The sequence below is a fragment of the Strigops habroptila genome, chromosome 3, assembly GCF_004027225.2.
Source record: "Strigops habroptila isolate Jane chromosome 3, bStrHab1.2.pri, whole genome shotgun sequence".
NCBI lineage: Eukaryota > Metazoa > Chordata > Aves > Psittaciformes > Psittacidae > Strigops > Strigops habroptila.
This window is the reverse complement of record NC_044279.2, coordinates 14,800,236-14,861,183: the sequence shown is the minus strand read 5'-3', so window position 1 is coordinate 14,861,183 and position 60,948 is coordinate 14,800,236. Positions and strand designations below refer to the sequence as shown.

Sequence of the window (60,948 nt, the reverse complement as noted above, 5' to 3'; positions counted from 1 at the left end):
TGATAAAAATCATCAGCCTAAGTTTAGTGCAGGACTAAACTGCTTTCCTCTGGATGCAGATCTCTTGTAGAGAGATCTTTTTTCTGCAAATGGAGGCCATTTCCCTTGAAGCTGTGGTTAGCATTTATTTCCCCTTGCTGGAGTTAAATTTCGCAGTAGATCTACTTTTAAAAACTAGAAACTTCCTAAAATCTTCAGATTTTTCTTTATAGAACAAACCAAGAATGAATAAATTGCTCTTAGAAAGTGGTAATATTCTATTCACATTTTACAATTATAATAATTGCAATTCTAACATTCTAGACTATTAAAATTGAGATATCTGACATCATATGGAGTTATTACTATGGAACTAAACCAATTTCTCTCAGTGGGACTTCAAATATGATTTCTTACTGAGCTTACCAAGTAACTGAATAAAAAATATTTGCATGTATTTTGTGCTAAGCTGCCTATTCATGAATGATAATCAAATGAATAGAACATGTCAATTTATTTCAGATCTATAAAATACACATCTAAAAATATAATTTTACAGACAATATTCAGTTTATATCTTAGTATGGTCTTGAGCCTATCTCGCACAGAATAATAATGTAACAGAACAACAGCATATTCTACATTTTAACTTTTTAGATTTCCTTAGCTAGAGCCTGCCACATACATCAAAAATAGTTGTGCACAGTAACCGACCAAACATCTACATTTCAAGAATAGATTGGCTGCATCTCATAACTGAGACACCAATTACAGTACGTTTATTAAAACTCCTTCAAGAATAGAGTCAGTAGTAACAGTGGTAGCAGTAGTTAAAATCTGAACAGTTCTGCAACATGATCAAAGCAAATGATAACAGAAGTAAAAAATTCAGTTAATCATTTATATGTAATGTACAACCCATGTAACACTACAATGAAAGAGGAAATTACACAGGCACAAGTGCAAAAAAGCAATATTGTAAGCCATCTTCTCTCTTTGGTAAAAATCAATTAGCAGGAAGTATACAATAATAATTCAAGTCAAAGACTAATTCATGCTGTATGTTTTTTTCCTGTCCTACCACAGGCAGACTTGATGATTTGCAGGCATCCTACAGTAGAGAAGTTAAAATTTTGCTTAACACTGCCCATTTTTCCTCTTTTCAGTTTAAATATTGAAATTAAAGATAAGCATTTTTTTTTCTTTCATAAATAGCTTTTTCAGTAGTAGAGTCTCTTAAGGAATTTAAAAATAAATAGCAAAATATACACAATTTCAAAGATTACATTTAATTCCTTCTAGGTATATCCTGAAAATATATCACCAAAGAATAAATAACTTTGGGTTTCTCAAATATTTGGTAAAATGTCAATTACTCTTACATAAGGAGTTTTCTCAGGAATAAGGAAGTACCAATGTGTTTTCTACAAAGCTTTTACTACACAGGTGGAATTTTAGTAACTTTACAGTAAGAATAGAATCTGTAATATAATATGGATATTCCTCATCAAAAAATACGGTAAAAAAACTTTCAAAATGAAACCTTCAAAATTCCAGGTTCAAACCTGAGAAATTTCCAGGTAACTCTGAAGTTCTCCTGGCAGGACAGTCAAGCTCAGTTGTCTATGTCAGGACACTACAATAAGAGTAAGGTTATTTTCTCTAGTGGTAGAGCCAAAGCTGTTTCTACTGACAATACATTAAAAATCCAAAAAGGACAAAGTGTTAAGGAAGGGACAGAAGAGAAGGGTGTGGGTGAAGAACACTTGAGTGTAAGCCATCCTGAGAAAGAAGTGAATTGCCTACAGGGATTTCAATAGAGCTATAGATATGAAATAAATTCTTCTGCTTTTGAAGGGCTTGACTCTCCTGAACAATTAGCATCATTGGGGATTTCTATTTGAATTTGCAGGTTACCATCTTACTCAAGCTCCTCCTTCATATTTACTTGAAATTTTTGCTAAAGAAAACAAGAAAAATGCAGGCCACATCAGCAAAGCATCTAGGGAAAAGAATCCAGCAACATGAAGTGTCATTGGACATTAAAAAACAAAGAAAATCTTAACTGCAGGAAGATCTTCTGGAGGGGCAGAGCAAAAGTTCTTGCCTTTTTAGAAGATCCATTTAAGCTGCCAGCAAAGTAAAGGCAATTTTGACTGCTCATTTATTCTGAATTCATAAATAACACGTAGCTTCACTAACCTCCTATTCACACCCACACTTAATTTACATAAAACGTTAAGCAGAATGCTTTTCTACTCCTTGTTTGATTCCAAGCACAAGATGTAAAAACCAGTTAAATTGCACAGTCCAGCCCTTATCTCTGCAAACCTCTATCTGATCAAGAAAATGCTTTTTGGCATCTTCTTCGCTTTTTCCTACTGTCAGTGCATCCCGGATATATTCAATATCCTCTTTACTGGTTAACTGGGGCATTCCAGTCATTAGCATCATGGAGAACAGGATGATCAGCAGGTTTGTGTGGTGTCGAAGAGCTAAATAAGCCTTTACACATACGTCCTACAAGAGAGAGGAATTTTTTGTTAACTGATGAGGTGACTGAGAAGGGTGGCGTAGGAATTTCACAGGACTCTCATTCACCAACACTATTCAATCACTCGAGTACATCAGAGAGAGGAGACCCAACAGCGCTGTTCACCTGAGCAGAAACACGAAGTCAGCTTTTGCATCTGTTACTCGGTATTACTTCGTTCATCACCACACCGTGGGGAAACAAGTATTGTTTTGGAGTACAAACTAAAGCTCTTTTTAATAATACTATATTAATTACTGAAGCATAAAACCTTACCTTCACCAAAATTTCAAATTAATTTTCCTAATCTTTTTCTGTGGCCACTAAAAGAGACAGAGATAATTCACTGTCTTCCTTTCCAATTAGTATGTTCCCATTTAAAGACCATGGCTGGCAAGTGATACTGAATAAAGCAGCACCTCCAGGGGACTGTTCTTCATTTTATACATATATCTATTAACTTTATAGAGATGATGGCTTATTTAATGGAGAAGATTTCTCAGGCTTGGTGTTCTGAGACATTTTTCGAGCTGACGGCTCTAGTTTTCAGGCACACCATCTTGCTGTAGGACTTCCATGTTTCCATACTGTCATGCTGGATTCCAGAAATTTATTTTTCACAGCTTTTCCACTTTCATATATAAGTAATATGTGCTTAACAACATAACCTTTAGAAGAACGAAATTTCTGCAGTGTGGAAAAATGAGCTATGCTTTTTGAAAGAAATTTAATACTAAGTGACTAATACATAAAATGAAATTATTATTTCTTATATTAAATTGATTACTCATTTAGTTTTAGAAATAACATCTTAAGGAAGACAATGCAATGAAGAAATCAATCATATATTAGAAAGGTAAATTGGGCCTGCAATGCAGTAATGTAAAAAGATGAAAAATATTTCCGAAAAGGTCAAAATCAAAGCTGAAGCATGGTATTTCTTACCCAATTAAATATTCAATTTAACCTTTCCACAAATGTATATGAATTTATTAAAGAATTCTTAAGAAACTCAAATATTTTCATATGAAGTTCCAGCAAATCTCATCAGCTCTCTAGAGCACTGTTTAATTTTTGACAAGGTATATGGGATCTTTTCTTCCTTAGAAACAGTAAGAAGTGCACAAATAACCTTAACATTTACCACTGTTCGCATCAGTAACACCAGGACAACCAACCAGAGAGGTTAGGAAGCTAATAAGGAAGGAAAATGCTATGTCAAAGATCTGTCTGTAGGGTTTCTTTTTCCTGTTGCCTGGGCCCTTAAATCTTTCACTTTTCCAAATAAATTCTGTCCTGAAATAAGATCATACTTATGAACTTTAATGTTAGTTTAGCTCTAGCAAAGCAGAAGATAAATCGCAATGGACAAAGCATAATTCACAACAGAAAACACCATCATCTTATCACAGGGATTAGTTTCTCTCTATGCCACCAGGGGAAAAAATAAAAAAGAAAAAATAAATTCTGCCTATGTATTATCAACTTCAAACAGGGAAATCTTGTCACAAGAGTTAGTGTGTGTTTTGTTCCCCATGAAAGAGATGAAAGCTCTTTATAGTTATATCAAAGAAGGTTTTACATTTCGGTATGGATGATGCATCTCACTACTGCAGGTGTCTGAGACAGAAAACAATTATGCAGTCAAGAACCTGGCATCGCTGCATTGCAAAGGCAGTCCCTTACAGGCATTCAAAAGACGAAAAAAATTATGTATCTGCCTGTTACAGTTATTTATTCAGACAGGAGCTGAATGGAGTTTTGAATTAACATCTTCCAAGGAAACTGATTTTTACACTTCCAAGAGAGGCAAAGAGAACCAAAAATAACACATATGTATGTGTCAAGATGTTTACCATGGGATTAAGAAGAAAGCTGCTAACTAATCTAAAGCCATAGACAAAATGACAGGAGCTGAGGAGAAACCAAAATCCTGTTGTCTAACAGACAATAAAGAACAATTATTTTGAGAGCTTGAAGCTGTCCTAAGTATAGGTATCCTAAAGGTCGGGCATTTTCATAATATAAAGTGTCCAAGTTCTGTTATACAGGGCATCTCTTCCCTGTACAGCATACAAAAAGTGTTTTTTAACGATGAATTGGACACCCTTCTGCTTTCTGTCACCTTTATCTGACAATCAAATACATCAGATTTTGTAAACAAAAAGTATAGAGGAATTTTATTAGTACTGAAAATAAAGATCTCTGTATCAAGTCAGCAGAGTAATGAAAAAATAATGAATCAGACAAATTGAATATAATGAATAAAAAATGCATTCAAAATCTAATGCAAAAATTATCAAAGACAATTTTAGGCAAACTAATAATAAGTAGGTGGACAAAGCTCAAAAGACCATGAAGATCTTTCTACAAGTAAAAAGTGGAAAGCTGCATGCACAAAGGATTTAAGAGAGCCGCATTGGTTTCAACCAAAGGCTGGAAAGGAAATACCACCATGTATGACACTTACAGCAAGAGAAATCTGGACAGTACTAAGGCAACTGGAAAATTCATAGATGGAACAGAAAAATACTTGTCTTCTCAGATCAAGTCATGCTTAAGTACATCTTTGCAATTAGGATGAAAGACCATCAAATACTGCTTTCTACTAAACATTTCTGCAATGTCATTAATAACCTTGGGCCTCTAGTTTTCATTAAACCATCACAACGAATGCAAACAAAAAGGGAAGCAACATTTGGATCAAGAGCTAATGGGAATGAGCTTTATTGCTAGTTCCAGAAAAGTTGCCAAGCCACTGAGAGCTTTAGAAGTTCACTAATAACTATACTCTGGACAAGTTTATTTGTTTAATTAACTTGCTCTGACACCTGCAGTATGAGCTATGGCTAGCACATCTATATGGACTGTATCCAATAGGTGACAGAGAAATAAAATTTTTAAGAGTAGATATTTTAAATTATTAAAACCACCAAATCCTGTAAAAAACCAAACCATTCCTTTAAAGTACAACTTATTTTAGTGCAGTTGAAGTACAAATCAATGAGAGATAGTCTTAAAAATTAATGAAGGATAAATGCGAGACTTTCCCATTAATACATGAAAGAACCAGCAGACACAGTGAATGAATCCCGCAGTATTAGGAAACATGATGAAACCAGCCAGTTGAAAAGTGAAGCTATAATTTTGTTTACTTTTGTACTCTGACCATATAATTAAAGCATATATTTTTTTACAGAAAAATATGAGATGCAGATCTTGCTCTTTATTACTATTTTAATCTCCTTTCATCTGGTTAATGGCAGTAGCAGATACGACATTGGCACTATCACAGCATTCCTAGACCATCTGCACTGGTGGGATGGTAGCAGTATTTAGAAATTTGTACCAGAATAACAGAATGTGTATTTGGTCAAACCCAGGACTGTATGATGAAGGTATGGCTTATTGAAGAGAGACTAAGACCAAAATCCCCTTCTATTGCTTTTGGTGTTTGGGTTGCTGAAGTAAAGGTCAGATGTTCTCTAGAAAGCTGGAAGATCCATATATATGAACACAACTTTACCTCACTGCAGACACTAACAGGTTGATAGTCTTCCAATTCTCCATTAGCACACTTCACATTTTAAACTATTTCCTGCTTCCAGAACAGAGGTCCTCTATGAAACGACCTACCCCAGCGTGGCGTTTCAGCCCCACGCTTGCACATGGCTTACAGCTGTGGCAACAGCATCTTTCCTGCTTGCAGCACAGCTCACAAGCTTTTCTGAGAGCCTGGGCTCAGTATTCCCACAGCAAAACCCACCCTGCTCTTAAATCTTTTGAGCTACAAGCCCCTTCAAAACACCTGCACTGTGATAAAGCCAGTCCTTGTGCAAAACGAAGACTCAAAAGTCACACCTCAATCTTTAGTTATTTTCAGAAGTCTGGGCTCAAGGATGACAATCGCATCGTTATTTGCTGTACAGTCGTGTATATGTTCAAAGGGGCATATTCACTATCCAGCTATAAGAACCTTTTTTAGGTACTCAGGTTAGAAAACCGGACTCCTCACCGGGAGAGAGAGATTGGTTTATCGACAGGGAATCCAGAACACCTAAGTTTGGCTTTCGCTTTGACTCACACTCTGAAGGAGACTTTTTAATTTGATATTATAGGGAACCTGCTTTCTAAATCAGGCACTTATTTAAAGTGCTTAAAGATGAGCACAGGATTAACACCCCAGACATCCATTTTCTTCTGCTCAGCCACTCTCAGCCATTTCATTAAACACACTAAACAGCATTTTGCTTTCCTCAGGTCCTACACAAGCTTGAAAAATCACAACTTTTTTTTGAGGGGCTCAATGGCAAATAGAAGCTGCAACAGAATAGATTTTTAACACCGTTATTTTCTTTCGGAGTGTTAAGTCCATTCACTTCACAGAACCAGAATCTGACACAGCTTAGGGTCACTGCAGATTTCTGTTCAGATGCAGTAGTGTTTTGCTCCAGAATGCAAGGGCAGAATCAGGAGGGAATAACACCAGCAAAGCCAGCTGAGGAACACCTCGCATTGCTCGTACTGCACAGCAGCCTCTGCTCAGTGCTATGAGTCTCTAATTGCACAAATACTGAAGCCTTCTACAAAGACAATCAAGACAAGAAACAAAGAAAGGACTGCCTATCTGGTCTACTGCTAACTGAAGCTTTCCAGTGTGGCTTTGTGGATGTTTGAATTCTAGTACCCATAATCCTGCAGATAATTTTTGCTCTTCTTTGTTGATAAAATATCCCAGAATTTTATTATGATTCGGTAAATTTTATCAACGTAATACCCAGGAAATACCTTTGAAAACTAAGGCATTAATATTCATTTCAGAGGGTAAAAAAAACATTGCATAAATGATTTGCAGCTAGACATTCACTATTTACCTGAAATTTATGGAAATGGAGACTTGTCTTCTTTCCAGAAGTCCCCATGACAAACAGAAAATCTGGAGTCAGCACAAAGGGAACTCTTTCCTTATTAATTCCAAGGAAGCTTTTGTAATTCCCAAGAATATGGCCAAAATCAATATGGAAAAGGTTACCTTCGTAAAGAGAAGTCACAGTTAGGCTCAAATACAATAAACTGCCAAGAACACTTCAGCCAGTTTCAGAGTCCTGTCAACCTACCAAATCTACTCTCTGCAGGCCTCTCAGACTGACATTCTTATAGCTTTTATCTTTCAAGACAGCTCCCGTTAAAGACTAAGGCAAACCTGATCCTGACCACAACAGAATAACCATTCTTTCTCTCTCTCCATTTCTAATGACCTGCCCTTCATTTTCTGCCAATAGGCTCTAACATTGTCATGTCATGATGTTACGTCACTTCATGTTATGTTATGTCATATAATGTCATTATAGAATCATAGAATCATAGAATAGTAAGGGTTGGAAAGGACCTTAAGATCATCTAGTTCCAACCCCCCTGCCATGGGCAGGGACACCTTGCCCTAAACCATGTGGCCCAAGGCTCTGTCCAGCCTGGCCTTGAACACTGCCAGGGATGGAGCATCCACAACCTCCCTGGGCAACCCATTCCAGTGCTTCACCACCCTCACTGTAAAGAACTTCTTCCTTATATCTAATCTAAACTTCCCCTGTTTAAGTTTGAACCCATTACCCCTTGTCATACCACTACAGTCCCTAAGGAAGAGTCCCTCCCCAGCATCCTTATAGACCCCCTTCAGATACTGGAAGGCTGCTATGAGGTCTCCACGCAGCCTTCCCTTCTCCAGGCTGAACAGCCCCAACTCTCTCAGCCTGTCTTCATACGGGAGGTGCTCCAGCTCTCTTGTCATCCTTGTGGCCCTCCTCTGGACTCGCTCCAACAGCTCCATGTCCTTTTTATGTTGAGGACACCAGAACTGCACGCAGCACTGTTGTATTATATTTATTATATTACATATAATGTTGATAAGGAAGCATTTCTTTGTCTTCTTTTCCTCATGGACTTCTGAGGAACTTTTTTACTGTAGTCTTCAATTAGCTCATTTCTGCCTTCAGGGTAGTACTTCTCTCTAACCTTCAACTGGTAAAACTTTAACTATAATATGTTTAATATTAAATATACAGCCTTCTAACTAAGCCCAAAAGTATTTTCTGTCTCTTAGCATTATGTAAAGACTAATTATGAAACAAGTGGTTCATGAAACTGGAAGAAAACTCCTGCATATGTATGGCTTGTTCAGGGATCTATTCTGTAAAATTCAGGATGAAAATGTGCAGCTACCAAAAGAATTCTCCAAGGTTGCAATATGAAAAAGCTGTGGTTCTTTCAGGAGGATTGCAACAGCCCCACAGACTTCAGTAGCAAAACCAATACAGTCCACATACACTTATTTTCTAGGGTTTTTTACAAAGGTATATAAAGCAATTATGTTCCTCGAAGTGAAAATAGTCCAGTAGCATCTGAATTCTGACACAGATACAGTTCTACTGACCACCATCAGAACCACACCAACACTTCAGACAGGTGAACAGCTGTCTACTTTTTAGATTTTTTTGGCTTTTAGGTCTTAGATCTAGATGCTAAAAAAAAAAATTAGTTTTACATTCCTTGGGACTTAGTTTGTAACAAACTCACCCTTGGAGAAGAATGGTGTTATTAATGATAAGTATCTAGAGCCTACATGAAGGCCAGAACTGGTGATGATACATTTCAATGTCAAAGGAGGACCTGAACTTGCAAGCAATGCTGACAGAACCGGATTGTGTCTCTTCATTCATTGTTAAATGCATTATTTATTAAAATTAAAGATAAATCAAGTGAAGTATAAACAGTCCCCTTTTCTTCCATGGCATTCTCAAAAAATAACTCACCTGTTTCTGTAATCATAATGTTGTCATTGTGCCTGTCTCCTATTCCAAGTACAAAGGTTGCCACACAGTATCCAGCACAAGAATAAACAAATCTTTCCACAGCTGCCTGAAACTAAACATAAATCTTAGAGATGTTAAATGCTTCAATGCTAGAAACTAAATTCAGTCATTCTCAAAGTCATATGCCTTTCTTTCAACACGTACCTATCAACTGTCTTATAAAACACCTCGCTGCACAGCAGAGATTAAGATCACAGCCCTGCATGGCACTCGCTGTACTGTGTGATCAGGCTCTATCCCTTAGCACAAATAAAATAAGCATATAGTTGCCCATGCTTTCTGAGAAAATAAGCTGGCAGAAAGCTCTAGTAGGTCAGTGGACCTACCAGAGCAAAGGAGTTGTGAGTACTCAAACCTGTATTTAAATCCTCTAAAACCACACTGCCTTCCAGCATTCTTGGATGTCCTTTCAATCTGCACCTCATGTATCACTTCTAAATACCACTGACAAAGAAGTCATTTCTAAAGCATCTTGTTTCGCAGGAGCTCAGCTGCCAGCTGGATGCTAAAGGCTCTTTCACAGACACCCGTGGCTCGGTACAGGGAAAATGAATGGATTTTTCAAACTCATGTCAAGTAACACAAACACAACTGTATGGGCTCTGTGCTCCTAAATTAGTATGGTGCATTTGAAAATCCTACTTGAAAATTCAGAGAACTCACCTTCTCTTCAATCATGCATCTTTCCTTGAGCCACTGGTTTAGTATTTCATCCTTAAATGCACCAGTGTTGCCAACTGTACTCTGTTGAATTTTGGCAATTGTTGTAGCGTCTTTCACAATTTCAATCATTCCTAGAGAAAACAAGGACGAAGTTAGAAGTTATTAAATTTATACCAAAGTGTATTAAATTAAATTTTAAACTGCATTTTTAAAACCAACTGCAGAACTTCATAGGTTGTGAGCAGAAATTTATTTTACAAGCAACAGTGGTTCTTGTTCATTTCCAGATGAAACCAGTCAGAGCTTGTATCTAGCCTGGCATCCTGAACTCCTTCATGAGAACACAAAACCTTTTGAAATGGAAAGAATCACATGATGAGTGGGGACCCTCTGCATAAGGATTTTCCCAAGGAGAGGAACTATCTCCTTTCCTGATCCCTTGGAGAAACCCTGGTACCATTCACATTCCCACCTGCTTCTCTCCAACTTCACAAGTTTGAGGAGCTGGAGAGAAGCTGCTGCGCTGCAGCAGCCAAGAGATGCAAATGCTGTCAGAGCTGTGGCAGAGGAACGAAACTGGCCTTCCTGCAGTAAATCCAATTTAAACTTCAATAAGTGTGCATATGCACAGAAAGGTTCAGAAATACCAATACACAGTGAGGTTCAGTAGTGGGATTGCTGGTGGAAAGCTCTGGCTGTTGGGCCCCAGGGGTTGGTCCCTAAACTGAACAGATCCTCACAAAAGCAAACCAGTACATCACAGTAGTATGGTGCAGAAACAAGGACTTGTACTGTTCATACTAACATGGCACGCAATGAAGGGGGAGCTAGAGAGAAAAGCAGAAACAGAGACTGCGACACAACTCTGCACTGTAGCCAAGACTAGCAAACGCAGTCTGCCCTCACACCAGGCATACCTGTAGGGAGGAATGTCAGATTTTAGTTGAACTCATTTGGTAACTGGAAATATTATATTTTCTTCCTCTGATTCATGTTCAACATTGTCTTCTAGGTAAAAGAAGCTCAAGCTCAAAGATAGGCAAGCAAACAAATCCCTTTCTTCCCAAAGTGATTCAAAGCAGTTTCTGATTCGGTTTCTGGTTTACTCTCTCTGAAACGGATTTATTTCTGTGTAAGTCACAGTCCTATCCTTTTGTAATTCCTGAATTATGTGCAAAGTTTTCAGTAGCAGAGTAACAACACAGTAGTTTCTTCCTGCCCCTGCCTTCCACACATGGCTCAATCCATGGCTAAATACCCTCTGGAGGTATTTCTTCTGTCTTGACAGTGGCCTGGATTTGATTGTAATAAAACTATTGTGGAAATACGACCTCCAAAACCCGACACCAACAAGAATAAATTTAAAAGCTCTGCATTTATTTCAGTCTGTGCTTGTTAAGCTGCTGTTTTCCTCCTGGGAGTGAGCTCCAGATCCCATTCCAGCTGTTCAAAAGGCTTCCCCTGCCTGTGCTCACAAATCTCCCTCTACCGGCCAACAGCTCCTTGATTCCATGGGAGTGGAGCTGTTGCAGGAGCCATCTTCTGCTTCCTCTTGCATTTAAAACTTCTCCCAGCTTAGCTATGCTGATTAGCAGTGTGAAAAGTCCTCAGATTTTAAAGCAGTTGCTAATGAAAACCCTTTACTGATCATTCTCTGCTGCACTGTCGTAAGAGTGGTATAAAATCTACACAGAATGTTGTGCAGCTTGTTCTGCCCAAGTAAGTATTTTGAAGATACCATGGTAAAAGAGTTATCTGCTGGAATAGTATAGATCTACTGGCAAATCCTTCTAAGTACGGACATGCCTCTCTGTAGGTATGGTTAGTCCTAGGGAAGAATTCAGTAACTGGGATCTCAGCCAGGCTGTATTCAGCTGGGAGGAAGTGCAGCAGTAAATGCACTGTGCTATGTGTTTCTGGGGATCTGCAGTACTAAAGCAGGTGACTCTTATATTAAGTGCCAGCTTGAACTTCTTACATTTGGCAGTGATGCAGCATAGTAAGTAGTGATAATGGCTTCACAGAGCCAGGAACATATGGCCATGTCAAAGGGAGAGAGAAAAGGGTATGGCCTTTTCCCAGTGATACATAGAAGAAAAAGCTCCTCCTGCAGAGGTCTGTTTGGCAGCAGCTGAGGAAAGGACGGATGTTTCCAAAACTGCAAACTGCATTGAATGCAGATGCCTTCAACAGACTGAGGAAGCGAAGCCCTACAGAGGAGGGGATGCCAGCCCCAGGTTGGAGACTCCTGGGTGGTTCCCTGAGCTCAGTACAGAATATGGGACTGTCCTTGTGCTGATACACAGAAACTTCCCAAGGTTCCATGGAAATACTAAGAGGGAGGGAAGAAGAAGCTTCGAAGAAGACTGCATATGAATACTGTGAAAGAACATTTTCAAGCCACTACTCTTTGGTTTGCTTCCAAACAAGCATAAGCTCTACATCAGTGTCCATTTCCAAGGAAATAAACCATTATTTCCTTGAGATAAAAGAATGAGGAGTCAATTACAAATTCGTGAAAGAATAATGAAGTCTGTAACTTGAATATAGAGATGCTATGATCACCAGCAGGATTTCTCCACCTTCCACCATTTTTTCAATACATTACATTGCCCTTAGGTGATTGTAAACAAAATTGAATTAAATCCAAAAAATCTCTCTAAAAAATTAGGTTTGTTATAACATACTTAAAGGGGAGGAAGAAACCCAACCCTCCTTATATTTACAGTTAGTACTTTGACATATACTGTTCAATTTCCTGTATTGTTAGAATGCTATCAATGCAATTTATTTAATTTTAGAAGACTTATAGTAGGAGAAACTCTTTTGTGTCACACTACCAAGTATTTTACCAGTGAGTTTGGGTTCTCTTCAGTGCTGAGGTATTTTGAAGTCAAATGAAAGGATAATAAAAATTTTACATGGCGATGGATTTTAGAGAGGAAGTACATTACAGACATATACTAAAAAGAGGTCTTAATTCTACCAGGACTCAGTTCATTCTTGTTTGATCCATAAAGCTAAATGTATTTCTGAAAAAGAAAAGAACTAGAAAGCTGGAGATCATAGGAGACACATTGCAATACTTATATTATCATTATTTTATCAATCCATGCAGTTACTATCATACTGCCAGCTACACCGATGACAGTAATTAACAAACTTGCTAATTTTTACACATGTTTAAGCTTTAAGTAAATGGCAGAGCTGTACTTGCTAATCAATCTCACTGACGCACTGTTTATACCAGCCAAAAGCATTTTTTTCCAGCACAATATCTTCATTTGGCCATGGCCAATTTTTCTACACAGAGGAGGCTTTCCTCCATCTAATCATTCAAGAACTGCTCAGCAAAACTGCCTCTACAGGCAATTCTGTATTATCTGGATACTAGGAAACTGCAGTGTGGATGTGCTCAGATACATAATATACGCAAATCCACTCATAAAGAGTCAGTTTGGAGCCATGAGGATGTATATATTATATATCAGTTTGCCATTTCTGGATGGAAATGGACTCTTTTGGTCCATTTCCAAGTGCTCTATTGTGGTGGGTTGACCATGGCTGGTGCCCACCATAGCTGCTCTATCACTGCCCTCTTCAGCTGGACAGGGGGAGAGGAAATATAGCAAAAGGCTTGTGGGTTGAGATAAGGGCAGGGAGAGATCACTCACCAGTTACCGTCACAGGCAAAACAGACTTGACTAGGAGTAATTACTTTCATTTATTACCAATCAAATCACGGTAGGATAATGAAAAATAAAAACTATCTTAAAAAACACCTTCACCCCAGCCCTCCTTTCTTCCTTGCTTTACTCCTGAATTCTCTAACTTCTGGCCCCCTAGCAGTGCAGGGGGACAAGGAATGGGGGTTGTGCTCAGTTCATCACACATTGTCTCTGCTGCTCCTTCCTCTTTAGGGGAAGGACTCCTCACACTCTTCCCCCTGATCCACCATGGGGTCCCTCCCACAGGAGGCAGTCCTCCATGAGCTTCTCCAATGGAAGTCCTTCCCATGGGCTGCAGTTCTTTATGAACTGCTCCAGTGTGGGTCCCTTCCACGGCACCTGGAGCACCGCCTCCCCCTCCATCTTCACTGACCTTGCTGTCTGCAGAGAACAACTTGTTGCTCACACATATTCCCACTCCTCTCTATGGCTGCAATTGCTCCTGGACAGTAACTTTCTCACCTTCATAAATACATGATGCCAGAAGTGCTACCACCGTCACTGATGGGCTCAGCCTTGGCCGGCGGCAGGTCCATCTTGGAGCCATCTGGCGTTGGCTCTATGGGACATGCAGGAACCTTCTAGCAGCTTCTCACCCTTGCAGCCCCCCTGCTGCCAAAAACTTGCCACGCAACTCAGTCCATCTACACACCATCACACTGGTGTGTGGCTCTCCAGAACCTTTGTAAGCAACTTGAATTCTGGAAAATAGTTCATCTGTGCTGCAGGGACTAATGCCCACTGAGAAATATTGCCTGAGCATCCTGTTGAGTAACGCCGTTGCTTCTATGTCATATAGGCTATGAAGTTTTAGGTCAGGGAAAGGACATAAATGCTTTGTTACTTTAACTCTTGTCTCTATTTTATTTTTGTCAAACACATCTTGAATAAGTCGCTCGCTTTTGCTGCTTGCTTTTGCTGCTTTTTCATACCAAATATTGTTATTAAAGAGAAATTTGCAGCAGGACCCAAACAGTTGAACTTGCACAGGAATCAGAGTCAATTAAGCTAGGGCAGAAGTTGAAGGATACCCATCAGAAGTACAGAAACCATTGCTAAGACACAACTGAGGACTGCTCACAGGAAGTGCATTATCTGTTCAGTGCTAAAAAGTGCTATTCATCTCAGGACCACAGTGTATACTAGAATAGTTCTCCTATACACAACTTCTGTAACTATTGTATTTTGAAGTTCTAATCACAGTAAGTATGATCACATACCTATTTTGTTCCCTGTAGAAATACAACCATATGGTAATAAACAGAGGTCCAAGGATTCTGCTTCCCAAATGGATTCCATAATTCGAAGAATCTAGTAAAAACAAAAGTATACGCCAAGTTATTTCAAATTGTTTGGACATTACTTGTTACACGAATAACACTTCCCAGACTGCTGAGATGGGTCTAAACTTGTCTGTTTTACAGATAAAGAGATCAATACAAAAAGTGTGCCGCCATTCAAGATTATCAGCTACAGAACTAGGGTTTCTATTTCCTCATCTGTCCTGCGTCCAGGCAATCTCTACTGTTTTATAAAGTATTAATAAATAAATTGTGTGATTTCTACATGAGATGAGATTGAATACCTTAGCAAGTAATATTTTTCCCATAAATATCCCCAAAAGTGCTAACAAACTAGTTTGTCAGAACAATCACTGAGATATTACTAGAGCAATGCTACCTACCAATATTACTAGAGCAATGCTACTTACTAATTTCCTTTTCATTTGTAACTTCACCTGTTGCATAAATAAATGATAAAAATACTTCATCAGAAAAATTGCACTAAGTAAGACTCCTTCTCTAGAACACCAAAATGTGAAGTGTGTGTGGCACATGGCAGGAGAAAACAGGGTAACAGCATGTACTGGGTTTGGCTGGGATGAGGTTAATTTTCTTCAAAGCAGCTCATATGGTGCTGTGGCTTAGGTTGGTGACCAAAAGCAATGCTAGTAACATAGTGGTGTTCTAGCTACTGCTGAACAGTGTTTGCAGCATGTCAAGGCTGTCTCTGTTTTTCACTCTGACCCATTGTGAAGAGATCGGGGGTGCACAGGAGTTTGGGAGGGGACACAACCAGGCAGATGACCTGAACTAACCAAAGAAATATTCCATGCTGAATAATGTCACGCTCAGCAATAAAACAGACAGGAAGGGGGTTAGGTAGGTTAACATTCTTTTGAACAGGAACTGTCTGGGTATTGGTCTACCCACAGGTTGTGGTGAGTGACTGCTTTTGCATCATTTGTTTTGTTTTCTTTCTATCTTCTTCCACTTCTCCTTTGCTTATTAATCAATTTTTATCTCAACCCACAAATTTTCTTGCTTTTACTCTTCCTTTTCTCTTTCCCCATTCTGGGTTTAACCCACAGCACAGTAACATAAAAAACTGTAGTACGAGAGAGAAGATCCAATTTTGACACCCTTGCCATACAGTTTAAAAAACAAAAGACAACCTTGTATTTCATATCGAGAGTAAAAATAAGGTATACACACTTCTATAAAGTAAACCAATTTTAAAATATTTTAAAATGTTCACATTATTAATTTTATACATTTCAGTTACTATACCTGTAAAATCAGCATGTCCTGACGGAGGTCATCTCCATGTTTAAAGATTATGCCTATGGTTTCATTTGATAGAGCTGTTGGATCTGCACATTTAAATTCAAGCCAGAGGGGCTTCTTCTTAGATGCCATTACTTTACATTTTTCTATCTGTGAAAGACACATTCATTGCTTGTTAGCCATTTTACTCTAACAGCAACACAACTAACCTTTTTACACACCAGCTGTAGAGTACTTTACCAACTTCCAGTCAATTATACCACAAGAAACATGCTGAAAGCACACGTAAGGAGCATTATTCAATTGTCGTGTAAGGCCTCGCTGAACCTGCACAGATTTTAGCACTGTCCATGATGAAGAAGAAAGAATGCCTTGACTCTCAGAACTGGATTTAGATTATAAACCTAATCTAATAAACCTATAAACCTAATCAGACAAAACCCCCACAAACAAACAAAAACCAACACCCCCTCCCTCCAAATTTTAAACCAGGAATAAAAGATTCTGACAAAACTGGCAAATATGGACTCTCACAACAGCACTCTGATAGAGGCTTTGCAAAACTGGGACATAATCATTGTCTGATGCAATTTATCACATCATCCACCCTTGTGACTCTCAGCAACATCAGTTATTTCAGATTGCCTGATTCAATTCCCTTAATAAATCATTCAAATTCATGGGGAAAATGGCATTTGTGAAACTCATTTAACATAATCATTCACAAAATCAGAAAATAAATTCCCTGCTTTATTACATTTTTAATCTTGAGAAATTCAGCACTGAAACTACTGAAATTGCAGTATTTCAAATGTTTTCTCAGCTAATTATGTCTAATACAACTGCAATATGTAATACTTTCTATTCTGGAATTCCTGGTTCATTGTTGAACATTACCATGTACAATAAAGCCATCTAAAATAATAAAAGCAATTGCACATTAGTGTTTGAGAGCTGAGATCGGCTCTCAAAATGAATTGATGACATCAAAGAAGAGTATTTTGGAATGTTCATGTTTCGCAGATTGAGGGTCTGAGCTTGTAGTTTAAAACAAAACAGTTTTTACCATCCTTATTTTTAAAAAGGGAAAAAGTCGTTAAATCTTTGAATTTACTAGAAATACTGATTTTGCCTCTAATATTTGGTTTAGACTAGTCAAATTTCAGGGTTTGGAGATTACAGACAAGTAGCGCTTGCTAGAATGACGATGAAACAAAAGCTTACCAATACAGTCTGTTATGTCAAATATTTTTGTTCATATAGTTGCGGGGGGAGAGGACATAGCTACCTTCCCTTCTAAATCTATTGCTTCCTTCATCTAGAAAGGTCCTGGGAAGGCTGAATACTTCCTAAGTGAAGGAAAACTAGAAAGTCCAGAAAGATTTTTTATTCTTTTTTGAAATCCACTTTTTGTCAAGCAGTTGGTGATTTTTGTACACAAAACACTAAAGGGAGATAAATACGATCAAGAAAATAATATTTAAGAAGCCACAAATTCAGTATTTCTGAGTAAACAATGTTTGAATTGACTGCCCAACTGGGAGGTGTTTAACACTCAACTTGTAGACAGACTAGCTTGTAGCCTGTCTACCAAGGCACAGGCTTATTTAACTGGAACATGGCCAGATCAAGACAACTAATATTAGTTACCCAAACGAGTACCTGACTATTTGGCAATTCCTGGATGGTTTGTCATTAGCTAAGAGAAAAATCAAGAGATTCTTTTCTTGTAGGCTTCTTGTTCCACAATAAGTGAATCCAAGGATATTCACTGTGCCTCTTCACCCAAACCTCACATTGCACAGTAGATGCATGAGCCAATTCCCTTTCACTACACATCTGCGGATTTATTCATCCTGTTTTTAACTCTGAGTCAATATTAACCACTGCAATCTCACCACAACACCTGAGGCAGCAACACAGAAAACCCCAAGTGTTTCTTAATGTATTTCTACCAAAATCTTAATGTATTTTCCAATAAAAGCAATAAAAGCAACACAGAGATATCGAAAAATCAGAAATAGCTAAAGAAGACATTTTTGTTTGTAAGATGAAGGTCTGGACCTAAACCTGAATAACAAATATGAATCAGAATAAGACAGAGAAAATAACTGGAAGAATAGAAACTGAATATCCCAAGGCCCCTGAAGTCAGATAAAACAGTTTTATACAGGTATTTAATGTAAAAAAAGTCAGTTACCTGCTTAAATCCTGGCCTAATGGAAAAACCATAATTGCCATTTAATGATTAGGATTTTATGGGTTCTTGCATTTTTTAGTGCATAGTGGCATGCCATTACATTTAGAAAAACGCTAATAGCTTTGGGAACAAAAACCTACCGAGTCTATGAACTGTTATTGCATTCACAGTGAAATTAGACCTTTAGACGTATTAGCAAAAATTTTTACCAAATGACACATTCTTGCAAATAGGACATTTTTTTTAAATGTATTTGCAGAAACTCAGAATATACTTACCACTAGTGCTCCTGCTCTTAGCCCTGGATCATATGGAACTCTAAAACTTTCTGGAAGTTTGCTGCTCTGTAGTTTTTCAAGTTTTTGTCTCAGCTGTGCAATAACTGCGATTACAAGAAAACACAATGAAATCAAAAGTTGGAAAGCAAAAAAAGTTATGGGTAATCAAACTTTTTAAGCTAAACCAATGACTTAAGCTAAAAGCCTCCTCTGTTTAGTTAGTTTTTAAATGGCTTTCCTCAAGCATCTCGTGATTTGAGGAATGGAGGAAAACTCTTTAACTTGCACTATTAATGGACAGAGCTGTTTTGGATACCTAAAGGTAAAGTCTTCAAGCACCTCACAAGCCATGTACCCTCTACACAGTGTTAGAAGCACTGCCCAGTGCTTGATGTTCTTCTGAAGACTCAGGAGATTACATTAAAATGACAAGTTTCATTGAAAAATGAAACACGGTACAACACACAAAAAAATAGTTTGCCCTTATAATTGCCAAGGAAATGTTGAACTACCTACCCTAAAGGCTCAGAAGGAGGAGGCATTTAAAATTACCTTGCATTTTCCAGTATTGTTTTGGCCTACCTCATTGTTCTTGCAGACAGATTCAGGGCTTTCGAATTCTTGGAGTCAATTATGCTGTAATCATAAGGATTCTAACTAGAGATACTGAATTTTATATTCTGCTAAAACTGGTTTCATAGTGCACTCTTGTTAATCTCACATTCCAGTAAGAAGAAAAACTGCTGTATATTTATATGAACAAGAATTTTAATGTTCATATATACTGAATCTTTTAATTCATAAAACCTCAAGCTTCTGAATCTTTGGCTTAGAACAGTATGCATTATCCTACATGTGATGCACTTTGTTCATCTCAGCTATCAGGTGTTAGCAGCATAAGCTGTTAAATATCATATCATATCATATCATATCATAGGTATTACCCTGCGTTAGGACAAAGACGTGAGCAGTGTTCTAAAAGAAACTACACAGGAGAGGCTGCATATAAATGTTTAAGTAATTTGGGGCATAAAAATTAAAGAGAAAAAAAAATGTAATGAGAAAGCTAGACATGGATCTGGATACCTAATATACAAAATCATAGAATCATACAATCATAGAAGAGTTTGGGTTGGAAGAGACCATTAAAGGCCATCTAGTCCAACCCCCCTGCAGTGAGCAGGGGCACCTTTTACCTTGAATGTTCCAGGGATGGGGCATCTACCACCTCTCTGGGCAACCTGTTCCAGTGCTTCACCACCCTCATTGTAAAAAATTTCTTCCTTATATCTAGTCTGAACTACCCTCTTTCAGTTTAAAACTGTTACCCTTTGTCCTGTTGCAAAGGGCCCTGCCAAAGCCTGTCTACATCTTTCTTATAAGCCCCTTTTAAGTACTGAAAGGCTGAAATAAGGTGTCCAACAACAAGCCCAACTCTATCATCAGCCTTTCCTCATAGGAGAGGTGTTCCAGCCCTCTGGTCATCTTCGTGAACTCCTCTGGACCTGCTCCAACAGGTCCATGTCTTTCCTGTATGAGGACTCCAGAGCTGGATGCAGTACTCCAGGTGGGGCCTCACTAGAGCAGAGTAGAGGGGAGGAATCACCTCCCTTGACCTGCTGGCCATGCTCCTTTTGAAGCAGCTTTCCGGGCTGCAAGAGCGCGTTGCCAGCTTATGTCCAGAAAATGATGACATTTCAAAAGCTGCTATCAAATTAAGAAAATCAAGCCAAAATAATTACCTGAGAGCTCACAGAACATAAATGTTACACCTATCCTAAAGGGTTTCAGAAAAGAACTACCTAGCAGTGTCACGTGACCAATGTGGCTTCTTGGAAAAAACAAATAAATACGACAGCAATATACAGGAATTAATAAGTGGACTTTATAATTAGACACCTGTCCAAAAAAAACCCAATCCAACAAACCCCAAAACTAGCCATAACCAAAAAACCCCTAGGTTATAGTAACCTGGGCCATGAAATAGCTTTCTAAAATGTAACTATTGGTTTCCTAGACAAATCTAGCTTGATTTCAGTAAGTCTCCTCATTGTAATATAATTTGAAAATTGTATGCCAACCAATTGAAGCTAGTAAAGATTAGGAATTAGCTGATTTTAAACACAAGTGAAGGTGCTTGCTAAAACAATTTTCAAGTTGATCTGGCTTAAGAACAAAGTGTCATGCATTTTAAGAGAAGAAACAGCTGCATAGACACATTCTTGGGAGACAAATCTTCTAACACGAGTGGTGATGAAAGCAGATAATCCTATGCAAGCTGCAATACTATGATCTTTAGAATTTGTTTATTATTACTTGCTATGTTCAAATATAAGCAAAGACATTACATGAAAAGTGAAAGAAACATTTTGACAGCATGACTGCTACTGGACTAGTATGAATCTAACAGGAAGGAATATATTCTTTAAAAAAATCCAAAAATACTGGAGGAAAAAAATATAGACAAGAATTAGATGAGGCTGCATGATAGAATGAAACAATCCGAAACAGTCAGACTGAAAATATAAACAACTGTGAACATCAGAAATGATGGGGTAAAGGAGAAGCAATAAACTAAAGAAGAAATTTTAGGATATGCATTTTTTAAAAGATAAGAAGTAGATGGTGCCTGTAGGAAAAATAATATCCTCAATAATCTGAGAATAAATTAAATTAGATACAGCATTAGTAGGACATGCCACAGTTTCAGGAAGCCTTATTCAGTGAAAATGTCAATTATATAAGTCATATTTCAAGGTTCTGCTTAAACCACGACAACGTTACATACAAAGATTCTTTAACTTCAAAACCTGGTGGGTGTTAATGTGATTGCTTTCTCTCTAACCTTTTCTTCTTTGCCCACATATCCTTCAAAGGTAATGTGATGGAAACCACTGCTGTTACAGACATGTATATCTGCAAGGCTGTCAAGTTTTTTTCCAAAACACGGGATTCTGACCAGATACATTTAGATTGTAGAGCATTTTAAGATAAATTTTAGAAAGTTTTTTTGAAACAATATTTTATATGGGGGTTCAGTAAGTCCCCTAACTCACACTATGTGGTAATGTAAACTGATAATACATTATATATTGAAGACTAAATGCATATTTCCTTCAAATTTCTTTTGAAACACCACCACAGCCACTTCTGCATAACCAGAGTAGAAAGGCTTTCTTGAACCAAGGACTTCCTGGCCTGGTACATACCAAGCTGAACATGCAGGAAGAGCTGTAGAATTCGAGTATTGTCATATGTCTTCTCACACTTACTCCCAACACCAAGCAACTAACAGGAATGATGACAAACAAGCTTTTAAGGAAGTTGGGAAAAATAAAATAAAATAAAGACAGGCAAAACACAGAAGTAAATAGGCATTGTATAACCCTACTGTGGCTTCCAAAGCAGTGCTTACAAGAACTAGAAATAACAATACCCCATCTGTGTCTCACAAGACTCCTATTCAGCACACCAAAAAGCCCCAAAGATGTGCTCTGTGTATCCACTGCTGATCCACCAGCTACTTTTGTGGCATAGCAGAGGCTGTACTGGACTCCTCCCTGGTCTCCTTGCCAAGCATCTTTCAGTGACTCCTTAGGGTAGGGCTGTGTTTCTTGGCGAGTGTCACTTTGTCTCTTTATTTCCAGTTAATATTTGTGTCCTGGGTTGTTTCTTTCTTCATTGCTGGCATTCATTCAGCTAATGATTACGTACAAGAACTTAGCTGTTTCCAAGGTGCATTGTGTGAGGTTCAAGAAGATAAGTCAAAGCATGGGAAAGTACTGGGTGTCTAAAACATTGATACTCTTCCCTTCTGGGCTGGAATGAGCAAACAAATGTATTACTAGTTCAGTCACTAATAACTTTAACTGGCAGTTTAAAAGAAGTGATAATGATGCCCTTTGACAGTAATTTATCCATGAATTTTCCAAATAAACAGGACAATTTGCTGCCTAGGTTTTCATACCCAAAGAGAAAAAACAATATTATTACAAAAAATGAAATGCCTGTTAGCAAATACCTTGAGAAGTGACATCATATTTTTCGGCAGAAACTGATTTTATCTCCATTGTGACTTTATGGAGCAATTCAATTACTTGAACCTGCTTCATGAAATCGTGTAGCATTGCCTTTCCACAGCCCCTGAGATAGGCTTCTAGGATGACTGCAAACCTCTGCTGGTAATGCATGGACTGGGCAATCTCGCTTCTTAAGAACCAAAACAAGAAGTGACCAATTCTTTTGTTCTAGAGGTAGAGAAAAATACAATCAGCATTTCTTGACAAAGGGTTTTAATAATGCCAGTAGCTTTAGCACAAGTTGGCTGTATGTTGAAGTACTTACTCTCAAACCACGTTTTAGCAGAAATCTGGCTAATGCGCTGTCATGATATGGCTCAAATTTCACTGCCTGAGTAATACAAACATAAAAGACATGTTATTAACATATTCAACATCCCATTCCACTTAAAATCTACCGATGACATCTAGAGAACTTACTGCTGCAACAGTAGAAAATGTGTAACAAAGAAGGTCTTTTGAGGAAACAAAGTTGAAAAACCAAAGCACAGCTTCTCTATGTCTGATTCAAGAAGCACTTTTTCTTTGCAACAGTGTCTTTTCAGTTACATCATTAAAGCAACAAATAAAGCGACGCAGGGAACAGCTAGCCAGAGATACCGATTTGAGCAGTTGGAGGCATGCGAACAAAGCAGCAACGTTCTCAGGCTGTAACAAAACCCAGTGAGATCAGAAACAGTCTGCAGTCTGACTGACACTGAGAAAGCTTGAAAACATTATTGCCAAATCAAATGACATATTTGTAATCTTTCTTTAATAAAAATTGTCAATAATAAAGCACTGTTTTTTGACAACATCTGCTACTTTGGGACTAGGGCACCAGGGTTCACTGTTGGGCTCCCCAGCAAACATGGGACACAGAAGCAGCTTTTCGGAGCACCTAATCTGGCCTTTAGCCCCTAAATGAATGACAGAATAAAGGCCCTGATACACATCCTATATTAATGAGTACAATTAAGAGGAAGATTTCACCAGAGCTTGTGGGCACAGATGTTATTTTTCTCTTCCAACAGCCGTTTCCCTCCACCCAAGCCCACAGTATTTCCAAGCTACTGCCAAAAAAGGGTGGAAACAAAAAGTCACAACTTTTTTGCAGTGTCAGGATCGGAATTTTGTTGCTGTTATCCTCTGCCCCATCCCAATGAGCAAGTGAATTAGTCTACCAGAAAACTATCACACTTCAGGTACTGGGCTGTGCCAGGGAACTTGTCCACTTCAGGTGGTTTTTCCAGCAGCTTCTTTCCTGCTGCTTGAGGGACTCCAAGTTTGTAGGTTTGTATGAAGATTAATGGTGGAAAAAAAGGTATGCATGTATATCCCATGGCAAGAAAAGAGAAATAAGAAGCATACAATCACTGGGACAGAGTCACAAAATCCCTGTTATGGACTGAGGCGGCTGGCGAATGACTTCAGGTTCTGGAAATAGAGCGCCAGGAAGCAGGACGTAGGGAGATTAAGGGAAAATAAAGGGATGTGCAGAGAGCCGGGTGCATGTAGTATGCTCGGCTTTCAGAAGCAACAAAGTATGCAAATGTCTAGAGATATTTATTCAACAGAATATAATGGTTCTTTCAAGATCATTGTGGTCTGCAGCTTGCAAACAAGCAACCAAGCCATCAGCAGAGGTCTACCAAATTCATCAAACAAATGGCAGGGGTTTATAAACTCTCAAGAGTACTGCAGCACACAGTTGTATTTTTATTATTAAAATATCAACACTGTTTCTGAAATGCAGATTGTCCTGCGGGTTTATTCAACAGAAAAAAAGGAAAAAAAATGGAGCTTTTCAGTCAACCTTCTAGAATGAAACACGTTATAAAATGCTACAAAGACTTGTTCTTGCCAGCCGCTGGCTAAGAGACAGACAAGAAAGCCAAGCACCAGACTTGCCCTTCTACAGTATCATAATTCTGCAAGACCTGTCTTGACCGTCTCTGCAATGCTGTTTTATTTCCCCAAGCAACATCATCTCATTTAGGAAAGATGATGAGAACTCACCAACATAAACTGATTTTAAAATACATAATTCCTTTTATTTTGTATATGAGATTATAAGGTATGAAGGGTTTTTTAATAAAAATTAATTTTCACTGCAATAAGGCACCTAAAAGCAATAATTATTACATAAACTCAAATGGATTTGCTTACAGTTCCAAGAAACCCTATTAAAAACCTCATTCTGGTATATACTTGGCTGAATGTTCTCAATGCATATCCCTGAAAAACAATTTAAGAATGAAATACAGCCAAACAACCAGCCACTGCTTCAAAACAAAACCTCCTTATGATAAGGTTGCAAATTTATTGTAATATTAAAGAAAAATGTCGTATGAACACCCTTACTATGCTGATGTTTTAGAAATAATTATTTTTAAAAGTCAATACCTTTTTTCTTTTTTCTTCACGAAGTTAAATATCAAGCTTTGAATAGCAACAATAAAAGCTAACCATTAAAAAATCTCTGCTGGAACTTCATCAGGTCCCTGCATGTACCTTTGCCTTGTCAATTCAACAGGAGAAGAGCTTTACCCACTGCCATTTCCAAGCAGAACAGTCATCGGTGTTTGTTTTACAGTGGATTTTGTTGCATTTAACTATCCTGACCATGTTTTATCAACTGCACAGAGAACAACAGACCTTTATAGGAAGCTCAGCAGATTTATTTATGGCATGGCTGCTTCTATTTGGGATAAACCTTGGGGGAAATAAAATGTTTGTTTGATTTCTAACTCTACTAAGAGGTAAAATGGGAATATCCTGTGCAAAGTGAAATAAGTCATAAAGCTCTCATGAAGGTATGCATGTGAAAAGTGATGACTGTTTGCAGAAGAGACATCTCAGATGCATCCATTAGAACAAAGGAATGGCTGAGATCCATTCTCTGAAAAATGCGGATTTTCAAATACACTGTGGTATGAACATTTAGGTGCAGGATGCTGATGGACTGTGCTTGTTGTTAGCCAAGGAAGGACAGACAAGGAAGCAGCAAAGAGGCAAAAGCTGGGATCTAGCATTTTTTTCCTTTGGGGGGATGGTAGTCTCTTAATTTCTTACTGAATCTCTTACTAAAAATGATGCAGTGAAGTTAAGTTCTATGATTTTATGCTACAGTAATTTAATTTACTGTTAGATTGATTCTTCTTAAAACTCTCCAGATTTTTACTTCCTGAAAACAAATAATTTCAAAAACAAATGGAAAAACCCCAGTATTTCCCCCATTCTCTTAGGCACTTTGAAATCAGCCAATCACCATCCCAAACTCCTAATTTGGATACAAAAGCGAATACAATTGCTGAGCCACATGTATACAGCAAAGGCTCACAAGCCAAGCATATATATATAGCAGCAGCTACGTGGGAGGCCCAATGAGGTAACCGTGGTGACTCCTTTGGTTAATGCAGAAGTGCATAAATTCTGCCTGGGGAGCCTCATCAAGCAAAGACTAGGCTAAAAAGGCTTTGTTTAAAGCACTACTGATGTGCAGCAAAATCTGAAATACCAATTTCATTTTCCTGGGGACCCGGGCTCTCTCTGAACCCACAAAAATTAAAAGCCACATCCCACAGCTTCCCTGGCTGCGGCAGTTCCTTTTTTCTCTTTTAAATATTGAATGTCAATTTTGTTCTCCAATTCTTTGAAAATAGTATTTCCTGCTCTGTGGAGTGACAGCTTTTCCACAGGAGCCAGAGCCCTGTCGAGTGTGGGAAGCCTGCAGAGTCGCCTTGCTTCAGGGGACGTGGGTACCAGGAAAAGCGGCAGGGTTACACCTTTCATCGGCCACCAGATGTGACTCTGCTGCTGCTGACAGGCTGCCCAGCTCTGGCACCATGTTGTGGAAAAGCAAACAAACCAATTTTCTTGTATAACTGATATAAACCTTCCTGACGTTCCGTCTGGCAGATCCGCGCACAGAGTGCTTCAAATCGATACAACAGTGATTCACTGCCATTAAAAACAACATTTTTCACCCAACTTCCCAGAATGAATTAATTTTATTATGCAGTCCTAGCAACCTTTTATTTACTTCTTAAAATCTTCTGGAACCTTCTAGATAAATTTGGTCCCTTTAACAATACGAGACTGAAGTCACTGCAACATACTATGTAACTACACTGTTATTCTTGACCTAAAACACAACGCCAGACTTTTCTTCAAGCCTTGCCCATGTCAACATCTGCCTTCACTTTCTTTCTGTCTACACTCTTTCTAAACTATTGGTAAAGCCAGTCAACAATTCTTCAGTGCTGTGTGATTCAGACCTGATACAAACAGGATTAGAGATAGCACAGTCAGGACTTGCTCCCATCATAGCTGTGCTACTATTGACAATTTCCAGAAAAACATAATACTGTAAACACAAGAGCAAATCATAAGACACAAGGCAACAGTAACACAAAAATAACAACACAGGCAAGAGGCAAAATGTAGAAAATATGGTTTGGGTTAATTTGGTTACTGCTTTGAATAAACACTGAAGACTTCAATACCAGGATTACTAAGTAGACCTACTAAAATGAAATGATGATGGGGTAATGCAAATATACACGGAAGGCAGAGTTCAAGAATGCAAATACATCTTACCTGCACAAGCTGTAGAAGATAATGAAGAACATCATCATCTTCCAAACTTTCCAGTTTTTGAACTGCCATTGCTCGGACATTTTCATCTGAAAAGTTACAGTCTAGAAGTTGCATTGTGAGTCCAACATCTAAAGTGCTTTGATCCCAAACCTCCTTTTTAGCTAGCAACTGGTATGTTTTGGCCACTATTTCTTGTTGTCCCCATTTCACAGAGCTAAGCAGCTTAGGATATGCCTTGGGGTGCTTTATGCTTTCATATCTAAAGTGCCACAACAGTTCTTTGTCCTCAGGAGAAAGGGGATTAAGTGGGTCAGTTGCTATGATCTCTTCAAGTTGCTTGCGAAGCTGGTTGGGCATTTCAGCTCGTGTCCTATCCCCTTGGGGGTCTGCTGTTATCCTGTGCTTGGGCAAGGCAATTGGGTGACAATATTTGTCCAGCACAATAGAGATAGCCATTGAGTTTTCTTTATCTGGGTTAGTTGCTGATGTGAGTTTGTCTGCATTGATACTTCCTTGTTCTTCCCCCTTGCCTGGAATTTTCCACATGTGGAGCACATACTCCCCACTTCGTAGCAAGAAACGGTGATCTATCAACAAAAGATTTACATAATAGAGAAGCTGAGTTTTGCACTTTGGATCAGAGTTGGGGGATTCATGTGACTGAAGGTTCGTCTTTGTGGACAGTCCCTGTGCTTTACCACAGTATATCTGAAGATTCAGGAGTGCCCCTTTAGGCAAATCCTTGATTTTGATATCAAACTCCAACCAAATATTCCACAGAACCTCCTCAGTAAAAGGCTTCGATGAAGTCCTCCTTTGTGAAAGGAGCTGCTGCCCGTGTTGAATGTTAGCCTCCACAAACACAGTGAGATCAGTATTTCTTGGTAAAACTGGGATATCAATGCCAATTATTTTCACCCTAAATTTCCTATTACAATCCCACAAAGAAATAGTGAAGACTCTCTCATGATCTTTTCCATCTATTGTCAACTGTTCATGATACCCTGTAACACCTGTACAGTCATCCACCAAGGGCCACTCTTCCTTCTGAACCTCATCCTCACTCGGGTCAGGGGGATTGTCTAAGACAAGGTGGATTTCTTCCCCATTCTTAAGGCACTGTCTTATCCAGTGAAAATCTTTGATTGGTGTCTCTCCAGTAATGTACTCATCTCTGCCACAAATCCTGAGAACAAAATCCAGTTCACTGTGATCTTCTGGAATGTCCATCAAAGACTTTTTCTTTGCCATTTTTGTGAAAAAGCTGTGGAGAATCATATCTGGAGTGTCATCTATTGACACTTTCACTTTTTGGCTAGTTGTTCCTCTATGTATGATTATGAAAATGTTATTATTAGTGATCTTTTTTAATAAATACTCTGGGAGTGGCTTAGATGTAGTCCATGGGTGCATTGCATACAATTTAGGATCTCTACAGGCTACCTCTATCATTCGTGGAGTGACTAATCTGCGACGGGTAAATTCTAGTTCATCATCATGCACGTTGCTTACATCAGTGACATCATAACCAATTAAATCATTAAGTTGCCGCTGAAATTCTTGAACTTCTTCTGATGGGTTTTGTTTCTGGACAACATAGATCTTGCCTACCTTTTTCTGTAAAACTTTCCAGTACAGTATGCAGTCCAATGTCTGTAATACTTGATGTTTATCATAAATTTCATACCATTGCCCCTTCTTCTGATACTGTAGAATAAACTGATCTGGGGTGAATGTGTGGTAGAAGTCTGTGGTTTGACTCATCTCTAGTGCACGCATCCAAATTTGTGCTTTCATTTGCTCAACCGTACAGTTGGCAGCTATTTCGAGTAACATCATTTCCGGTACTTTAGTATGTTTATTGCTTGTAGGCAAAATGAACTCAATGGATATCAGTTCCATTGACGACAAATTACTCGATGTACAGTGAGGTTTCATCCTTCTTCTCCTTCGTTTGTTTTCCTCTCTCATAACAACGGGCTGTTCATAATCCTCCAACTCCATGCCAGAAGGAATCTAGCAAAACATACAAATGCTTGATTACTTTCTCATTTACATTTTTATTCACTCTTATTTTTTAAGTCTTCTTAAATTGAAATCATAGGCCGGTCAGAATCCTGCTATGTATACGCTTTCTTAATTTCTGGTCATAAATACTTGATCTACATAAACCACCTCAGACATAATCTATTCAATTCAATACCAAATATGAAAAAAAGGCCAACAAACAACAAAACAACCTTCTAATCATTAAATAATTAAAATAGAACTTTTAAACAGTCTTTCCAGATTTCACTGAGGATAAGCAGTCTGACTACGTATTTCCTCCACACTGATTTGTTCTTGCTTCTATTTGATAAAGCACTGATTCTTTTGTCGCATTATCTGTTTTGATGCTGCTGATATTAACATAAGTGGATTTTCACAGAAATCAAAAGACACTGTGCATGAGCAGAATGCCATCCCACTGAGCTCCAGGAATGACCAAAGGTAACAAAACAAGGAATCTGTTTGCAGACTTGACAGAGGTGAGCCTATTCCCATTTTCCTCTGCCTCTCTTTTTAGTGATGAGGAATAAGGACTTACAGGAAAAAAATCCTTAGGATTCAAAAGTCAGGGACTACTTCTGAAGACAGATATTTAAAATGCATCTAAGTTCAAACCTAGTATCCTTAAATGTGCTTCTTTATAATAATTCACGAGAATGAGAACATCCATCCATTTTAAAAGTAAACTTTTCACGTATAAACTATTAGCGTTTTACAAAAGAAAAAAACTGCCAAGCTGATGCCCATTTCCTACCCTATACATCAAATCACACCCAAAACACCTGTAAAGCAACATCAAACATGAGTAGCCTACCTTATCAGCTTTCAGTAAACAAAACATATGTTGCTTATGGTTAATCTCCATTGAACAATATTAAAGTGGAAATGATTCACCAAGAGCTTGGAAGAAGAAGGCAGCGCTGATTGAGCATTCCCACACAAGCTAAGTTACAGCAACATTCTGAACTTCTTTTCCAGACAATGTATTTTACACATAAAATCTTTCTCTAACAGCTGGAAAAAACCAAAACCAATGTAATGATGCCTTAATAGACAACAAAACGAGAAGATAAAAATGTAAAAGGTTAAAATGAAACAACGGAGCATGCTAACTAAAATTCTTTTTCAAGTTCCGGAAAGCAAAGACTGTGGACACACCCCGTCTATAACTGACAAAGGAAATATTACCTGTTCATAAAATAAAGGCTCAATTGCTGAAGACGATGCATTTGTTTGATATCTGAAGTTCTTATTTTTTTAAAGGAAGATCATTCATGCAAAAAATTTCTTTGTTTAAGCTGTTCTGCTTTTCTTGCTCGCCCTCATATCCAGATGCAAAGGAAGTGCTGCACTTACCAGGAAGGAAGTTTTAACCAAGTTGATTATACATATGATTGCTCATTTTAAAAAAAGTCAGAATGGTTTTCCTGTTACAACAGTAAAAATACACTGACAGTACACCAATATAATTTTAATACACATGTATAGAAGACATGGTTAAAGCCTTCTAAAAATAGCTAAGAATAATATGGGCAATAAATTTGATGAAACCAAATAAACATTTTTAAAAAAGTATCTTTTGGAGAGCCTGAATACTTCATTAAAATGTAAATAAAAATACTACATAAAAGACAACTAAATCTGCAATGTTTTCTTCATTTTATTTCCATGGTGATAGCCCTTTGAGGACTCCCAACTTAAATTCGTTAGAGTTTTTTAAGCCAGTCTCCATACAGGCGTCACATGGAGATGGTGTCTGCCAAAGATCTTGCATGGTAACCTCCGCAATAGAACTGCAGGGCAATCTTCCTCCTAGTATTTTTAACTCCTCCATTTATAATTACAAACACACAGTCAAATCCACTAGAAATGATGACTTAAAATTTGGGAAGAATTTAAACCATGGACTTCCAACCCTAATTCTTGTGGTTAACTACAATCTGAAGAGCTGTTCCTTTACTAAATAAGAAAAAAAAAAAAATCCCCACAGGAAAACAATTTGGGAAAACACGTACAAATCAGGAAGACAAGACAGAAAAACCTTAGTTGTATCCTTATTCCTTACGACATTTGCAGTGAAGTATTGACATCTGAACAGCAATATCCAGCACACATCTTACAACAGTACGTATCCTACAAACATGCTGACTCTTGAGAAGGACAAATCTCTTACCTGCCTCCAATGTGCCACTCACAACCTCTGAAATTAACACTTTGCAGAGGTTAAAAAAAGAAAATACCCTCCACCATACACATAGTCCTTCTTTCTCAGAGTACCATTTTGCTTGGCAGCTAAGATTGATTTCTTTTCAAAGGTTCTTTTTCTCAGGAAGTGATTTTGGGGAAAAAACACTCTGTCCTAGCTCCCTCTACCTTTTAGAGCCAGTGTTTGAAATGTCTCCAGGAAGTGGCAAAGTTGCCCTGAACATCTTGTTGCTGTCATGAAATCTACACATGTTGGCCAAGACATCTCCAACACTCATCCTTCACACATTCATCGGCCACAGTGTCTGTGGCATCTCAGCACTACACATTGCTTTCCTCTGCAGTCTGAGAAAAGCACTCAGTGGCTGGAAAACTTGAGCAGCAGCAACCTCAATAGCAATGTCCAGGATGATGGAGGAGAAGGAAGCAGCTGGTTTCATGTAAAAAGGAGCTGGATGTGTAGGAAAAGAAAAGGAGCAATGCTAAAGGGGAAAATGTGTTTTGCAAAACCTGTGTTTTGAAATCCCTGACTGTAGAGTTTGACTTTGCAATGCTTTTGCAGAGTCTATCTTGTAAAGTATAATTTTTAAACCATGTAATATAGTCTTGTATTTTTCTTCATTTAAACATAAGCAACTAGCAGTAAGGGGGTTTTCATGCCAACTGGCTACATAGATCTTTTTGCAAATATTCCTAATTCTAAAAGTCATGCTGATCCTGTTAAGTGAACCTGTACTTGTATCGGTTTCATTGCGTTTTGCCAGAGCTAAGAAAGCATGCTGGTTTAAAATGTCCTCATCCTGTCGCCATGTGCTATGCACTTAGAGATTAACTTATCAAACATGTACACACACAAATATTCCATCTCTGCTAAGCTATTCTAGAACTACTCCAACTACTAGACAACCCAAGGCAGCATCTTTACCTCATGCAGCAGAGAACTACCCTGTACATTGCTCAATGAATGCAATTGTTTGACACTGTCATCCACTTAAAAAGGCAAGTAGAGCAATATTGTGAAAGGTTCTGACATCCCCCCCTCCTCCCCAATTGTACCAGATACAATGCTAAGTGCATGACACTTGTGTAACTGCCCACACAAGATTGCCTCTTCTCCCACATTCATTTGGGCTCTGACCTGTCATGTCTAGTCCAGTCCAATCTACATTTCCAGCTCAGCTCTGACCCCTTTACATCAGCTTCAGAAGCTAGTTCTTGAAGCAATGATTATTTCTAATCTGTGCCTGCAATGACAGACACAAAAATGTCCCATTCTTAGGATGACACCAAATTGTCTCTATTTTCTTTTAATCCATGTGTAGGCATGGCAAAACCATATTTCTTTATGCATATGCATCAGAAAACGTTGACTTTATAACAGAAAATCATTTAAAATCACTTCCTAAACCCTTTGTCGTGCCTAAGCATTACACTATTGACATTTCTATACGCCTACTGAAACAACACCAAAAAAAAAAAAAAAAAATCTCTTTTTCACTTCTAATTCAAATCAGCCTCATCAACCCTGAATTTCCCTGTATTAGGAGAACAGTCCTACCAGAGGTCCACAATGATGGTGGCAATGGAGCAGGAGGAGGTGCGCCTGTAAAAGGTAGCTAAGACAAGCAAACAGATTTGCCTTTGTCTCTGGTCGTGTTCCTATCTCATCGCTCAGGTCAGCAAACAAAAAAATGTGGTTAATTTTCAGCTGGATCAGTTCCCTGATCTGAGTCATCACTTGCAGAAGTGGTAGGACAGGGATGGGAACTGAAGGGAAAGGAATGGAGCCAGCACAGTTTAGGCTGAAACATAATTCACAGCAGGATTAGGAGACAAATTGATGAGCAAACTTATTAAATGATTTGAAAACACTGGCTGAAAGGCACCTTAAAAAGACAATGTGGTTTTATCATGAATTAGTATATTCTGCTTAGTATATTCTGCTACACAACATCACAATATTTGCCAAACTTCACTGCTTTATTAGGACTGTGTGAAGAGTTTTACCAGTTACTTATTCTTCACCGGCTATTTTCATGCTTATTCTATATTAGTTCCTGCTTCTGGTTTAATCCACCATGTGAAAACCTCATTTTAAAATGATTCTTTGCACTTTAGTGTGAACTTCCCAGACTACATAACCTGCAAGAAAGCAGGCACTCTCTATGGGAGTTAAGAATTACCTCATGCATACGTTATGCAAATATAATAATACTGCATTTACATTCACAGTTTCAGATAAAGTTAACTTGTAAGATAAATGAAACCAACAAACAAAACTACCGTGACACAACCTGAAGTTTTCCAAGCAGCATACTACATCTACTTGCTAGCATTGTCCTATAGTTGGAGATGGCTTTGCATTTGCTGGATAGGAGTACAATACATCTTCCCTGCATCTACAGTGATCCAGTGGTGATATATGGAGGCAAGATACAGCACCACCGTGTTAAGCATGAACACAACAACAAACACCATTCTGCTCAGTTCTTTTGTCAAATCCTCTAGCAACTATCAGCTTTCATGGGAATTAAATCAGTGCAGGCTCCCATTAGCAATTAAACTTCACAGGTAATAGTCACATTCTTCATCTAAAAGTATACTCATCAGCAGATACAGCTCAACATTTCAGTCAGGAGGTGCTGACTGCTATTATGGCTGTAATATTTTCAGGATGCACCTGCCTTCACTACAGGCCTTTGCATATTTTGATTTCTACACCAGAAAGAACCTATCTGGGGGTGCTTCTGGAACAAGCAGTAACTTCTAGTTGGTTCTGACAATTTAGGTAAGAATTCTGGCATAGTTGTTGTTAACCAGAGTTATACAAGTGATGGGTGATCTACCTTCAAACCAACACTTCATGGAGTTTGAAAACACAGAGATTGCATTGTGGCTCCTGCAGGGACACAGTGACTACATGGGTACTCCCTTTCAACTTGTGCCCAGTTTTCTACTAGTGATTGCAATGGTGTGACCGAATCTACACCAACAACCAACTCTGGAATGTCCTCAGCTGTTATTTAAGACGATTTGTTGTGGGGGAAGCTTTTATGGTCTACATGTATCTGACAGACAGAAGCAGCTTGTCGGATGAGGAAATACAGTTATTTATTGCTTAAAAGCTGTGTCGTAGCAGAGCTGACTCACAGATCTTAAGACCAGAGGGAACTGCTACCACAGTCTCGTGTGATCCTTCACTTTGCATTGTTTCATTCAACATTCTAAGTTTCCTGTGCAGGTTTCGCATCAAACCTGTAACTCGTGCTGGGGCTGGGATGTGAGCTGGGACAGAGGCCACGAAGAGCGAAGGACGGGCAGTACCCGCGGGGCTCAGCGCTGCTGACCCCGGTCACCACACGCCCGGCTGGAAGGGGGCTCTGGCCTCTGGCTTCGCCTGCGCCAAGCCCGGCAGACGCGCCGCGGGCCGGGGCTGCCTCCCGCTCCCGCACCGCGGCCGGGCCCCGGTGCCGCGCCCGCCGCGCCGAGATGGCGGCCGGAGCCGCACCGCCCCGTAGCGCCCGAGGGAGCAGCAGCGGAGCCGCCGCCGCGCGAGGGCGAACCTCGCCGTGCCCAGCGCCGCGGGGCAGCCGGGGCCCGGCCGGGCGGCTCTGCCCACCGCCACCGCGGGCAGCCGGGCCGCGCAGCCCCGGGCCCGGCGCCCCCGCCGCCACCTGCGAGCCCGGGCCTCGGGCAGGGTCCGCCGGCGACCCCCGCCGGGCCCCGGGACGGAGCTACTCACCGCAGCGGCGCGGCCGCTGCCCCGGCTCCAGCTCCGGACAGGTGTTTTCCTCAGCAGGAAGCGGAGCGGGCCGGGGGCCGGAGGGGAGGCTCCATGGCCGGCGGTAGGCAGCTCCGGAGCCACCGCCAATCACACGCCGGGCAAAGAGGGAACCGGCTGTGGGGCCTCCCCGCCCCGCTCGGCCGCTGCCGCCCGGCCCCGCCGCGGCCCCGGGGCGCCCGGCCACGGCCCCCGCCGCTGCGGCCGGCCCTCCCCGCGACCCGCCGAGCCGGGCGCCGGGGCCACGCCGCTTCCCCTGAGCGAGGCGGGGGCCCGGGGAAGGGGCCGGCGCTGGGCCGGGACACTGCGCGGGTGTGCGGAGCGCGGTGCCCGGCCTTGCCGCCTGGAGGCAGCGGGACCCGCTGGCCTGGTACGGCCACATCAACCGGAGTAGGGCTATATCGGCTACCGCGGCAGAGCACCGCGTCCAGGTGTCAGCACAGCCAGCAAAAGCTCCCTGGAAGCACCTTCAAGGGGTGTTCACTGCACAGGGACCCCAACCACCGCCGTGCCTGTTGCTGAGCGGCCACCACCTCGGCAGGGCCGGCAGCCAGAGGCAGGGCTGCCGGGCCAGGCCATGCCGGGTGGTGCTGACTGCACGGCCAGCCCCATGCACTAAGGCGAGGACATGGCTGGTTTGTCTAAGCTGTCCTCAAAAAACCCGGGAGATAGCAGGCTGCTCTAGCACACAGTGGCCTTCTCCTTTGGAAAGATTTTCATGCTGTTGATCATATGTCTACTTCTACAGGTTAAGCCTCTTACTTGTCTTATTCCTCTTTTTTTTTTTTTTTTTGCAGCTACTTTTTATTCTAAGGTGCTGTATTAATGTTTTCTTACTGTTTTCCCGGCTCCAGACTGGGCAGTCCTGCGCTCTCCTTTTAGGTCATGTTCCTTAGACCTCCTGCGATTCCTGTATCTCGCCTCCGGGTTCTTGCCAAATGGACCACACTGTTTTTGGAAGGCACTGTACGAAGCTGGACAGAGTAGTACTCCAGCTAGGGCCTTGCCAAGGCTGTCCACAGCAGGAGGATTAATTCATCAGCCTTACGGTGCCAAGGCTCCAAATGCAGCTCAGGCACAACCATTCACATCATCCAATTCAAACAAACAACTCCCCCTCACCACTCTTTCCCCACCCTGGCTGCTGGCTGTTTGGTTCTGAATGTAGCTCAGTGTTTGTATCTCTGCAGCTCTTTTTTGGAATGAACAGCAAAACTCTTTCCATTATTATGCTGAGACCTTTTTTGACCCAGATCTTGCAATGAGATTCACAGGTGAACCCTGTACAGCGTACAGCCCGCATGCTTGCTCTGAAAGCCATGCTGACATACGGTTACATCGTCAGGGAGCGCTTTACAAGACCATAGGTTGCCTCAAAGACTATAAAAATGAATTTGATTTTTCTAAGGAACACATTATTAACTTCCATAGAAAGAAAATATCAGAAGGAAGTAACAAGTATGTTACACATACTAGTGCTGTTATAATAAGTTGGATATTTGTCATTATAGCAGTAGGGTGCGTTTGAGTTAAAAATCGTTTGCATGACAACATTAAGAACCACAATACCAGCCTGATGCAGAAAGTAATTGAGAAACTATTGTATAGACATGGAGTTTCAAAATGAATATACATACACTGAACTGTGGCTATAAGAAATCACATTTGCCTCAAGTTGCCCTTTTTACAAAGATGAAAGCAAAGTAAAAAACTTAACAACCTTCACGTGATCTGTGTGCCGCATAGGGGAAACACAGTGAAGCCTCAATACCTCCATGTTTGGTTTTGCTTGGTATAATGGGTAATCCTGGTAAAAGAAGTTCAGCTTTGCTCAGCATGTGTATTACTGAATGCTTTAAAAGAGATTTAAAAACCTTATCAAAATAGGAAGCCTTTTTTTGTTGTTGTTGGCTGGATCCCCAGATGCATCACTCTAGGAACACAAGTGTAGCCAGTTTGGCAACTAATCCTGTTAAAATCCATGGACTTTATTTGGGGATGCACAAACATATGGAGATTTGAGTAGCTGAATAAAAAAAGACTGTCATTTGTCAAAAGACAATTATAGAGGGAATAATTTACAGCCGGACCAGATGACACATTTCACGTTGACTTTAGCCAGAACTGTACAGAATATTTTTTAAATAGCTGTAAGTCAGCATAATGTTATTTGCCATGAAAGAGTAAATTATTTTATGTATTTTATTTGAGAAAATAGGGAAAACTGAAAAATTTGTCCTTCCAGGATTTAGTAAGTTAATAAAATATTCGAATTTTGCAGTTAATCTTCAGCTCCTCTATATACAGCACAATTTGCTTTATTGCCTTTTGTGGCAGATCACATAATTCAAACTTTCCTATTGCCAAGGATGCTCTCTGTATAGGTGGTATATTCTTTGGAAATACACATTTTAACATTATTTTATTCCTGCTGATTTCGAAATGTGACTTAAACCCTTTCCCATAAGTTATCTGTTGGCCTTTTTCTCAGTCAAGAACAGCCTGTACAATAAATTGAAATGCACATTTTACCATATAAAGAAAGGAACTTTAAAACAGTCAGGAATATCATAGCTTAATGAAGGAAGGTGAAGAACACAATTTGATATTTAAATGAAGCTGATTTAATCAAAATTAGTCATGCAAAGAAGCAATCATTTTGCTAATATAATCTTGTGGCTGCAGTCAAAATGCAATTATTCCCTTTATCTTTCAGCTGTAATAAAAATATGACAAGGAATTGCTGTAATGATCTTAAATGGGAGTTTTGGAGGTTGGAAAAATGTAAGATGGTATTTTTTGTGCCCTCCGCACAGTCAAACATCAGGTTTTACGTTGTTTCATGGAGAACTGCAATAAAGAATAACAGCCACATTAAATGCTCAGCAACAACTTTATATACTGACATATGTTGGAACTGGATGTAAATGTTCTGTTGTCGTTGACAGATGGTTCATTGCAATTTAGTAAATAGTATCTAATAGTTTGGGTTGGTTTTTATTTTCTGCATTGCCAGCAGAGAAAAAAAAATAAATGCAGAAGCTTTGTAGGTCTTGTAGCAACAAAGCCAGAGCCTAATCCCTGCTTGCCTAATCCCAGCAGTAGCTACATTCAGTTTTGTAATTGCTTCTTTATGTAAAGAACATGGAACAAAAAAACCAAACCCCAAAACCAAACAGTGTGGGACACGTTGTGCTTCCTGATGGAAGGGTAGGTAACTTTCTCCTTTCTTCCAGAATTTATAAGTTAGGATTTTCTAATTGAGTGGTAAGCACTTTATGATTCATTCAGTGCAGGAGTAAAAAATAAATTGTCAGAATCCCTTTATTTTACAGCTCTGCTCTGAAAACCGATCATGTAAATATGCAGTCAGTCGCGTTAACATCATTGCAGTTGCTTTGACCATATGCACGATCATATGGTAACTTTGGTATCAAAAAAGAAGGGTTTTCTTTTCTTGCTATAACTTGCCAACAAGTAGAGGAGGAGGGAGCTGGATTTTAGTTTGCCTTTTGCATCAAGTATGGTAGCTGCTTGTGTAATGGATGTAACTGATAGGTAAGTGTTGCTGCAGATCTGTCCTCCATTTACAGCGAAAGGCAGCCCACCTTTTTATGCCAGTTCTGGGTCATTGTTTGGAGTAGAAGGCCCTGGGGAAGGGGGAGGAGATCCAGAAGAAGGGGAAATTAAGGGTGGGCTGTTCCTGCATCCCTCTGAAGGGACGCCAGCAGGCAGTTGTGTGTAAAATGTATCCTTTGTGAGCTTGGGTTCCCAGGGAGAGGTGTCCAGGGGAATCTTTTAAGATCTGCTTAAGATCTGGGCACGAAAGTAGCCTTGTGGCCTGATCCAGAATGATCTTTGAACCTCTGTAGGCAGAGCAGAATCAGGAAAGCTCAAACAAAAGAGCAAGGCTTGCCTATTTCTAGTCCCTTCTCCTCCAAGAAATACCTGCTCTTTCCTTTCCTTTTCTCTTGCTAGGTCAGTGCTCCCAGTGATCCAAGATTCTGCACAAAATCCCTCAACTTCAAACATCTAAAACTTTCAAATCAGGAAACAGCAGGTGTTCAGAAGCCTTCTGAGATACATCTGCTGAAGGGTTTGTCTCACATTTTACTGATTTAGGCTGTTCCGAATAAGTATTTAAAGCATAGGGGTGGGAGTGCAAGGTGTTTCCTCCGTGCCACATATGCACACACATCAGCTGAGATGTAAAACTCACGTAATACCTCTTACTGGCGTGAATACCTATTTTTGTCTGTACATACGTGTATGAGTTTGTCAGAGAGAGATGTACCCCTTGTGGTAGCAGAGTGTGTGTAAGCGGATCTTTAAGACCACTGGTTATTCATAAGAGATGGGGAAAGTCCTGAGTTTTTATGGCTGCTGTCAGAGGTCTCAGTATTAGGTGGTGATGCAATATTGCATCATCTTGTGGTGTTGGGACTTGACAGAGGAAATGAAAAAGGTCAGAAATAGAAATATAAAGAAAAGTAGTTCACACTTCCTACAAGGCCTCTAGTCAAGCAGCATTACATTAAGTACTCCTAACTATAAGGTACAGATAGTCTCAGTCTCTGAAAGTTTCTGACTCAAAAAAGAATTCATCTAACTTGCTGCCCAGAGACTACATTGCAAGGTTTCTCTAGGCAAGCTCTCTGAGCTGTGTTAGTGTGTTATCTTCCTGTCCTTATATTTATTACTCTGAATCTTTGAAAATTTGCTCAGCTGCATACTTGTTTGTTGGTGCTTCCTCCTGCCTGTGAGGACATAAATATATTTGCATTGCATAGGAGTTATGCAAAGGTTGACTTTTATCAGAGGATTTCTGTATTTTTGTTGTTGTGTAATGTAAAATGCTTTCCCTTTAAACTACCTCACTGCCTCTCCCTGGATATTGAAGTAACATATCCTTTACACACAAAAGGCTTACTCACCAGAGTTCCAGGCACCCTGCAGGTTAATTGACCTGCTGTCATAATACTCGGGAGTACTAAAAAGATATTCAAGCAGGAATATGTTTGTTCCACAGAGTTTAGTTGAATACAAAATCAGCTACAAAGAAAGCTCTTTTCCAGCCTGCTCTTTTCTGGAAACACACCCTTAACCTTCTCCAACAGCTTTAACAGAAGATCACTACATTTGGGTTTTTTTTTTTTTTTTGACTGAATAAGAGGATTTCATTCCAAAGCACTGGATCACTTGTATGGAGACCCTGCAGGCAGATTTCTTTCTTTCAGGGTGAGGCTGGGGACTCTGTCTGGGTCCTGGGGAACCTATTGGGGTGCTGTGGTGGCTTCTGTGGCAGCACTTCATACACAAGAGACAGTACACTGTCATAGTGGTAACGTTACTAAATAAACACCTATCCTCACATTGGAATATAGAGCTTCTGTCTTTACAGACAAATCAAAGCCCTAACAGCCAGCCAGCACAACAACAGTGACTAAAAAGCCAGATTCAGACCTGGAACTTTGTATATTTGCTTCCTAGAAATGAAAAGATAAGAAAAGCTGGGAACCAGTGGGATGAGAAGTGTCAACCATCGCACACAAAATGAGGGCAGCATTATGCTATGAATATTAGTGCTTCGTCACATGGCAGTCTGGTCTGTATAGATGGTCCTCCATTGTCTATGTCTGCTAGGGATGGTTAAAGACAAACATGGGAGCACTGCCCAGATAAAACAGCTGGTATTGCCAGACTTCCTGTGTATTTTAGGATTCCCTGAGTTACCAACATGAATACTACATTACTTAAAAAATGCATGTCCCCATATTTTTCTGCCTGCAGTGGAAAGGTAGGGTGCTCCAGCAACCTTTTGTGAAGCTTCTTTTCCATTTTACAGCACAAAGACTGAGCTGTTCAGCAGGGGAAGACATGGTAACTAAGCCCAGTTTGGGTGGAACTCTCCTGGTCCCTTGTGTAAGGCAGTAACTGCTGCAAAGCGCTGGTCGGAGCCTGTGCTCCACATGCTCCCTGTGCCCAGGAAAGTAAGCTGTGCTTTATTCTCCCCTGATGTGCAATTCTGCACCCCAAAGTCCAAAGGGAATATAGTGATGTCTGCCTGCACCATGATTCAGCCAGTCACACCATCTCAGGTATCACGTAGATAGGTGTGATAGAAACTTTTCAGGTCTCTTATTTTTGCAGTAAAATGTGGCAGATGGCCAGATCATGTTTTCCAGACCATGTAGGACACAGTGATCTCAAGTACTTTTGGTCAGACTGACATGCCTCCAGGCTTTGTTAAGCCAGCTTGCCTGCATACAGCTATATGGCTGAAAACAGGCAGGACATGGAGTTGGATCTCTTTATAGTTGTTCATCTGGTTGCCTACCAGCTACTGAACAGATGTGCCCCACAAAAGTAATCTCTTGAACAACATTCAGACTCTCTTTGATGCGTTTCAGAAGGTATGGGAACTCTTCCTAAATTCACGTAATGAGGCAGACATGCAGAAGCCTTGTGTTTTATCCCATCAGGGAGCAGTTGCTCTTCTCTGGGAAGCTGATGTTCTTTCCCAGTAATGTGCCTCCAGTAGCAAAATGCTTTTGCTGAGATGGTGTGATTTTCCTCCTTGGAAAGTGTACTGGATAAACCAGATGCTGCAGTCTTTCCAAAGTACAACACTACCCCAAAAGCGTCTGGTAGGTTGAGAAGAATAAGGATATAGAGATGAGGGATACATGGGAAGATATGAGGAGGGTATTCCCTCTCTGGGCTGAGATGAGCTAAAATACTCCAGACAGTTCTGGGACTGTTCCTGGGTTACATTAAAGGGAAGAAGATAGATGCATGGAAGGTGAATCACTGCTATGTCCAGAGGAGGACACCATAAAGGAATGCTTGTTATTAGGGATGTGCAACAAACTAAAATGAATGAATGACTTTGAAGGCAGTGTTTTGAAACTCCTTCAAGAGGTAATTCCCCTGATGGAACACAGAAGGCTACATAGCAGAGCTTGGTTCAGGCAAAGAAGTTGCTGGTACTAGGACGGCAGGCACTGCAGGGGCTGCCCAGAGGAGCAGCTGCAGATGCGGTAGGAAGCCTGTCCTTACGAACAAGGATGGTGAGTCCTGGATCAGTGCTGCACAGGTGGCCCTGAGGAAGGGTGATCTGCTGGCACAAGGCTGCATGGTCCCTCGGGTGTCAGCACCTGTGCAGAGGATGGGGCTTCTCAGACTTCTGTCCCATCAAAAAGTGACACCCAGAAGAGTGTAATGACTCCTGTATCTTGTCAGGCTGAGCAGTAGAGGTGGCAGCCATACTCTGGTTCATCCTTTTCCTTAATTTTGCCTATGTTTCAAGTAATTGGCATAGTTGTAGATTAAAGGGACCTTTGAAAATGTGTTGCTGGGAGTTCAAGATTTGAAGGTTTGCATCCAGGAAGGTGTTAATGAGAGGAAGCAGCCCAGAAGACCATGGCTTGACTGAGACATGCTCAATACATGAGTTGCCTGTGTTAATAGCTCAGGAAAGCAGAGCATTGGCTGAATTAACTCTCACGGTATCACTTAGATAAACAGCAAGATACTCAGGGCAGTGTCCATCTGCTAAAAGTGAAGGCATGTCAGAAGCTGATTGATCTGAAATCCCAGATTTAGCTTGCAAGATGCTCCAGTACCAGTAAGGTAAGTACTATCAACTAACCTCACTGAAACTTATGGCAGATAAAATGTATGGCAGCCAATGGACTATACAAGCCATCCTTAAGTAACAAAAACATTATTTAGGTAATGCGTGGACAATGCACAGGGGGGAAAAAAAAAAAAAAAGGTATTTTGGGGTTCCATGTAGCTAAGGGATGAAAAGTGCAGAGCCAAGAACACCGGACATCCAGGAAGGACCCGATTTTGGGCACACAGTGTGCATGTGCAATGGTGGCAGTGTCAGTGTTGGCAGTAATTTCAAAGGGACTTGGCATTATCCCATTATCCAGCCCTAATTCCATGAAACGAGGAGTACGAAAAGTAAGGATTCTCTTTGCCAGCAATAGGCAAAAAGACAGCTGTTTGAATCTGAGTTAGTCTGATAATCCCATTTAAACAAATTATGTATCTTGAAACACTGTGGATTCCTGAGATAAGCAAATCCATCACAGGTCCTGCAGTAGGGCTGAAGTGAAGGTCTTTGTGTTTGATGTTTGGGGAGATACATATGCAATTCCTGTAGCCTGCCATGAAATTGAACACAAGCCGGATTCAGCCCATGGAGGAGGACTCAAATGAGCCTTTGGAGACGTGCATCCACGCGTGATGACCACGCTATCTGGCACACACCTGGGATTTCCAGCTGTGCCATGAACACTGTCTGTGACATCGCTGTGCATGAGCTCTGGCACCCAACTCTCTGCCCTGCCGTCCCATCCAAAGACGTGTCCCTTGCCCCAGCGATTTACCGGGTGACCATCCCCGGGCACACACCTCGTGCTCCCGCACCGCGGCGCCCTGGCCCTTCCCCGCCCTCCGCTCCCGCTCCCGGGACACGGGCACAAGGCGAAGCGGCTCCTACGAACCGCTGCTCTCCGCTGTGCCCGCCTGCGTCACCGACACCGCCGTGACGTCACCGCCCGCCCGGACCGCGCCGCCGTGGCGTCATGCTTAGGGACAGCGGCGACCCTGGTGCTGTGGTGCTCCCTGCTGGACCGGCAGGAACATCACCGCGGCTCCGCCGCTTCCGTGTCCCCGGGCTCCTCCTGCTCCCGCTCCGCTGCCGGGAGCGGGTGAGCCCGCGTCCCAGCCCGCCTCAGGGAGCCTGGGCTGCTGCGTGCTACCCCCGGGGAAAGCCGTACCTTCTGTCCGGGAGCTGTAAAGAGTGCGCCCTCTTCCTTCTTACGTCCGTGTCCCTTAGAAATAGAACTGGAAGACACAGAACTTTCGTGAGCGGACTTTGAAGCCGGTAGATCTGGGTCGTCTTCACACTTGCAGTGTGATTGCAAGGCCTTGGGCTTTCTGTCATGACCTGCCTCTTGTGCATCCATAGGATGTGGAGAACAATTTCACTCACCAGTTACCCACGGGCTTTTCTATGGTTTTGATCTGTATTTGAAGTAATTCATCATCCTTAGGGTATGGAAATGCAAAGTATTTGCGTGTTTATGGAAGAGACTTGGTGACATTTTACCATATCTGTGCTGCAACTACATGTGTCATCCAAAATGAGCGTTAGCAGGACTTTCACATCTTACCAAGTCACCATACACCATAAACTGTGTCACATAAGCACCTAAATCCAGTTCAGGACTCCCAGCAACATGAATCTTCTCGACTCCATTTTAATTTCCTTTTTTTTTCATCTTCCTGACTCCATTTTCTGCAAAGGGCTGCAGGAGTGATATCAGAAGTGCTGCTCCTGCCATGTGTGATGCCAGACATCAACCTGAAGGTGTTAAAATCCTCCCTCGCGCTCAACCAAGCCTTCTTCCTCAAACCCTCTGCTTTTGTGCAGCCACCTTCTCTCCACAGCTTCTTAGGTAAAAATGTTTGAAAATGCTTAAGTGAAAGCTACTGTCATTCCAGTTATTAGACACAGTGGGATATCTATGACAAAATATTATCTGTCAGAATACCACCATGGAGGATGGTAAAACTCAGCACACTCACAGCACCAGCGGATCTGATCAAGAGCTGATCAGCTTCTACTCAAGCTCATAAGATAATAGTTATCCCTAACATGGGGAAGTAGAGTACAGGACAAAGTAGTTATTAAATTCAGATGTAAATATCCTAGTCAAGATATTAGCAAAAGGGATATAGCAAGTATTACCAAGTTCAGTAAAATAAGCCAAATAGTTATGAAACATAAATACTTTGCCAGTAACATGAGAAGGGGATCAAGTTATATTGAATCCAAAAAAAGAGAAAGAAAGGCATGCCAGTGGAACTGCATACCGACTTATGGGAAATGATATTTAAAAAAGGAGAAGTCACAGTTTCTGGGGAGCACTATGGAGTATGCAGTCAGCAATATTAATTAGTTTCAACACCAGGCTTTTCTGGAGCAAATTGAATATTTTATGAAACCTCTAGCTTGAAGTTGAAAGATGGAAATTTTAAAACTTAGACCTTCATTAGTAAGTTTTAAATATATTTAGAATAATACAAAAACCAACCAAACAAAAGAAAAGCCTGCTCGGATTAAAAAGTTTTCTGGAAAATCTATATGGGCAGGTAGAAGCGTGAACTGACCTTTTTGAGCTGGTGGTGGCACGGCCCTTCCTGCCTCCCCATTCTCAGTCACTGACTATGGGAGAGGTGGGTGGTCTTGCCCCGTCACTGGTTAGGAAGAAACCCCAAATACCAGTGAGGACACAACAGCTTATTTCCAACAGGGAGAGCTGGAACTCACTGGGAGCCTCAGTGCAGTGGACTGCTGGGAGATGGCGCTCTTGGGCGCTCATTTGGTGGGCTTAAGCAGAAGAAAAGCCTGCTGTAAAGTTTATTTTCTCCCAGAGAAAAGAAATAAAGAAAGGAAAGCAGAGAAGCTGGTTGTTTCCTTCTAGTAAGAGAAAATATCTGCCATTTGGCTTGGTTTGGTTGGAGTGGTTGTAGCTTGTTGACATGGAGTCGTAGAATCATAGAACGGTTTGCATTGGAAGGGACGTTAAAGCTCATCCAGTTCCAACCCCCTGTCAAGGGCAGGGACACCTTCCACTAGACCAGGTTGCCCCAAGCCCCGTCCAACCTGGCCTTAAACACTGCCAGGGATGGGGCAGCCACAGCTTCTCTGGGCAACCTGTTCCAAATGTTCTGCCAAGGACTTTCCACATGGGCATGCTCCTGCCTTCAGCCCATTCCAGCCAGACACAGGGACAGCACAGGCGGACGAGCTGTCCTGCGTCAGAGAACAGGTCTTACTGTGCTCAGCCACTCTGCAGTGGTCCGGCTGGGCCAGAGGCAGGGTGGTTCTGCCTACAGCACTCATGAAGCCAATGTCACCAGTATTGCTGCTGCATGCAGTGACCTCCAAAGTATGTAACAGGAGAAGGAAGACATTTATGCACGGAGGTGAGGTCAAGGCATCAATGATGTACAACAGGCAGCCAGGAGGTAAATGACTCATATGGGCTGGCCAGGGATGGTAACACAAACAGGGAATGTCTTGTGCTCACAGCCTCAAAGGAACGAATGTTAAGAATCCAGATGAAGACATTTTGGACTGCAGTGGAGGAATTCAGCACTGTGTAGTGAGGCAGGCATATTCCCATTCCTTTTCAGCCAGTTATCTTATTACTGTTGTTTGTTTATGACACCTTAAGATGGGAGCTATTTTATGGTTTGGATTCAATGCCTTGCAATTTTTGCAAGCTCTCGTACAGCCACGTGTCACACAACCAAATCCATTTGTTAAGAAATTCAGTGTTAATAAAATAACCTCGATATTATTGGAATCTGCAGATGAACAGCTAGCCAGCTGCAACTGTACACTGAACTTAAAACTGGATTGCATCTGTTTGACATTACCTGAAGCACAGTATCCTAAGGGTGGCCTCAGTTTCAGAGCAGCAGTCGGTGGAGGGAGGTTTACTGTGCACAAGTGGATGGCACAGGACATATCTGCCTGTGCTGGCACACAGGATGCCCGATTCCAGGATTTTCTAGTGTTTCTCACACATACCAGAGCAAATATCTAAATAGAACCTGCCCCTAGTTGTCTCCTATTCTGTCAAAAAATCTTTAGGGAAGTAACAGGCATCTCTTCAGGGTAGTATCTCTTTTGTTCTCCCTTTGCTTTCTGTTGATCCTGATGTCCATTTATCTTGGGTGAAGAGTGATCAGTGTCTCATTGCTGGCCTTTAAAATTACTCCTGCTTGTAGTGGATCCAGAAGAACTTCCTTGTATCACCCATCATGGTTTAAACATAGCTGGTAACTCAGCAGCACGCAGCCATTCGCTCACCCCCCATCTTCTTCTCCCCCCCAGCCCAGGTGGGATGAGGAGGAGAATTGGAAGAATGTACAACCAATGCGTTGAGATAAGAAAAGTTTAATAACTAAAATAAAGTAAAATACAGTGATAATATGAAAAATACCAACAATAACAATAATTATAATAATAGGAAAAAAACAAAAGAAGAAATGAAAGCTGAGAAAACACAAGTGATGCACAACAGAATTGCTCACCACCTGCCAACCAATACCCAGCCTGACCCAACTGGTCCCTTCTGGGTGACTCCCCCCAGTTTACATACTGGGCATGACGTGCTGTGGTATGGAATACCCCTTTGGCTAGTTTGGGTCAGGTGTCCTGTCTCTGCTTCCTCCCGGCTTCTTGTGCCCCTCCTCACCGGCAGAGCATGAGAGACCGAAAAGCCCTTGATCGGGATAAGCATTACTTAGCAACAACTATATCATTGGTGTGTTATCAGCATTGTTGTCAGACTGAAGCCAAAACACAGCACTGCACCAGCTACTAGGAAATAACTGTTACAGCTGAAACTAGGACTCACCTCAGTACAGCTAATGCTTATAAAATGGAAGAGTACACTGTACATCAGTGCATGAAAAAATCCAAGAATGCCATCCTGGGGCACGCACACTATCTACCTTAGCCTATTTTAAACACAGAGCATCTGAAACTAGAAGGCCAAATTTTTTTTCTTTAATTGAAGAGTTATGCATTTTCCATGAGCATTTCAGTATCTAACTCAGATGCCTAAAATAAGTATGTGATTACATCCTTCACTTGCTGCATTAGGACAAGACAAGTTGGATATTTTTATCAGCCTGGCAGGTTTCTATTTCCTCTTATTAGACGTTGTTCAGCACGTACCACCTTATATTAACATACTCCCAGTTAAAACTGGTTATGGTAAGAATCTCCTCTTATTCTTTTTTCCCCTCTTCTAAGTACAGTCTTTGAGGCCTGCTTATAGGTACGGCAATCATGACAGGTGCCTTTTACCAATATTTATTCCTTTTTAAATTAACAAGTGCAAAGCTTGTAAACAAAAATCACAAGTTCCCTTATAGAGCTTAGTTTTCACATGCTAGCGGGGAACCCTGGGCCCCTGTCTCTGCCATGCTTCCCACCCTCAAATTAGGTCCACCCTGTTGCAGTATCCTTCAGAACTATAATTTTATAGTAATGTTAATTATTATTTTCAACATCATCAGTACAGAAACTGCCACTTATGTACCTGGAGGAGGATCAGCATCTCCAGGCTATCTTCTGGGCTGAATCTAGGGGAGACAACCAGGCTTCTCACTAGCACATCCAGACCAAGGCCTGATCCTGTGGTATGACTTCTTTTAATAGTGCTTGGTAGATTATTTTCAGCCATGAATTTGTCTAATTGCTCTTTGAATCACGTAAGTTTTTGAAACATCTTGCAATTAGTTCCACAGATTAATTATGCGCGGCATAGAAAAGCATCTCTTTTGTTTGCCACCTGAGAATTTGATTTTATGCCTTCTAGGTCTCGTATTACAAGAGATTGCACATAACCATCCTCCATTTGTCCTTCCCATGCACTAGCGATTTACTCTCTCTGCCGTAAACCTATTTTTCACAGACTAAAAGAACCCCAGTTCCCTCAACTCTCCTCATAAGACTTGTGCTCTAGGCCCTCCGCCATTCTCATTGCTCCTCTTTGGACCCACTCCAGCACGCCAATAACCCTCTTGCAATGAGGGGCCCAGAACTGAACAGTATTTGAGATGCAGCCTCACCGGTGCCAAGTACAGGGGGAATGATGCTAGAGAAGAGGTACCGTCAACATGCAGTCCAGCACTACGCCAAAGCCAACGAATTCCAATACAAGCACAGAAGGGATTTGCCCCTCACTGGCTGGCTATTCAGGAACTCTGCTTGCATGCAATGCAAACACTACTTAGCAAAGGGATGATAGTAGTGTGTACTGCTGCCTATCTGAAACTACTGCCATGGTGCTTTCCAAGCAGTTGCTATTGTGGTGCAAGGAAGGCCACAGCCGTACAGTATTTGTGAAGCTAGGGAGAGTGTTTTCACCCACAGTAGCTACAAATGTTCCTTCCAAAAAGGAATGATTGAACTGCACAGTTCTGGTTAACCCACTGCAACACATCCATAGAACCACAGAATGGTTTGGGTTGGAAGAGACCTTAAAGATCATCCAGTTCCACCCCTCCTGCCATGGGCAGGGACACCTTCTACTAGACCAGGCTGCTCAAAGCCCCATTCAACCTGGCTTTGAACACTTCCAGGGATGGGGCAGCCATAGCTTCTCTGGGCAACCTGTGCCAGCGCCTCACCACCAGTCTCACTCTTGATCTTCTCATCTTTATAAGCTTGTGATACTGTAATATGGTCTATTTCCTCATAAACTTTGGTTCTTCTGGACTATTGCTTTTAGCCTTTCTTAGGTCTCCTTAAAACACTTTATATTCTCTTTGCAATTCTTTCCAGATTAATCTAAACTCCAGCTGCTGGTTGCCAGACTGTCTTCATTGTACAGGAGACCCACACTGCTCCTGGGCAGGTGATGTTGTCAATGCTAAACATTCACATGGGTTAGAGGAAGCCTGAGCATAGTCACGGAGGACTTTGTAGCCTCTCAGTTGCTCCAGAGCAGCATCACTCCACCTAATGCGGACGCTAGCCCAGCTGCTGGCCACCACTTGTGATCAGAGCATCTTCTCTCCCTCAGCATCCAGCACAAACAAACAGAGGGACGTGGAGGCATGTATGAGTAGAGTGGAGCTTTTTTCTTGCACCCTCGCAACATTTGCACAGAGAGAGAAAAGAGGGTCACCATCACAGCACTACACAACTTCACCTTGCAGCTGAATTTGCAGCACTTTTACCACTGCTGGCTGAACTTCCACCAGTACCACCACCTAACCATGTCAAGTGGCACGAGCCAAGAGGTGCACTCTGGTACAACGCAACTCATCCTTTGTCTGTAGACAGGTGGAAAGGAATGACATGGCTCACTGACTGGTGAATGAAAAATGAAAGAAAAGGGACAAAAAGGAAAATGAAAATAGACTGAGACCAGAAGGAACTGCATGTAAAGAAACATTATAAAGAGAGGAAATGAAAGATGAATGAGTTTTGTTTGTGCTAAAAAAAGAGGCAATAGGTGGAAGGACAGGAGAAGCAGTAGCTGAGAAGGGTAGTGATACACATAACAAAGTAAGGCTGACCCAGACAGCCCTTAGGGGCACAGGGAAATTTGGGAATGGTGGGAGCTATTTCTTCAGGTGATGATTTGTGGGTTTTGCTGTATTAAGGTGTTGGGTGCAGCAGTTCCCCAACATAATGAGAGATGAAACTTCAGAAAATGGTGGTGGCAATTCTCACCACGTTGGTGCTAGTGGTGGTGGACACTGAGGGCTGCAGCCATAGTGGTGCTGGTTCTTCCCCTCCTACTGCCCTTTACTTGGGTGTTAGGGGAATAGAAAATACAGAGAAAGACAGTGAGGAGCAGAGCTTCTTATTCAGTGAGAGTGCCTGACCTACAGAACAAACCAAAGAGGGTGAAGCCAGTTCTCTTCTACAGCTGGCCACTATCACAGAAGGACATTTGGTGTATCCCAGCACACCACTGTCAGAGCCCTCAGTGCCTCCCCCAGCTCCAAGGAGTTTGGCTGAGTCAAGCTCAGCCCCTTTGCTGGTACGAGCTGTTGTGAAAGAAATGAATAGAGGGGGCCTGACCTCCGTCCCCAGGGAGCTGCTTTTCAGTTAATGCTCCTTTGCCTGGTACTGCTTGTGCTGCCTCACAGCTGTGTAGAAGCTGTGTCTGCACTTCCTCTTGGACCTTCTCGTTCTGGCCTGCACCGTGGCTCCTTGGTTTGACTTGACCGCCTGGCTTGGCCTCAGACCTGCCTGATGCTGACTCTGTCCACTGCCTCCAGACCTGCTCCTCATTTGGACTCGCTGACTCAACTTACTGACACCTCATTGGCGAGGCAGTGTTCCTGCCTTCATTGCTGTCATCCTCAGCTCCTGGCCTCCACACTTTCCCTGGTGGAGCAGCCTGCCCGTGCTGCCCCCAGCACCACTCCTGTCATCTTACAGAGCTCTGCGTTTCAAATGCAGAAACTGTCAGACCTGGTGAAGTATATTTTCATGTCAACTAAGCTTGGGCAGAGAAGAATTTTCTTTGTCCTGAGGTATTTTCAAAATTTCAAAAATATTTTATCTTGCCATAGACATCAGAATTTTCAGAAGAGTTATTTTGGTGATAAATGCAAAGTAGGCAACAGCTCAGGGTTTACAACACTTCTGGGAGACCATGGCTCATTTTTTTTCTACCAGTGCATGATTAGTCAGCTTTACAAAATGCAGTAGTGCCAATGTATAAAGGAATCCTACACTATATTAGCCATAGTTTGAGACAACTGAGTTGAAGAGTGATAATGGGAGTGGTAGAAGTCAAACATGGATGTGCCAGATAACCAGTAGCTCTAAGGAGCTGTATATCGAAACTAGGGAGCTGTGTATCCAAATGGTTTCCCCGTGAAAACTCTTTTACCTAGTTTTTCTAGGTTAATTCATCTTTAATATCAGCACATGACATACTGCTGAAAATAATGCCTTCTTTTACTAGCCATACCTAAATAGTGTGTCTCTGGATCAGAACATGGAGATGCTGTTCAAAGTGTCAGTAACTAGGGATTTGACCACAAATACGAAATAATGAGTGACTTTAGGAAAGCTAATGTACTGGCAGATAGTCCATGAGGAGGGACAGGAGAAGGCTGCACAGGAGCTGAGCTGATTTAGCAATGACCAATTTGTTTTTGTTACAGATGTCTCCGCTTCTGCTCTGAGTATCACATAACTGATGGTGGCTAATTTAAATAAGAGACTGGCTGAAGGAAATGATCGGTTTTGACTGAAAACATATCTACACCTGTGATGGAATTAATTTCACTGTAATCAGGACTCCCAGAGGACTCCCATCTAAACTAGTCATATTTTTTTTCTAAAATCAGTGAAGATAAATAGATAAAATGTCCGCATTCACCCTGACAGCTAGACTGCATCAGACCCTTTAGCGATTTAAAATGTGTCTGATTTAGTTTGCCATTAGGTGAGCCATTTCCTTGCTACCTACTTTTCTTTCTCTGCTCATTTTCTAAACCCTTTCTAATCCTTCCACTGTTCTATAATTGTACAACTGTCCATCTTCATGTGTTTTACCCTCTCCTGGCTCAAGAGCTGTCTGTAGGAAATGCCTGCCGCCTGGGAAAGCCATTCTCTGCTTTGGTCAGATGGACTGTAGATTTTTTTTTTCCCCCCTCCAAATTTCATTCAAATACAGATTGCATCTGGCAAACATTTTCAGCAGTGGTTCAACTCTTCATTATCCATAATTTTACATTAGTCCTAGAGCCTTAGCTTTTCAGTTCATTGTTTCTTTCCTGATTTATTTTTTCCTTTGCTATTGTAAATGGCATGTACATATCAAGATCTGCATATTATCATATTCACTTCGTAGCTGAATTGTTTAATTCTATAACCATTGTGGGACAAAATAGAACACACAGCAAACAAAGCAAACCTGTATTGTAACATATCTTTATAACTGGGAGGAAACGGTGCTTTTGGAAATAATGGCTCATTTTGGCAGGAAGCAAATGAATAGGAATTTCAATGATTCAGCCTTCAGTCAGGGAGGGACAGTCAGGAAGAATTTGGATCAGGAAGAAGCTAGAAAAGGAATGGGGAGAATGAGGAATATGAAAGGAAAAATAGTTCTGGTGCATGTAATATGTAATGCTGAGGGTAAATGTGGTATTTCTCTGTTACAACGTGTACAATCCATTGCTATAGTCCAGAGATTAAAGACGCCAGTCTTTGTTTCAGACAGGACATGAGATTAGCCTCTGGTATCTTCATTTGCACGTCTAAATAATGAACACATTTTTCCAGAGTGATATGACATTTGCAGTTCTCATTGCCTGCAAGCGAATAATGGCTCAGGCCATGAACTGCAAATGCTGAGCAGCTCCCTCCAGACAGTACTCTAACTTTAGACTCCTAGTGTCTACATCTTAGGACTCAAAATGCAGATGTAAGAGAATGCTAATAGGCAGTGAAAATTCTGGCTTACTTAGATGGTTTTAATTAAACCAGTGGTAAGTTTTATACAAGTACTCTTAAATGTGAGCAACAATGGCTCATTGAGCTTAAATTGAATGGGAGCCAGTATAAAATAAACTGAAATACTCTACACAAGCTGGAGCGAGTGACCACACTAGGGTTTGGCACGGATTTAATTAAATTAGTAAAAGATTAAACCACTACCATTTCTTATTTGGAAGAGCCTTCCAAAGGCAGCTGAGGGGATTGGGGATCGAATGTGGGTGATTTGCTAAGTTTGGCGACTTTTTCACTTTAGAATGAAAGTTTGGGGCACTTGTATATTTTGGAAAATATTTAATGCAATTGCTGGTTGATGGTGTTCATAAGAAGTATGCGCCCTTGTGCGAATAAACACATTAAGTAATTCACTGCATTTCTGAAAGACAATTTTAAAATACTGGTAAATGAGCTAGTCATCCACCTGGAGCCATTGCAGGGTCACCAAGGATGAACTTGCCTTGAATATTATTGCCTTTTGAGGCAAGACTCGGTAATAATGCAGATCATGTACAGGGTCAAAATCTTAGCTAGTATCAGTCACTGCGTCTGTATTGAAATGAGGAGTATCTACAGCTATGAAGACTCTTTTCTTTCATTTTAAAACATGCAATCTGAAAGCCCAGTTCTCAAGGTATTATCGATCTATTTTTATTCTTTATAACAATATTTTTGAAAATGGTAAAAATAATTAATGTATTCAAATTATCCAATTTAATTCTGTGCTGACATGAATTCACAATAGTTTTAAATAGATTATAAGGAATACTACCAATCAAGTGTTACCAAACTATAAATAATTAGAATATTTTTGGAAATTAATATAAATCACAATTCAGGCATTTTGAACTAAAATGGTATTTGAAAATCATTCAAGGACTAGAAAATGATACCACTAAAGGTAATAGCGGCAGACTTCCAGCCGGTTTCGAGATGGGGCAAGATCTCAGTTTAGTAATGAAATTCATCTCACCTTAAGTGAGCCGGCCCGTGCTCTGCTCCCTAAGCCAGGCTTCCTGTGCCGGCTCACAACGCTGCGAGCCACCGAAGCGCCACTGTCCCTCTGCAGCGGGGCAGAGGTCCCTTAGCAGGAGGAACTGAGAAGTGCAGAGATAAGCCTTCCAGGCTTTTGAAGCCCATGCCTAACTCAAGGGACAAAAGAGAGATTCAAAAGGAGGTGTTAATGCTAACAGCCAACATCTGCATTATAATCAAGTGCTTACAACATTCGCTGAAACGGAGAGATCAAGATCCTTTTCCACCTAAGGTGCCTGAAGCTCACACTCCTCTGCCCTGTGAAAGTGCCAGCGAGGACCTGAAAAAGGACCAGTTTCTGTCAACTTTCCATTAAAACAAACACAGCTGGCAGTAAGGTCTGCAAGATTCATGTGGACAGAGAGATAAGAAAGAGCGAGCCTGACTAAAATGTGGTCCAGTGACATAGTAAAGCTGCTGTAAGTATCCATTTAATAAAGCCACATCCATATGACATACAAAACTGAGCTGCTATCAACTCCCTCACTCTTAATTAATACAAAGCATTTTGAAGGGTAACTTTCCATGGACTTTATGCTGGATCATGTACTGTGTCCTCCCTAGGCCAGCATAAAATATAAATCCAATATAAACATTGCATTGTATCCTGTGGCAACTTCAACAAAAAAGAAAATCAATTGCCTGCTCCCAGTGTTCTGGGGTGAATTTGTACTGTCAGCTCATCCGCTAATGCACGAATCTGGTAGGAAGGAAAATGGAAGCACAGGCTGGAGCGTATCATGAAATGAATTTTTGAACTGACAAGCTCAGCAACACTCGGTATCAAGAAATAAGATTTAATTAATAAGGCTGTTAAATAATTGCTAGTAGGCTTTAAAAACTGCCTGGTTTGAGACAAATGAATGACATTCACATTTGTTTTAATAGTCTCAGTGCTTTAAATAGAGTGCCTCAGGAAGCAGTGTGATCAATATTACAAGATGACGTGGTCTGTTACGTGTGAGAACTATGATCTCGAGCAACATATTTCCTATGTTGGAATTACATTCAGAAAGCAGTACTAGACTGACCCATTTTACACCTTTGATAATACAGAGTTTCGACTGAAAACATACCAGTATCGGAAAGCAGTGCCGATAATCTTCCTGTTTTATAAATGATGATTATAATTTGAAGAATGTACAGTAGAAAACATATTTTAGACAGAAAGTGACTGTAGAAGGAGAATGTTCCAGCATAAATTACAACAGCAGAAAACAGAATTTAAAAGCAAAAGATAAAAAGAAAAAAAAGGAAAAAAAAAAAATCCAAACCCCAACCCAGAAAGTGTTTTCACAGAATCACAGAATTGTGGAGGTTGGCCAGGACCTCTGCAGATCATCTAATCCAACCCCAATGTTCAAAGCAGGGCCAGCTACAGCAGGATGCTCAGGACTGTGTCCTGTACAGGATGGAGACTCCACAACCTCTCTGGGCAACCTGGTCGAATGTACAATCACCTTACAGTAAAAGTGTTTTTTCTACATTGCTGCACAGTCTGGTGAAATCCTCTCACGTCTTCTTTACCTGGTGACAGATTCTTAATGATGGCACATCTGCAGGCTAAAATACCAACTCTCACTGCCCCCACCCCAGCGAGAGGCCCCGGGCACTCCCTGCAGCCTGAGATCTGCAAAGCTGCATCCCCCTTCTGAAGCTCCATCTGGAAGCTGTCCTAGAATAAAATAGGTAGGAACAGAATAGGAAGTGGAATAGGTACCCTGAAATAATCTTATTATGGAAGCATTTACTCTAAGAATGTTGTTTCTTTAACTCCTGATCTAGCATCAGTTTCCAAGATCTGCATGCTCTATTACCTACTTCCCCCATTTGATTTCTCACCTTACCAGCTTAATCAGCGAAGACCAACTGCCGCCACCAATTTGGAACTGGCTTTCCAAAGACAGCACAGTTGTTAAAGTACTGCTACCTTGTCTATAGTAAAGTTAACATCAGGTGAACTATTTTTGGGGTAGAAAAGATGGAAGATTTGGAAGTATAATGCAATCAAAGTCAACATGGGTAGCTGAACAGATGGACTGCCCAGAGAAGCTGTGGCTGCCTCATCCCTGGCAGTGTTCAAGGCCAGGCTGGACGGGGCTTGGAGCGACTCAGACTAGTAGAAGGTGTCCCTGCCCATGGAAGGGGGTTGGAATTGGATGAGCTTTAAGGTTCCTTCCAACCCAAACCATTCTGTGATTCTATGATTCTGTAACTGATGGGAATAAGGGGGGGGAAAAAAGCCAAAATAAAAACAGGATTAGCAAGAAAAAATTTCACTTTGGATATACAAACCAAGGACTTTGTAACATATTAGACTAAGGGACCATTATTGATCCTCAACACTGTAGTGACCACGAGCATGGCTGTTATCACATGTACTAATAACAGGGCAGTAACAGGGCAATAATGATATAAATGCTGCGCACTGTGCATGGTTATGCGCATCACATATAAATTACTTCCTAGAATGTGGAAACAAATGTTAAACAGCGTCTGCTAAAAAATCTTCTAGGAGTGCTTTCTGTATCACAAAGCATGCTTCTTCACATATTTTTATTTTTACTATTGCTTCAGGGGTTTTTTGAATGTATCGAAGTCTTCTGCTAAAATATGTTAGAGATTATTTTCCTCTTCCAAACATTGCCAACGAATGCTATTGAAATAAAAGGCTTATTTAAAAAAATATCCTTTCTTCCCCTCTGCACGCAGTCAGTCACCATTTTGACAGTGTGTGTATTGAGGCTATGAGCAAAGTGAAAAATGAGCATGCAATAACCAGAGCCAGTGGAATACACTTTACCTCAGGCTCCATCCTTGTTGGGCTTCTGCCCGAGTGTGGCTCCTGGCTGCTGCTGGACTCTGCAACCTTTGTGTTTCTTCCTCTGCAAATGCTTCATTGCCCTTTGGTCCTAGAATATGCTCTTCCAGTTTTTGTATGCTCCTGCAACAATAAAGCTCTGGGAAAGAAACACTATGTTTTATTGTTGTGGTTGCTCTCTTCTGTCTTCTAACAGGTTTGTAGAGTACAACCAGCCATGCTGGCCAGCTCCATGGTCCAGTGTCCAGTGTCCTTGTCTGTCAGAGGCTGAAGAGGAAGGGTAGGGAAAGACAGTTAGAATGGTGCAGACATTGAGGGTTACCTCCTCCAGTGTATTCTTTGTTCTTTTCCCAGCCCTTGGCTTACAAGCTTTCTGATCCCATGGTGCTAGACTTGGTTTTCACATACAACAGCCCTTGATGGATTTTTTTTTCTTCCATTCACGTCTAATAATTTTGAACGGTGAGCTCTGTAATGCCTGCAATCCTTTCTCAATCAGCTCTCCTTTATATTCAGTATTGGGGTACATTTTTCCATTTTGGGACCTAAAACTTTCCTGGAAAATGAACTCCACAGAGTAATTATGAGTTATCTGGGAAAAAAGTATGCCTTTTTGGCATTCTGCTTTATAGCTTCATGTGCTCCCCTGTCATTCTTGGATTATGAAAACTAAGACATAATCATTTCTTATCTTTTTTGTACTATCACACTTTTATAAACCTTTATCATCTTCTTCCTTAGTCATCTGTTAATTTAAGCTGAAGAGTTTTAGTCTATTTAATCGCTTTTTGATTGAGAAGCTGTTCCATATTTCTGCTCATCCTAGTTGCCCTTCTTCATATCATTGCTATAACCTCTTAGATATGGTAAGACTAGAAATGCACAGTATTCAGGACTTGTGGAGGCACAATGGACTTGTATTCAGCAGAATGCTGTCTTCTGTTTTGCTTTCTATCTCTTCCACAGTGATACCTAATATCTTCTTTCCCTTTTTGACTGCAACTGTGATTCCTACACAAGGCAACTCCACTTTGTTTTTGCTGTTGTTGTTCCTAATAACTGACTGAGAGATTAGTCTTGTAAATTATTTGCTTTTGTCTCTCTTTGAAAGTATTTTCAGGAATTTTGCCAATGCTTGTCTGGGCACTTCTCAGACCCAGGAACCTGATGAGTGTTGGGTAACATCTGAGGTTTAGTTGTGAATGGATGTGGAGTCATACTTGCACTGTCATGCAAACTTCCCTGAAAGTATGCTAAAGACCTTTAGGAAGCAAATTAACTGCTGCAGGCTGCCAGTTAATGCAACCTCTCAACAGGAGAGGTAAAGCTATTGGAAAAGAGTGGTTATCTTTAAAGGTGTTGGGCAGTAAGACTGACGTTGCTCATCTGGGTAGAAGAGCATGAGTACGCTGGAGGAAAAGTCCCAGCAGCAGAAGTGGTGGGACTTAATATACAGGATTTTAGGGTTCATCAGGACTCAAAATTTGATGTGATCACAGGTACAGAAAACGCTGTTAGCAGTTAAAATAATTAACAGTTACCAGTGTTTCTTGGTACTGGGCAGGAATTATTTAAGAAAATAAAGTGTCCCTGCAGTAATTTGTCATTTGGTATTTTGCCCCTCCTTCTCAAGAATTCTAAAAAGAAATTCTAACAAATAAGGGAACAAAAATTACAGATATTTTTCCCTTCCCTTCTTCTCTTATCTTTCTCTTAGTCTTCTCTTAGTTTTCTCTTAGTCTTCTCCTTTTCTCTTCTCTTCTCTTCTCTTCTCTTCTCTTCTCTTCTCTTCTCTTCTCTTCTCTTCTCTTCTCTTCTCTTCTCTCTTCTCTCTTTTCCTTCTCTTCTCCTTCTCTTCTCCAATGTAGACATTCACTGTTTTTAGAATAATGATTGTTAAAAATTAAGATCTACAGAAAATTAAGTCATAGAGTCTGTATATCTTAGTCAAGCCATTTTAATCCAGTTCTTCATTTTATTCATCTGTTAAAGAAAGGCAATATTTACTTACATAACTCAGGAGTACCATGAGTGGTAATTAATGCTTATAAAAAATAGTATAATTAAAATGAAGAGCTATGCACTTCCAAAGGATTATTAATTTTATTATCATCGTTATTACTGTACTGAGCTATTGTAAATTACTAATAGATAGCAAATTACTATGGATTTTCTTGAGATGACTTTGAAAGGTATTAAAAGAAGAGTGTTACACTGCAGAAACCTCATAATGAAGTTGTAAAAGGGAAATTACACCCCATGCCTTAAAATGGTATTGTCCATCCTGGAAGCAAAAAATTAGTGAATAAGTGCTGATTAACAAATGCATGTGCTATTCCCTCTTTTCATTTGTAGCTACAGTGACTCATTTACTGCTTGCTGAAAATTCCCCATCTTGCCTCAACAATTTTCGAGTCATATGCCAGAAATATCTGTAATTTCAGGAAAAAGTTATGGCTAATGATTATAAGCAACTGGGTTTCTGCAGTTTAATGAGGGCCCGCTGGTCAGCTGAGCTGCTGAGGCTGATAGTGTGGGAGCTCCCTCCACTGTGAACATGAACACAGGGCATCTCCTGTGGTCCTGCAGGTGATGACCCCGTGGCTGCGACTGGGCGCTTATATGCCAGAGTGTGATTAACTGCAGCACGGCGGGATCAAGAGATGCCTGGCCCTAACGCCTCCAGCTCTGGGCTTTTATCCTCTGCATTGTAGGATACCTCCCTCAGTTAAATCAATCTGACTGCATGACTGTGCTCTAAAGTACGCTGTGAAATTAATCCGATTGAAACTGGCACTAACACCATCATTTGGGGAAAGTTATTTCTTTTAAATGGGTCATCTATAAAGCTGGTTTAGGATATGGCTGCACCTTGAGACTGTCCCCATGAAGATTTAAAATAGTTTTGTTAATATCTACTTTAAATGGTTTGGATTAATATTCTTGAGTTTCCCATGAACACAAGCTAAATTATACTGTGAAGAAAATTCATTTATTTCCACTGGCAGTTAGGAATAATTTCTTATGCAGAATTTCTGCCTCTTATTTGACTGGCTTTCTAGACATTCCAATTTAGGTTCTTGATGAGTTGAGAATAAAAGATTTCCCTATTCTAAACTGAAAGATTAATTACAGAACAAAGACTATCTGTGAAGAAAAATGTTATTCCTCGCCCTTTACTGATGCTTGGAGAAAGTAATTAGTTAGGAGTCTAATGAAACCCCGAGTTGGCTTTGTAAGGAAGGTTAAACCACATCTGCCCTTGCTGACACCTTGCTGTTCTGGCTTGTGCAAAGAGCTCTGGTTTAATTGAAACAGTGCAGGAACCTAACGGGACACTCTCCCTGTGAAAGCAGTCTGAAGCATCGGGAAGCATGATTGAAGGGACACGAGGTTTCACAACAGCTGACAAAATTGTGCTGTACGGCTGCAAGTGTAGCAGTGCCATGCAGGAGGAAACGGCACTGTGGACTCAGCAAGATGGTGACTCTCACAAAGGGTTCAACCAAC

The 60,948-nt window shown here is 40.8% G+C and overlaps 1 protein-coding gene across 2 annotated transcripts; it reads right to left on the bottom strand.

Moving 5' to 3' along the window:
• Positions 1–474: 474 nt before the first annotated feature.
• On the bottom strand, positions 475–35,638 carry PIK3CG (phosphatidylinositol-4,5-bisphosphate 3-kinase catalytic subunit gamma). Of its 2 annotated transcripts, none has more exons than XM_030480283.1 (11): positions 35,474–35,638; positions 27,478–29,493; positions 23,162–23,227; positions 22,839–23,064; positions 18,818–18,921; positions 16,343–16,489; positions 14,993–15,083; positions 10,045–10,175; positions 9,322–9,433; positions 7,387–7,544; positions 475–2,499 (listed from the first exon to the last, which is right to left on the bottom strand). In XM_030480283.1, exons 2-11 carry the CDS (start codon positions 29,479–29,481, stop codon positions 2,218–2,220), a joined length of 3,321 nt encoding a protein of 1,106 aa, XP_030336143.1. In that variant the 5' UTR covers positions 29,482–29,493; positions 35,474–35,638; the 3' UTR covers positions 475–2,217. The 2 variants fall into 2 exon arrangements, with proteins under 2 accessions (XP_030336143.1, XP_030336144.1); XM_030480284.2 differs by lacking the exon at positions 35,474–35,638 and adding an exon at positions 30,715–30,796.
• Between the last annotated feature and the right edge of the window lie 25,310 nt (positions 35,639–60,948).

Coding starts and splice junctions, on each gene's coding strand:
- PIK3CG (XM_030480283.1), bottom strand. CDS start 29,481: ATGGAGTTGGAGGATTATGAACAGCCCGTTGTTATGAGAGAGGAAAAC. Junction 15,084..16,342: donor AGGACATGCTGATTTTACAG/GTATAGTAACTG, acceptor TGTTTTTACTAG/ATTCTTCGAATTATGGAATC. Junction 7,545..9,321: donor CATTATGATTACAGAAACAG/GTGAGTTATTTT, acceptor CTCTTTACGAAG/GTAACCTTTTCCATATTGAT.